The following is a 55,670-nucleotide window of genomic DNA, read 5'->3' as shown; positions in this document are numbered from 1 at the left end:
AAATTGTAATCAGCAATGTGATGATCGTGTCCTGTTGTGAAAGTTTTGGACCATAATATTCTCAGAAATGGTAAATATTACACATCAAATTATTTATCTTACATCAGCAATTCTTCCCATGTCAACCATACAGGAAAAACAAAATGCAAAAGTGACATCTAAGGAATGAATTGTGTTCGTGCGGACAGCAGCTCCCAAGAAAGCTGCAGAAATTCTAACATTCAAGTCTTGGTACATGGAGCTGTGGCCAACAGCCTTGGCAGAAAAATGGACTTACCAACTAAAATTAGCTAAAGGCAAGATTAAAACACCTGCTTTTTATAAAATATGGCATGATACTATTGTACATACAAATCAGGGACACACGCAGCAATATTCGTCAAAGTCTTTCCTTAGTTTATGGGAAAAAGACTTGGGGCACAATCCTATGGGGATGGTCGTAAGCCTCCGAACACAGAGGCTTAAAGCCATCCAATGAAGAGCAGGAGGACTGGTGGAGGTGGGCTTTGCCTCTGTGCTCGTCCTGCTCTGCATTTTAGCTAGATGGGCATTTTCGCCCATCTAGCTACGTCGTCATGGAGTGAGAGGGAAGGAGGAGGGAAGGCTGGAGCTGGAGGGTCCTCATAAGCCGGCCTCCCCAGTCTTCCCCTGCTCTCCCCACCCAGGGGAGCGCCCTGTTCTGTCCTCTGTGACTTTGGAGAGGCAGCTGGCATGGTTGTCTCTGCAGAAGCTTCGAGGGAGGCAGGGAGCTCAGACTCCTGGGGCTGGAGTACTAACTCTGATGTCAGATCCAGGAACCCGAAGCACCCCATGGCCCCAGACTGTCTCCCCAGCTGCAATCCTATGCATGTTTAGACAGAAAAAAGTCCTATGGTATCAGGTGAAGAAGAAAGAAGGAGCACGAGTCTTTCCTCTGGGAGGAGAGACTCAGCAATTTTGGTAGCAGTGTGGCGCCTTACGGAGGGGGGCGTGTGTGTGGGGGTAAGGCACCTAGTGGTTTCAACAGCATGGCCCCATGCATCTGGGAAGAGGGGCTTGACTCTTAAAACCTGAGGGTTTTTATATAATCTAGAGAAAAGCAGTGACATCACTGCTCACAAGCCCCAGAAGTGATGCTACTTTTGTGGGAGAAAGACATAACAAAAGAGGGTATTTTGAGATGATGGCTGTACTTGCCAGAAAAACCCCTTCAACAAGAGATGACTCTACATGCCAATGACTGTCTTAAGGACAGGTGTCCAGGCTAGAGTTTAACAATAGGAACACATTAGCTTGTGCATGACCAGCTATATTACCAGTTATCACTCCTGCTATTCAGCTTTTATATTCTGCTCAATTTTACCCCCACCTTTGCTCCTGGGGAATGCATTTTAGGAGGTCTATTAGAAAATGGATTACTTGACCTAGCCTTGTGTGATCTCATTCCTATGCTTCGAGATGGAGTCAGTACTGCTCACTCATAAGAGAGCTACTTTGTAACAAGACCTAATAACACTATACACATATAAAACTGACTTAATAGTGTGGCCACTCACAAGCTTTTTTCTTTTAAAGGTCTAAATCAGCAAACTGGAAAGTGCTCTGCAACCCCATGCTTACTTCTGAGGTCTTACTCAGAAGTAAGTCTCTCTCTGTTCAATGGGGTTTACTCAAAGGTAACCATGCATCTGATTTCTGTATGACTTGGATGTAAATGCATTTGAAATCAATGGGATATACTCTTGAGTAAGGGAAACAGCAGATCTGTAGTTTATGAACTTGGAGATGCACAGCTTTGCAACATCAAAGGAAAGGAAGATTATTATTATTATTATTATTATTATTATTATTATTATTATTAATTTATATAGCACCATCAATGTACATGGTGCTGTACAGAGTAAAACAGTAAATAGCAAAACCCTGCCGCATAGGCTTACATTCTAATAAAATCATAATAAAATAATAAGGAGGGGAAGAGAATGCACCAAACAGGCACAGGGTAGGGTAAAACTAACAGTATAAAGTCAGAACAAAATCAAGTTTTAAAAGCTTTAGGAAAAAGAAAAGTTTTTAGCTGAGCTTTAAAAGCTGCGATTGAACTTGTAGTTCTCAAATGTTCTGGAAGAGCGTTCCAGGCGTAAGGGGCAGCAGAAGAAAATGGACGAAGCCGAGCAAGGGAAGTAGAGACCCTTGGGCAGGCGAGAAACATGGCATCAGAGGAGCAAAGAGCACGAGCAGGGCAATAGTGTGAGATGAGAGAGGAGAGATAGGAAGGAGCTAGACAGTGAAAAGCTTTGTAGGTCAACAGGAGAAGTTTATATTGGATTCTGAAGTGAATTGGAAGCCAATGAAGAGATTTCAGAAGTGGAGTAACATGGTCAGAGCGGCGAGCCAAGAAGATGATCTTAGCAGCAGAGTGGTGAACAGAAGCCAACGGACTGATGTGAGAAGAAGGAAGGCCAGTGAAAAGAAGGTTGCAGTAGTCCAACCGAGAAATAACCAATGCATGAACAAGAGTCTTGGATTTAAGTGGGGTGGGAAGGATTTAAAAATTCTTTAAAAATCAAGGGATGAACCAATCTGATTCAATTTGGCATGCTGAAAGCCCTACTTAAGAGCAATCACCATGCCAAGTTTGATCTTTTTATGTTTAAAACTTATGTAAGCATTTTGGTTACCTTGGAGCAAAGGACGGGACCTGACCACCTTTACAAAAGAAATTGAAATGATTGTTCATCTGCCCACCCTTTGAAATGAGCAAAACAAACCTTCGCTCCTCCTCCCCTGTAAACCTTTCCCAAGGGGTGGGGTGGGAGATTTCACTGGTATAGTAATGCTCCAGGTGAAAAGATACATGAGCTGAAAGAGCGCAACACAGAAACATGAAAGTGCCCAGTGCTGGACCTGCTAAGGAAACGGTGGGGGAAACCATGGATGAAAACTGGATAAAAAAAGTAGGTGTGATGGAGCCCGTCCTCTAAAGGATGCACACACTTCCATATAGCAGTGAACGTGGAATAAAATGCTCATAAGGTCATGATACATCCTTAAGTGGCATCAGTTATCCCAGTTTTGCCATCTCTCCACTCTGTTCTCCAGAGATCCAACAGACGTAAGGGAAGGCCAGAGGCCAGGGGAATCTCCTTGACTGATTCCTTCACACACGTGCCAGGTAATAAAATGTTTTCATTGGCCCCTCCCCACAGGAGCCATTATATGCTTTTTCGATGGGATCTGGCGACACTCCCTCATAAATGCAGTGACGTGACTTGAGAAAGAGACGCCTCTTCTTCCTGTGAGCATGACCTGTAAGAACAAGAGTGTCATTAAAATTAATTATGAACTGAAGAATGCTAATCGTTCCGGCAGTTTTTTAAAAATAATGACATCTCAAGGTCTAGCTGCGGCACGAGCTGCTACGGAGGAGATGTTCTTTCTCCTGATGCTGTTCACCTCCACCTCGGTACGCCTCAATTGTACACCTCCTTTATATTCCTCACCCTGTATTCCTCCCAAGTATCCTTGCTGCACCACACCTGATATACTTCCTTTGCCCGCTTCAGTTTTCACACTCTTCCTTTATATGATCTTGTGAGGGACTAACCGGCTGGAGAGAGAGAGAGAGATCCTATGAGAGATGAATCACTTGGTCACCATCTTCAAGAAGGTAAGCCTGGGAAGACAAGGCTGGGGTGGAAGATGAGAGAAAGAAAATGAGACGATGTTATCTGGGAGGGAGCAGAGCCTATTTACCTGTGTGGTGTGGAAACTGAAGGAGAGCGGACTTTTTTTAAAAAAAAGAAAACAAAAACATTATTTTATTTAAAACACGGCTATGCCATCCTCCATCGCGTAAAGCAGCCATAAAACAAGATAGCAATAAAAATTACAGCAACAATTTCCAGCAGGTGCAACGTTATACAAATTATAAAGGCCTCAGTCAAAAGATATGTCATAACCTGGAAAAGAAAATATGGCAAATTATGCACTTCCTTAGGGAGGGCATTGATAGACATTAGTTTTGTAATGCTTTTTTTCCTGACTGGAGCAGCTCAGCCCCTTTTCCTGTGCCCAGTGTTAGCTGTTTTATTATGGGCCTGAAGCTACTACCTCAACAGAATGTCTTTGTGGAAAATTGTCTGTGGAGGGTCAGTGTTGGACTGAAGCCAGAGAGAGAAATCCTCACTCTGCCTGCAATCCTATACACACACAAACACACTTACTTGCTAAGTCCCACTGAATTCAGCAGAGCTTACTTTTGAGTAGACATGTATGGGGTTGTGCCCTTAAGTAATGATGCTCACTGACAATGTAATCCTAGGCCTGGGTACTCAGAAGTAAGCCCAAAGCTCCGTTGGGTTTAATGGGACTTACTATCAGGGGCATGTGTATAGGACTGCAGCCTGGGAAGCCAAGCATTATCTCTTAGCCTAATCTGCTCACACGATTGATGATAACAAGAGGGGAAAGACCGTGGGCATGTCTACACCAGCCAATGCATCCAAATGACACACAGGGGATCCTGGGGCAGGCAGGGATGATCCTTCCATTTGCCTGGGATAATCCTTAGGTGTAGAAAGGGCCCATGTATGTTGTCCTGGGCTTCTTGGCAAAAGGGCAAGGTGCACACACACAAATAATTTACACGCAAGACATTTAGTTGAAGCTGGAAGCTACATAATATGTAAAGTGATCTCTTTTGTTGGGGCCAGCATCTGATTTAGTAGGAATGTGAACAAGCTGTTGAAGAGGGACAGCAGGGAATCAGGGATTTTCCTTTTGCTTTGCGGAGAGAAGAAACGCCTTTGAGCTTCTCCACGAGTGATTTATTGCTTGCTTGTGATTGGTCATTCACAGAAGTTTGCAGGTCCTTTTCGTGACATTGTCAGCCTTAGATGCCTCTCCCGCCTTTTTCAAGCAGGAATCCGCCATTTTATAAAACCCTGAATATGCTGTAATATATTGAAATCAGGCAATAAAACGGCACTATCTGCTGGTGGTAGAACTGAAATATATGGGAAGAACATGGGACAGGGAATGCATGTATTGTGCCGATCCTCAAAGATTCCAGAAGACAACGCTCCAGTAAGGACATGGGATTTTTGCTAAATGTGAAGCCTTTGTCTCATCCTCAACTATCTCCTAGTGGCAGTCATTCTGTCAAGCTACCTGAACTGTATCCATCCTGTTGTGACAAGAACTGCAACTTTTTAAGAACTGGAGCCGGAGTTTGCTTTCTCCCTCCCTCCTTATCCCCTTTTTATGTCGTATCTTTTAACTGATCTGTGAACAAGGACAGGTGTGTGCGCATTTATTTATTTATTTATTTATTACATTTCTATTCTATTCATGTCCTTTAGAGTGATATATAAGATGATCTGGGAGCACTTTTCAGATTAAGAGCAGGGTAAAAATTAGGGCCTTGGGTCAAACCCCTGAATCTGAGCCAATTCAGCCTGCTGTCATAAATCACAGGCATTAGCGAGATAAGCAAGCTGGAAACGCCTGCCTCAGCCCGAATCCAAGCCAGTACTGGTTGGCCGAGGCACCCTAGAGCTCAAAGTGAATCGGTACCGAAGCCCTTGGGGTGCCTTGGGCCAATTTGGAGTGGGGGAGGGCCACTCCCCTTGCCTGCACGGGAAAGCCAGTGTGAGACCAGCTGTGAGACCATTGGTCCCTGTCCCTCCGGCCCTCCTCTCCCTCCCCAGTTACCTCCACTGCTGGGACTTACCTTGCCATGCAATTTCCACCCTGAGAGCTGAGCCACAATTTAAAGGTAAGATCATGGGGGCTCTCTCTTTTTTAATAGATCTATGGTGGCTGTAAAGGGACATTTCTTCTAGTTTGCAACCATAGATCTATTTAAGAAAGAGCCCCGTGATCTTACCTTTAAAATGCAGCTCAACTCTCAGGGAGGAGGAGGCAAGTCCTGGCAGTGGCTTTGAGTGGATGGAGTGGGAGTGAGCAGGGATTGAGGAGTCCAATGGACTCCCAATCGGCCTTGCACCCAAGAATCCACAAGGCTGACCCACTGGGGGGGGGGGGGGACATAAATCTTGCTATGGCTTCGGTGCCGAAGCAAGGCAACTAACCCCCGAAGCACTTTTAGTCGAATTGGGAGCATTTCAGAGGCCCTGAAACTGCCTCCAAGGTGAATTGAGGGGGGGGGGGGCATTGTGCACAGCCCTAGTAAAAATGCCTTAAATAAATACTTAAATAAATGTAGGAGTTCTGCAGAACTCAGGAAAATTATATCTCAAACGTTTGCATGCTCATATCAAATAGAAGCTGGGCCAATAAAAGACACTGTATCTCACTGCTGTTCTTCAGCTGGTGTTTCATGACGTACCGATGAGTCATAGGACAACTTAGACAGGTCAAACCACTGCTATTACACCTGTGACTTTTTTTGAGAAGCGAATGGAAAAATTGGAGAGTAGGAGAAAGAGAGAAGGGGAAAAGTCTAACAGATGAAGGAAAAAATGGTGATGATCAACAGAGGGGAGACAAAGAGAAGGACGGTGGATTGATATAATTTAAAGCCCTAGGTACACATCATGCGCATCTTGTCATTATATCACCATGTTTTGGCTGGACTGATGAAAGGGTGGTCACTGTGGGGAACTGCGGGCAGCTAGTGTCATGCCGACTCCACATGGTTTTCAAGAACATGGATGAAAACTAGTAAGGACCCATAGCAAAAGGGAACCAAAGGAGATAGGTGGAGAAAATGGGCACACAGCCAAACATCCAATTCTATCCAGTTCCAGAAAGTGAGGCTTATTTCTGGGCTGAGGGGGAGAGGAACAGATCAGTCAGAGGGAGGAGAGCCGGCTGCCCCGGTCCTCCCCTCTCCCGATGCTCAACCCAGCGGCCTCCCGGCTGACCTGTTCCTCTCCTCCCCCACCCGTTTTTTATTCATTCATTTATTTACAGTGCGGCTGACCCATTCCTGTTCCTCCCCCCTCCTCGGTGCTTAGTCCGGCAGCGGCACCAACTCCGCATTGGTGCTCCTTCCTGTGCAGATGCCTGGAAGGAGTGCCAATGCGGAAGCCCCAGGCCTTGCAGCACAGATGCACGGGGTTGGGCAGACATTCCCAGCATCCCCAGCCAGCATGAGATTTGCAGCCCAACAGACTTGGAGGGCACCAGGTTGGGGGCCGGTACTTAGCTGTCCAATACTTTGCCAAGTGCCACGCCCGTTGCTGGTGAAAAAACAATCACCATCACTGCTTCTGTTACCATAACTTATTTTAGATTTGTTTTCACGATTTTGTTCCTTCGTTTAAACGCCTCTCATCTTCATTTTTCGCTAGTTTTCATTTGAGCGGCGGGGAAAACCCCCAACAACGGCACAGAACTATTCGCAAGGGAAGGCAGCTCTGATAGCCCTCTGAGGGTTGGATGGGTCAAAAGCAGCCCAAATAATAAAACGTTTCTTTAAAAAGAGCAGCACTTTGACCTGGAGGGCAGCAAAGAGGTTTGAACTCCCTGGAACTGGAAGACCCTCGGGGCTGCGAAGCCTCCGGCCCGCCCCGTCTTTTCTCCCTAGCCGCGCCAACTTTCTGCTGCGCCGCCGGACCCTTTCGCGTTCCGCGCTGGGTGGAGGGGGTGAAAAGCGAAATCGAAAGCAGCGGCCTCGCTGCGAGTCAGACGCTCCCTCGTCGCCGGCTTTCGGACTGGCCGGCTAGGCTGCAGCGCTCGCTCCGCCCCCTCTGGCGCCAGCTCCGCCCCCTCTGGGGCCCAGCTCCGCCCCTCGCCCGGGGCTTTCCCGTTCCATCTGGGACTCGGCGGCGCTCTCCGCCTGCGCCCGCACAAGCCTCTCGGGCTGGCAGGTGGACGGAGACCGCGCGCCTCGCTCTTTCGCCCGGACTCCGCGGAGGGGGCAGGCGATACGCGACGCTGCCATCGGCGGGGAAGCGATTGCGAGAAGGGCGGAGATCGAGAGAAAGGCAGACTTCGAGTAAGTCTTCCCCCATTTCTGTTTGGCTCAGCCTTCTGCTTTAGGATTTTACACATTGTTACCCGCCCTGAGCCTCCAACATATGATGGGTTATAAGCTTCAGTTGCAATATAGACAGCTCAACTTCATAGCAGCTTTAATTTGAAAAGGGCTCTGTTGTTGATGCTTGGCGAGGGGGACGAGGAAGGTCACTTTTCATTCCCATTTTACAGCTAGGAAAGCTGAGGCTCAGAACGATTTGCCTAATGGCGCCGATTTTCGAAGATCACAGTTAATCAATCCTCGAAGAAGATGAATATGGGTGCGAACTAGGAAATCTCCATTCTAAGGTTCAGTCGCTAGATGGCTCTTTAGGTAAGCCACTTGCCTCTTGGCCTCAGATGGAGCGCACCCCTGAGGTAATAGGGGAATAATAGAACTCTTCTACCTTATAGGGTTGTTGTAAGGTTTATTGAGATTGTTTGTGTCAAGTGCGTTTTAGCCCCTAGCGAAATAGTAAGCATGTTCCTGTAAAGCTGAGCGCCTGGCTGTCTATTGTTTTTAAAAGAGATGGGTTCCTGCATTTTCTTGTCTGGAAATGTTATTTGGCAGGTGCAGGGAAAGGTTCATGCTGGGAGTGATTTTTAATTGACTCAGGGGTTTTCCCCGCATGAAATAATAAACTGGCTGTTTTCACTAGGAATATGCTGCCCTGAGATCTTATTGATAAAGGGCGGGATATAAATGTTTTAAATAAATAATCTCTCTGTAGCAAGGGAAGAATAAGGAAGATGTGAGAAGGCTTGTTCTTGCTGCGATTTTTAATTGCACTGGCTGCTTAGATTAAAGTGTGCTTGAGAATCAAGAGTTTCATTCCAGCAGAATATTAGCACGTTCTGAGCAGGTGATCACATAGCTCCTTGCTCCACAATCTCCATACTCCAAGCATTGAAACAAACTTATTTTGGAGGTGCAGTGCATTACTGCCAATCATGTCGAGGAGGGACCCTGGTTTAAAATGAAGGCAGTCTGGCACAGTTTGCTCAATGGACACTGTGGATTGGATCCATGCTAAGTTACCTGATCTTGGCTCCCATTGAAATCAGTGGGACAACTTAGTCATGACTTGATTGAAGTCCTGTTGATTTCATTAGGAATTAAGCGCAACCTGCTTAGTCTGGATCCAGACCATTGAACTTGATGATGATGGTGCCGATGCATACAGATCTTTACAGAATAATGCAAGCAAAAGGGTGCAATGTTTCAATAGGAGGGGAGACAACAGAGGAGAAAAAAGGGAGGCATATGTAATACAGGATGAATATAAGTGGGTAAAATCCAATATAAGTCCTAATTAGAGTAGACCCATTATGATGAATAGGACTGAAGTTAATCATGCCTAAGTTCAGTCCCATTCATTTCAATGAGTCTACTCTAACTAGGACTTCATTTGGATTTTACACACACATAGTCTTCATTTCAGTGGGAGGTGTGGCCTTCCCCAACCTTGTGCCCTCCAGATGTTTTGTACTGCAACTCCCAGCATTCCTGATCATTGGCCATGCTAGTTGGGGCCAAGGGGAGTTGAAATCCAAAACATCTGGAGGGCACCAGGTTCAGAAATGCTGCCTTGAAGGGTAAGGCAATGGCTTCATGGGAAATGAAGGTTTGGAGGAGATATCTGATAGAAGAGAGATATGGGGGGGGCAGCGTTTAGGCATTTGGGGAGAGAGTTGTGTCACATTGCTTGCATGTTAGAAATTTGGATGGAGATTTGTAAGTCAAAAAGTGATAGGGGTGTATGTGTGTGAGAGAGACAGAGACAGAAAGAGAGAGATTTCACAGTAGTCAAATCGGTAAAAATAGCATGCAGAAGTTTCAGGAGTTCCTTTTCAGCTTGCTCTTTCTTGTTGCACTCTCCCGTGGTTGATGTCACATCATCAGGAGGAGTGACAAAGGAGAGTTGAGCAGCAGCTCCCCTGAGCAAACAGGAAAGTGAAAGGCACCTTTTGCAGTTTCTTTGGGTCACCTGACAGAAATTTCACTGGGAAATTCTTGGCCTTTTGAGAAAGCACACAACCTTTAGCAGTGCTGGTGCCCCGTGCTTAATTCTGGGTGGACCCTTTAATCCCCAAAGAAAAGTAAGGAACTGGTATATCTTTGGTGCAGCCTTTCCCAACCTTCCATCTTCTGGATATACTGGACTGCAATTCCCATCATTCTTGGCATGGTCAATGGCCATGGGTTATGGGAGTTGCTGTCTAACACATCTGAAAGGCTGTGTTAGTCCTTTCAGCCTTTGAGGAGAGCTCAGAGGTAGAGCACCCGCTTTTGTGTGGAGAGGTCCCTGGTCCTTAGCATCTCCTGTTAAAACAGCCTTCCTCAACCTGGGGCGCTCCAGATGTGTTGGACTACAACTCCCAGAATGCCCCAGCCAGCTCTGGCTGGGGCATTCTGGGAGATGCAGTCCAACACATCTGGAGGGCCCCAGGTTGAGGAAGGCTGTGTTAAAATGATCTCAACAACTTGCCTGAGATCTCAAGCAGGTCTTTCTCATCTCTAATAGTCAAGAGTGGAGTGAGCAGTGGAGGCTGGTGGCTCTGATGTCAGTGGGGCAGTGAATCTGCTCCAGGTTTCAGTCAGAACCAGTCAGAACTCTAAAGGAGCGATCCAAGAACTCTAAAGGAGCGATCCACCCCACTGATGTCAGAGCTACCAGCCTCCAGTGGAAGTAACTGGAACTAAACCAGAGGGGCTGGTGCTTTGCCTCAATAAAATGCAGCTTCCTTCCTCTGCATGCCCATCTGGGAAGCAAGAATAGTAAACTCTGCCAACCTTTCCTTTGCCATCTTGGATGGAGTGTGTCAAAACATGCTGCCAACCACAGTCTCCAGTGTTGTGCCTATCTGGATGCCCCAATCCTGAATCACCAGCTGTGTTTATCTGCTCAGAGTTTGTTGCATGAATCAGTGATCAGCAATGTTGCAGCAAAAAGTAGAAGACGCTTGCCTCAAAAATGAGGTCACGTTTCTGCTCTGTGGGGATGCACAGCACCTGGGTGTCCCTGTTACAGATGTAGGAATGCTTGCTTACACCTCTCTTAATGGCTTCGCTGGTCAGCCGCTTGAGCATACCTTGGAATGCCAGCTTTATAGATCCTCAGTGGGGCAATATCTTTATTAGGGACAACCAAAATTCCACAAAGCCGTGCAAGCTTTTGAGTTCTTCAGAACTCTTCATCAGACTGGGTGGTCCAAAAAAAACCTGGGGGTGGAAACAGTGGGAAAACAGAAAAGACCAAAGATTTGGCCAGATAATCTTAGCTTTCTGTTCTTCCATTTACATAGATCAGGGGTGGGCAACTTGTGGCCGTCAAGGTGTTTTGGCCAAGCCAGCCCAAGCTAATGGTGAGGTATAATGGGAGTTGTAGGCCATAAGATCGGGAGGGCCAGAGGTTGCCCATCCTTGAGAAAGACCCTTTCCCAAAATGGAGATTTGCCATGTGAATGAATTAGTCAGCGGCAAGTATTGTAGGTATCTAGGAATGCATGGTCCAGGACAGGTAACTTTTTTTGTTTGTTTATAATAGAGCATCCTAAAGTAGTTGTTGGGCCCTCTCAACTATTCCAATTCTGCGGCGGCCTCTGGGCATGTTGGGGACTACCATTCCCATCATCCCCACCAGCATGGGTCAAACTGGCTGTGGGATGACAAGAGTTGTAGTCTCCCAACACATCTGGAGGGCACCAGGTCGAGGAAGACTTTTTGACACCCAGTGTCAAGCTAGCATCCTTGCAAGTGACTTGCTTTTTTGTCTCAGTCGGTTGTTGCGCAAAGCACTGTACGGGTCAGACGTGCCCCAGTTTGCCTGAAATAACCTCCCTAGCGTCATCCACGGCTCGGCCTCCAGAACACTTTTGCAGGAAATCACCCCACCCCCACCCCCGCTCAGTGAATGGGAGAAAGACTGTGCTGTGCATTTCTTGGGTGGTGTTGCTGCAGAGTCAGCTTAGAAGAACTAACCCTGGGTGGGTGGATGGGAGAGACGGAATGCAAGGCAGTAGCCAGGTGGGAGATATAAAGATACAGGTTGTGTTGCTGCAGTCGGAATACAAAGCAAAAGTGTCTTCAGGAGTCTCTACACCAGGGGTGGCCAACACATAACTTGTGGGCCGCAAGTGCCTGCCCGTCTCCAGGCTGAAATCGCAGCCATGAGTGCCCTACCACTAATTTGCCGTGGTGGCAACCTCCGATTTTTCTTTTAAGCAAAGTGTGCAGGGAAGGTGAGGTGCTTTTGTGCAGTGCTGGTAATTTAGTAGCAGCGGGGAGGGATGTGCTCCCCCCCCCCCAGTGGCTTTGTGTGCGGAATTCCCTCTGCAATGGCTGCTCGCTCCTGCTCTACCCATCCTGGACCATGCATTGCTAGGTATAATCCGATACCTACAATACTCTCCCCTGACTGATTCATTCAACTGCTTTAACAGACATTCCCTTTCTGCAGAAGTCTGGGAAGATGCTGTTCTGTGAGGCGATGCAAGGGGTCACTAGCAGATAATTCTCAGCACAGTTTGCTGTATTCTTTGGGGTGGTAGGTGGGGAAGCCATGACACTTCAACTAGTATAAAGCTGATCTCCATTTGTAGTGTGGAGGTCTTCTCACAAATGGCCTGGTCCTTCTCAGTGCTGGGGGGTGGAGGGGAGGTTCATGAAATATGCAGACGTTTTATAATGACAGATAATATCCATGGGTTGGATCCTGAGAACCATGAACAGAAGGAAGGCAGTAGGACTCTGTATGCTAGTTGTTGGGAAACACGGGCAGAAGGAGGAGAATCTTGCCATGTCGCAGGTGTGGGCTTTTCATAGGCATTTGGTTGGCCACTGTGGGGACAGAATGCTGGGCTACCCTTTGATCTGTTCCATCATGGCTCTTCTTCTGTTCTTCACTGTGATGAAAGGGGTGTGGTTCATCATCATAAGGGAATTCCCTGCCAGGCTTCCCAAGGATTATTGATCCAAGATCACCATGAATTGACACCACTGGGTATTTGTGATCAGGCAGACAAGGCATAATGTGTACATAGCACAAAGGACAGCTTTCTTCTCTACTGTCAGGTTATCCTCTGCATTGCCCTTTTAATTATCATTATCATCATCATTGAATTGGGATTCAGAGGTCAGGATGAACTTGGTAAGCCCCCAAACTCAGGTTTTCTAGGCTTGTGATGATCTTGTTCCACATGAAAGTCCCCTGTGCAACAAATCTGCAAAATCAGTGATTTGTGGAGAAATCATGTGGGCAAATCCATCCCAAGTGTTCATAACTATGGTGCTAGGATATTGTGCATGGGTGCATGTATATAGAGAACAACTAAAGGAGTGTTATTACCAGTGCCAACTTGGGACATTCTTTTAGCCTAGCTTACATGGATCTCTAACCAGAATGAGGTTGGAATCATATATATCCACCTGCCCCAACTGGGTGCCCTCCAGATGTGTTGGACTAAAACTCTAATGCTGGCTGGGGATGATGGGACTTATAGTCAAACACATCTGGAAAGCACTAGGTTGGGGAAGGCAGATATATAGTTTGGGCCTGGGGAAAAACTCAGTCTTTAAGTCAGGGGTGGGCAACTTGTGGCCCACCAAATGTTTTGGACTACAACTCCCAGCATCACTCACCATTGGTTGTGCTGGCTAGGGTTGATGGGACTTGTAGGTCAAAACACCTGGAGAACCGTAAGTTGCCCACCCCTGCCTTAGCCAGCATCTTTCAGCTAGGAGACTGGCATTCGCCCTGGTCCTGTCTGTGCAGAGTTTGTTTAAGGCCAATGAAGTCAATTGTCACCTAACTTTGCGTAGGTTTGAGTTGCATATTGCAGAGGCACACCTTGTGCTAGATCTGAAGTCTACCACTGTGAATCTTGAATTGTAGGACTGGAGATCTAAGCTGCAAAAATAACAAACAAACAAATAAATATCCAGACACCATTAAAACATAGATGACATGGAAGTTCTATGTGGAGAATAATCCTTAACTAGTTGGTGGAAACTATTGAAACCCCCTGCTGTGGAGGGATTCCCTATTCCAGAACCCTTGAAAACAGTCTCACAGGCCTAATCTACACTAAGCAGGACATTGCACTATGAAAGTGATATGAAAGCGGTCTACGGTCTGTGTCAGTGGGCCCCAACAGTTGTCAGTGCACTTTAATACCGCTACAAAGCAGTTGTGTGGCTCCTGCCTTTTATATACCGCTTTCATAGTGCAACACCCTGCTTGGTGTAGATTAGGCTCCAGTATGCCCACCCATGATGAAGAAAGCACAGCACTTAAGTCTTTGGGCCGAAGAGATTTTGATCCTGATGGAAAGATGACTCAACATTTCCTGTTGCCGGGGCAGGAATGGGGCATTTCCTGCTGTTTCAATGAAGCTCTCAAATGTCTCGCTCTGTTTCGAAATAATACGACTGAAATCTGCCTGCCAGCGAATGAGCCCCTCCTTGCCCAGTTCGTCTGCAAGCATGTTTTTCAGACTTGCCTCTTCCCTTTTTTTATTTGACCCCATTCCAGAGGGTGGCTGTCTGCACTTTGCGGACGTGCATCATGGTCCTGGTCTTAATGCTGAGGTGGGCTTGCAGCTCTTAGCCATGACGCCAACTTTTCGCTTCCGTTCCGGTGCACGTGCTTTCCTGGTATCCCAGGCGTAAGCATGTGAGAGAAGGCTGCTACAGCTATGCAGCAAGATGAGTGCAGATAGGGATCTTGACCAGCAACTAGAGCTAAGCACGCCACTGTGACCAGGCACACTGCATAGTCTGACAGCTCCAGTAGATCAGGTGTCACCTCCCCGACCTTGGAAGGAGTTAACTGGTCTCTCTCTCTATCTGTGTCACTGTCCAGTTGTCAGTGGGACACGTGATTGTGTTGAGCAAGCCAGGTGAGTCGAGAGACACTCGTCTTCAGCTAGAAGAAAAGTAGGCATAAGCCTGGAATTCTGTATGAAAGTGATGGGTACACAAGGATAAAATTTAGACCTTTTTTAAAATCATATCTGATGTCAAATCTCAGTTTGTGCTGGCCATGTCATCTTTCCACCAGGAATTTCCCTTTTCTCTGGAATTTTCTGTTTCTGCTGATGAGTTCAGTGCCAGATGATCTTGTGACAATGGGACAATTCTTCAGAGACGGGAGCTGTTTCATAGAAGCCCTTTCGGTAGAAATCAGGAAGCAGTCCATGCTCTGTGGATCGGTGCTAGGACTTAGTCTGATTCGACTCATGCTTTTTAATGTAACACCAGCAAAGAAATCTGGCATTTTTGCAGCCGGTAATTGCTCCAACTCCATTTCCTTCTTCCCGATGTGTGTGTGTGTGTGTGTGTGTGTGTGTTTTCTGATGGAAATATGTGTATGCTTGGGGGATTTCCAGTCATCAGTTTGTCTAGAATAACGCAATCCTTGTGTTGTGAATAGGAAGGTTCCTTCTGATTGTGGACTGAGAGGTGCTTTTAGTTGGCATGTCGGTGTTGGATTCCTGTAAATTCCCATCACATTCCTAAACCCCTTGTTGAAAGTGCGTCAAGAATTTGCATTTTCAAAAGAAAAAAAATAAACAATCTGGGAACAAAGCAAAAAAGAGAGCAAACCGTGTGATGTGATTACTGTACAGTTGTAGAATTCCTGTAATGTGGAGTCTTGTTTCTTCCTTTTGAAGCTACACTTCATATGGCTGGAATGCACTTCGCTTTGCAGACCGATTGCGTTACGATGATCGCGTTTCAGTCACAGCGTCGGTTCTTGGATTGTCTTAGTGGAGAAGGGGGCCGGTGGAGGTTTTAACTTGGATCATGCTTATGGGCACAATCCAGAGTGAGTCGGGGCCTTCGTTTCCAGCCCAGTTTCTCATAACGCATGAGAAGGATTGCGGTGTCTTTCAGATGTCTTCTCCTAAAGCAGAATGCCCATTTCTGGGATAGCACATTTTCTCGTCCCTCAAAACACAATACCTATTTGCTGGCGAATTGCCGTCCTTCCCGCCAGGTATTCCGAATCTTGCCAATATGACTGCACTGTGGATTGTGGCAGCTGGAATGTCATGGATGTGCATTGGCTGATGCCCACTGTGATGTGGTTTACACCGCAAGACATGCCTGTCCAAGAGCCTGTGCTCTTTGATTCATTGCCCTCTTTTTCTTTGCTGGGGTATTGCTCTTGCCCTAGACTGCTCCAGGAAAACATTAAAAGAGAAAGAAAGAAAGAAAAAGGAAGCAGCAGCAGCCCAGCCTACCTCACAGGGTTGTTGTTGTGAGGATAAAATGGGGAGGAGGAAGATTATGTACGCTACCTTGGGGTCCTTGGAGGAAAAAAGGTGGATTATAAATGCAATAATAAATAAAATAAATGAAGAAGAAAGAAGAAGAAGGCCAGTCAGGTTTCAACCAATAAGGGAAGGAGATGGCATGGAGTTCCCCCAGCCCTAAACATTTCCCTAAGGTTTTGGTTTGTTTGTTTGCTTGCTTGCTTTAAATACTGGGAACATGAGGAGCCATCCCCCATCCCCTGCTCTCTTTGTCAATATAGGCATTGGTATCACTTTTCTAAACCTTGCTAAAAGGTACAGGTTGGGTGTGGGTTGACTGCTTCCCTTCCTCCTCCTCCTCCTCCTCCTCCTCCTCCTCCTTCTTCTTCTGACCTTCCTCTCAGCCCAACTTTTGCCTTCACCCCACTGTCTCTGGTGCATTCAATTAGCTGCTGTTCCTGTCTATCATGTGAGAGAGCACCGCCCACCCTCCTGTTAAACCAGGGGTGGGCAACCCATGGCCCTCCTGATGTCTTGGCCTACAACTCCCGTCACCCCCCACCATTGGCTATGCTGATAAGGGCTGATGGGAGTTGTAGGCCAAAACATCTGGAGAGTCACAAGATGCCCAGCGCTGCATTAGACCATCATGAGCTTGTCCTATTTTAGCACTATTGGTATTGCTACTAGCACTTAAATCTGCTTTTGGTTGCCCTCTGGAAAAGGCCCTGAGCCATGTTAAGGTGCATTTAACAGAAAGTCCCCTTGAACTCAATGGGACGTCAAGCATGTGTAACTCCAGACTGTGCCCAATGTCAAAATCTGTCATGGTCACTTTAGTCCCATTGCTTTAAATCAGATTTTCAGCCTGATCCAGTACATGTTTATTGGGCAGTAAATCCCACTAATATCAACGGGCTTGTTCCCCAGTAAGTGTATACAAGATTGCACCCTTGTTCATGTAACTGTGCACAGAGTTGCAGCCTATGATTATGGTGACTGCATGGTTCATCTCCTTTTCTTCATGGTACAGATCTGGGTGTTTGAGATGAGCATGCAAAATACTTCCTCTGTTGAAATCTCTTAGTTTTCCTCTTTAAGCAACTGTGAAATATTATTCTACTTTTTTGGTTTCGTTTTTTGGCTTGCCAATTATAGGTAGAGGAAGAGGAAGAGGACAGACCGTAATGGAGTATATGAGCACCGATAGCGACAATAAAGAGGAGATTGACTTACTGCTAACAGACTTAAATGTGTCTGAAGTGATCGACATCATGGAGAACCTTTACCCAAACGGGGAGCTGGCCAGTTACGAAGACAGCCTCCTTGCGCTCTGCCCGGAGAAGAACAAAAACGAGGAACGCACCGAATCCTTGCTGTTCAGCAGGAGAGAGGTGTCTTTGTTGTCATCCGTCAAGTACGGGACTGTGGAAGACTTGCTCGCCTTCGCAAACCAGGTGTCGAACACAGCGAAGCAGTTTTGCCGGCCCAGAAGACAAGAGGCTGGAATCATATTAAATATGGTATGTCGCTTTCCCAAAAGGCTGGCTGCGCTTCCTTGAGATGGGTCGCTCCTGAGAGCCATGGAATATAATAATAATAATAATAATAATAATAATAATAATAATAATAATAATATTTATTTCTTACCCGTCTCCTTCTGGATCGAGGCGGGGTACAACACAAATGCAAAACACCATAAAATACATATAATTGATTAAAACATATAAAACTATTACATTATGAAAAAGCAGCACATTATTAAAAGGCATTGTAATCAGTAAATTGGCTTCAACTTGGTGGCCTGGAGATCTACGTCCCAGGGGGTTCACTGCTGCTTTGTAGCTGATTCCCTCAAAACCCTGCAGCATCGCTGCTGTCAGGCGGGGACGATACATTTAGAGGGCAGGAGGGAGCGTGGGCTATCCAGCCAGAAAGTTCGCAGCTCATCAACCCCTCACCTTGCCCTGCATTCCCACGCTTACCCTGGACTTGAATCTACCACCAGCAAGGCCCACTGGCTTAACCTGAATAGAGGCCACCACTGACAGGCAGAGAAACTATGTGGTGACCTCAGAGCAACTAAAAAAATTGATGTAAAACACCACCACGAAAAAGCGCAGTTTTGGGGTTAAAAGCCCGGTGTGGCTGCGAATTGGTGGTTGCGTCATATAGACAACACACTGCCTATATGCACGGCCACTATTTATTTATTTATTTATTTATTACATTTATATACCTCCCCCATAGCTAGAGCTCTCTGGGCGGTTTACAGAAATTCTAAAATTGAAATTGAAACGAGTATACAAAATTTAAAATTCTAAAATGCAGAACATACATACATAAAGCATTGAAAACCGTTAAATAGGTAATGGGTAAATAGGTCATATAGACATTCCACCAGTCAAGTGTGGCTACTGGTCACTTTACAAAAGAGGGCAGGGCTCCTGCAGCTTTAACTGTTGTGATGAAGAGGGAATTTCACCAGGTGCTGCATGCATACAAATGACACCTGCTGAAGTTTCCTTTTCTATACAACTGTTAAAGGTACTGGGGGCCTGTCCTCATTTTCGTATGTTCACCCTAGGTTCTGACACACACCCAAAAACGGTGCAGTCAAAGGGATGGTGCAATAAAAAATATAATTGCTAAATGCGGAACTCAAAAACAAATCTAAAGAAAATGTTAGAGCACTGAAATTTTGATTTTAGCTACATCAGTGTCCAGTGCATAGTGGCCAACCCTTTTGGCACTGAAAACAGCATAGCACAGGCTTGCCATTCTGTATTAAATGCTATCTCTGAGACCATGAGGACTAGAAAGTTACTCTTAAAAAGAAAAAGGAAAGGTAGGATGCCCATAATTTTAATAAAAACACACTGTCTCAAATCAAGATCAGGGAAGCAAGGCCTTCAGGCTGCACAGGGTCTTCCTCAGACTTCCTATCACCACCCCAGTTTTTGTGAGACACACAAGTAAAGAATTACAACTGTGTCACTCATTTAAGACATTGTTACAAACCCCAAACCATAGTTTCAGCTTCCAAACCATCATGGGAGCCATTGTTTAGTGCTACCTGTCTTTCGTTTGTTTGTTTTCTACCTGGCTAGGACTCCTTGCGTCCAGGCCCTAGAAGTTGGACCATCACGTCAGTACAAACTATGGTTTGCACAACCATTTAAAGCCATGTTTTGGGGTTTTATGTGGCCACGTGTGCGACGGCTGTCAATTCAGCTGCTGTGCCAAACTATAATTAAACATCCTTACCCATAATTTGGGGTGATGCCTGAGGTGAGCCGCACCCTTTCTGTTTGTGTCGATGGAGCTGGAGGTTAATGGGTCAATTCCCCAAGTGTCTGAGTTTCTTTTTCTTTCTTTTTTTCATTTCTCTGGGTCACGTACACGGCATGCTTTTATTACTCTTTATATTGGGTGCAATCCAGTGAATGGAAGGGCTTTTATTTGAGCAAATACCTCTGCTGATAGAAAAGGGGAAGGGGAAATTTTTTCCTGTACAGTCCCCATGCCTCCCCAAAACTATAGTCCCTGAAAGCTTATGTCATAATACATTTGTTAGTTCTTAAGGAACTACAAAACACTCTGTTGTTTTTTGCTAGGTTCAAGGCTCTTCTGCAAATGGAGGACTCTTGTTCCATGTGCACAAAGTCACAGTTGGATACAACCCATTGAAGCAAAGGGTGCAATCCTATGCATGTTTAGATAGGAAAATGTCCTACAACTCCCAGCATGGCTGGGGAATACTGGAAGTTGTCGGACTTTTTTCTGTCTAAACATGCATAGGATTTTGTCCTAATTAACTGTTTAAAAGAGAAAGTATGTCTGCTGCCTGATCAACTGGGGATATCTGTTTTTAACTGATGCAAAGGTTTTAAATTGTTAATCTATTTAATTGACTAACCATGACAGCCCTACTTTCAACCTTGAGGAATTCCGATCGTTATTTTTTTAAAAAAAACTTTCTGTTGTAGGGCCAAAGATGCTTGTTGTTCAAACTGCAAATCAACCCTTTATTGGGATAGGTGATGTAATTAGACCGTAAATCTTTATTCTGAGCTGCTCAGTCTATTTTGGAAACGTTGGTTTTCCGCACACCTCTGCCCCGTACGAGCTCTGCTGGAGGGAGCTGTTGAAACTGTTTGCTTACCTTCGTTAGCCAAGCCCACGGCTTTGTGAAGCAACCGGCAAGCAGGTTCCAGGAATAAAGGAGCAAACCACCAAGTGGACTTGTTATGCAAGTCCTCCTTATTAGTCTGTCAGCCAAGCTGTTGTTGCCAGACAATTATGTGCAACTTATGCATGATGGCAGTCTAATCACTCCCTGGAATTGTAAATATGTCCAGGGCGAACTGCATGCTTCACATGCTGTTCCCATTTGATTGTTCTATATAAAGACTGCTCCTTCGGCCATGGAGCTTCTTTGTATTGGGAAAGAAAAGAACAGGTAATGTTAAGTTCTATTATGGAAAGGCCCATAGCTCGGTGGAAGAGTGCATAGGTGGAAGGTCACAGGTTCAATCTCAGGCACATAACACTAACTCATGATTTATTAAACTCATGGTTAAGCCATTGCTTGTTAAGCCATGGCTTGTTGCCCTACCAAGGATTCATCTGGCAGACATTTGAACAAACCGTAGTTTGTTTTTTTTCAGTTCCTGGGTTGTTTCCCTCCTCCTTCACCGGCACCTTCCCTGTATCCCAAATGCCTTTGCAGAATTGCAATACTAGCATGTAGAGTGGATGGGTTGGTTGGTTTTCAACCACTCTTTCGTGCAGCCTGTGTAGCGTGGCAAAACAACTCATGGTTCTGGGTTCACACATAATGGCAAACCGTGGTTCCAGTAACCCAGAGTCCACAATGCAACAACAAATAATGAGTTCTTTTTCTGGCTTGGTCAAGGTTAACATATCATGGGATGTTAGCACAACTGGGTTTGCATATCACAACAAACAAGAAATGGACAACCCATTGGTTAAATAAACAGTGGGATAGCATTATGTGTGAACCAGGTGAGAGTCTGTTAAAAGATCTCATGGAAAGAGACTAAGGAAAGCCACTCCAAGAGTAGATAGCCTTTGACTAAGTGAGCCAAAGGCCTAATTCAGACCATATCTATATATCCAGTCCACAGATCTGTCTTTTTTTAAGTACAAGTTGCTAATTAAAAGTGGTCCTGTTTTTAAAAAAATGTTTCCATCTTTTTTAAAAAATAGATCAGGCCCAAGAATGGGCGCTATCAAATTGACTCAGATGTGCTCCTGTTTCCATGGAAGCTAACCTACCGAAATATTGGGACTGACTTCATTCCACGAGGAGCTTTTGGAAAAGTCTACTTAGCCCAGGATACGGAAACCAAAAAGCGAATGGCGTGCAAACTGGTATGTGTCTAGGATTTCCTTTCTGAGTGTCAAGGCATACGTAGCATATGTGAGCTTGCATGACCCTCTTTGCTCTGGCTGCGTGATTAAATCTGCTGACGTTTTGGCCCTCTAGGTCCCGGTGGAGCAGTTTAAGCCATCAGACGTTGAAATCCAGGCCTGCTTTCGCCACGAAAATATTGCGGAGCTGTACGGAGCCATCTTGTGGGACGAGACGATCCACCTCTTCATGGAGGCAGGAGAAGGAGGCTCGGTCCTGGAGAAGGTGGAAAGCTGTGGGCCTATGAGAGAGTTTGAGATCATTTGGGTGACGAAGCACATTCTCAAAGGCCTCGAGTTTCTTCATTCAAAGGGAGTTATACATCAGGATATAAAACGTAGGTTTGCCTTCTCTTTGAAAGAGCTATTCTTTCCGTGACATCACTAGCACTACATGGTGTTGAAAGCCTTTGGTTTGGAACTTCTCCTTATGGGCTGCATTAGTGGTTTATAAGCCATGTTCAAGATAACCGTTGAGTTCATTGGTGAGCTGTATCCAGTGGAGGCTGATGGCTTCAATGTCAGTGAAGCACCTTACATAGCTCCTCTAGAGTTCTGACTGAAACCCAAAATGATTCACTGCCTCACTGACACTGGAGCCACCAGCCTCCACTGGATGTATCTGTTTATGATGCCCCAGTTTTCTGTCCATTAGGATCCACAAGAGTCAATTAATATAACAATAGAACAACACAGCTGAAAACTTAATAAAAGAACAATGTCATGAAAACAACAGCAATGAAAACTAAAGCCAAGCAGGGCGTAGGGTTAAGTGATTATCTGCAGCCCCCACAAGCCCTCTGAAATAGCAAGTCTTAACCAGCTACCATTAATTAAGGAACCCAGCGAGTACTCCTAGAGAGGGAGCTGCACACTTTTGGTGCCATCACAGTTAAGGTCCTGTCTTGTGAAGGATGCCTGGATAACCTAAGTGGTGGGAAATAAGTGAAATAATGACCTGGTTCACATGTAATGACAACCCACAGTATGGTTTGTTGAGTCCTGGATAATTGTTACATGTAAACTGGAACTATGGGTAGTCCAATAACATTTGGAAGGACATAGGTTGCCTTTAACAGTTGCATTGATAGTCATACATCTTGGGGGTGATGGTTGTCTTGGCATGGAAACGCATTGGTGCTGGCAGAAAGAATCTGCTAGAAATCCTAATGAGTAAAGCTAGAGAATAAACATGTTAATTAGTACTTGCATAATGCTTTAGAATAGTTTTCAAAGGACTTTACATACATTGACATGGTTTGCACATAATGACAATCCAGAGTATGGGTTGAGTATGAGTTCTTGTTGAATCGTAGATTGTTGTTAAATGCATTTTTTGCACTATGGTTTAACTATGAATTCTTAACCATGAACAACCCAGAGTTGACAACCCAACAACAAACTATGTTTTCTCTTCCTCGGTGGTTAACAACCTGTAATTGAACTATAGTGTGGGGTTCATATGTAATGACAGCCTACAATTCAATGACAACCCATGCTTGACCCATATTCTCGGTTGTTATGTGAACCAGGTCAATTATGTCAGAGGGCCCTTTCCGAAGGGCCCCTGAAGCCTTGAGCTGGTCCTGGGTCCAACTATAAAACGTTGGGGCCCCTTAACTTGGTGTGGTTCTCTTGAGCCTTATAAAAATAAGAGCCTTGTCATGTGTCCCCATCACAGGCAATTACTTGAGGGGAAGAGCAGAACAAAGCCCACTGGCCCCTCCACCTCCCATGCATTGGGGGGGTTGTCGTCTGTCAAGGGAAACCTAATCTACTCACATAGGTTCCCCCTGTGATGAGGGAACCCTGTGGGAAATGTGAGGGAGCCTATGAGCATAGAGCAGATTCACCTCTATAGCTGTACATCTAAAAGAATATTGTAGAATTGAAAAAGGTGTAGAAAAGGACAACGAAAATGGTCACAGAGTTGGAGCCACTTCTCTGTGAGGAAAGGTTACAATGTTTGGGGCTTTTTAACTTAGAAAAGAGGTGAATTAGGGGGGACATGATAGAGGAGTACAGGGGCATGCGTGGTGTGGAGAAAACTGACGGAGAGACGTTTCCCCCCCTCATAATACTAGAACCTGGGGTTATCCCATGAACCTGAATGGTGGGAGATTCAGGACAGATAAAAGGAAGGACTCCTTCACACAGCACATAGTTAAACTAGGAATTCACTTCCCCAGGATGTGGTGATGGCCACCAATTTTTGAATGGCTTTGAAAGAGGACTGGTCAAATTTATGGAGGCTAAACCTACCAATGACGTCTAATCATGATGGCTAAGTATAAGGGCCATTACGTCTCCAAATGCTAGAGAACATGAGTGGGCGGCTGCTATTACACCCACGTCCTGCCTGTGAGCTTCCCACATGCATCTGGTTGGCCAATGTGTGAAGCGAATGCTGGACTAGATAGGCCTCTGCATGTTTTCTGTGGTGTCATTGCCCCCGTAGGGTTTAAATCCTCATCTGTTCCCTTTTGTTTCTAGCAAGCAACATTGTTTTCATGTCAACCAAAGCAGTCCTGGTGGATTTCGGCCTAAGCGTTCAAACCATGGAAGATATTTACTATCCCAAAGACCTTCGAGGAACAGAGGTAATGACAGTGCATGGGAAGGACGCCTTGTTGCTCTTGTACCCTTGTAATTACGGATGAATGTGAAAGAACTAATGGGGGGTACAGTCCAGTGGGAATGCCTGCCGTGAACTCCCATTCATTTCTATGGAGCTTGCTCAGGAAAATTTCCCCAGTGGATTATCCCTGTTTTCTCTGCAGTGAGGCGAAAAAACACTCACTTGTGTCGGATGGCCAGACCTTGAATATAGTCAAAAGTGTAATGTAATTTCCAAACACCTGACAGGGTTTAGTAATAACAGATTGTGACCTTTTTCAGATGACACACTAAGCCATGATGGTTAAACATTTTGAACTAAACATTCTGGCTTAGCGCATCGTGTGAACCATGACATAGCGTCATCATGTGAACCATTCCTAACCAATGGTGGCTACATAACCATGATATAAAAATGCTCACTAACCATTTGCTGCAAAAGGGTTAGCAGCCTGACCATGGCTTAGCGTGTCATCTGAACAAGCCCTATTTGGGGTGGTAGGGAAATGGGAATTCTGTTTAGTTACTTGCCATCCTTTCACTCTGAGCCCTATCATCCAATTTGCAAGCTAGAATGTGTATGTGCAAGAACATTCTCTTCGGCTGTCTAATCCTGGCCATAGCACTTCTACTGTGTGCATGGAGACTCAGTTCACACGTAATACCAAGCTAGGGTTTGGCACTAAATAAATGAGCTTCAGGCTTAATAGTGTAGCGATCAATTTTGAAGCACTGGCGCTCATTCTGATGGCCCCCATCGCCACGCCCCCAAGGAGAGTCCAAAAATGTAGGCAGCTGCGTTGATCCACATCAACAAACCAGTTCTAGCAGTTTTTAACTATATCAGGAGCAGTTCTTTTTCTTCTTCTTTTTTTTAAAAAAAGATAATGTTTTTTAATTGCCACCCAATCTACCCCAGAATACTATGCATCACAGCAGGAAACAATCTATTGTTGCTGGGAAAATTCATAGAATCACAGAATTGTGAAGTTGGAAGGGACCACAAAGGTCATCTAGTGCAACCCTCTTTTTTTTTTGCTGGAAATGGTAACGGTGAAACAGATGTAATTTTTGGATTCGACAAGCAAACCCTATTCTTCCTTGATCAGCTGCCCTTACCTGCTCCATGAAGGTGGATGTGAGAACTGAGCGTTGGCCCTGAGTGGCGTACATTGGTTTAGAGCCCTTTACCCCACCCACCCTGACATTTTCAAAGTGGCTTACAGATGAAGGTGACAAGGCAGAGATTACTAAAATGTCAAATCGCTTAACAAAAGAAAATGCTGAGTAAGAGAAAACAGTAGGAGGACAGCACAAAATATGAAGAGGCACAGTAGATGCACTTAAACCCGAGGAACGTAAGAAGAGCCCTGCTGGATCAGCCCATGAGTCCATTTAGTTCAGCATTCTGTTCACACAGTGGCCAAGCAGCTGTTGATCAGGAACCCGCAAGCAGGTCATGAGTGCAACGGCACCCTCCCACCCATGTCCCCCAGCAACTAGTGTTTATAGGCTTACTGCTTAAAAGCAGCAGTAAAAAAATCAGTCTTAGTTCAAAACCGGCTGCTATATAAGAGAGTTTGGACTATCGTCCTCACCTCTGCTGGTCTCCGTCTGTTTCATTTTGGCTTTGCCTGGCTTCCTTGAGAGATCTGAGAAGATGACTAAGTTAAGGTGGTCAGGATTAAGGGCGCTCATTTCCCTCTCTGGATTTTGTTTGCAGATTTACATGAGCCCGGAAGTGATCCTCTGTCGGGGCCACACTACAAAAGCTGACATCTATAGCCTGGGAACGACCATCATCCACATGCAGACGGGCATCCCGCCATGGGTGAATCGCTACCCACGCGCAGCGTACCCCTCCTACCTCTATATAGTAAGCATAGATTTTGGCTGGCTGGCTGTGTGCATTGCGTTGCATGTGTTGTATGTGTGCCATTTTCCTGATCTAAATAATCCCTATCCCCTTCCAGCTGCTGTTACCCCACTGTGGGGGGAAAGGCCGGAATAAAACAGGCTGGGGATTTATTTACTTATTTATTTATTTACAATATTTATATATCGCTCCCATGCAAAATTTCAGAGTGGTGTACAAGATAAAATAAAAACAGAATGAAACACTTTAAAATAGATTTTAAAAGAAGCAAAATGTACAGTGAATGCCATCTGCTGGGAATGCTTTCATTCTGGATTTCCTGCATGACGCATGGGGTTCAACTAGATGGTCTATAAAAAAACCCTTCCACTCTATGATTCTAGAGTTGGTCTTTCCAGACACCTCTTTTGGTGCCCACCAGCTCTCTGCTACTCCTGATTTTTATTTTAAACTCTTTTAAAAAAAAGTTAAAACAAATAAATGAGAGGTTGCCATTCTGCAGACCGAAGGGCTGCCCTCCAGTGGCATCTTCATTGGGCTTCAAAAAAGTAGTTTTGTGTTCTGGAGTGCCGACCCCACCTCTGCCTTGTATTTAACATTTGGGGCAAGTTACTCTTCCTTTAGTCCCACCAGCTTGCCTTCTGGGAAATGAGTGTTTTGTGACTGGCCATGGCAGCCATTTTATGAATGACAAATCTCTCCCCCATGGCAGCCACTTTGTGAGAGTGCCCACAAGACCCCCAAAATTCCAAATGTGTCCACCAACCCAAAATGTTTTGGGCATAGAATATAGGCCTCCCCACCCCTTGTCCAGCAGGGTGGGAGGAGCAATTTCAGTTAGCAAAATGACACAGGCGAGAGGGTTAAACACTCCTCGCCACAACACCACTACTCTTATCAAAGTCAAAGCCACCTCCCCACGGAACCAGCTCCTTCTATTGATTCTTTTTTAAGTTGGCAGAACTGATGAGGACTTCCGTGTCTCCTCTGCACTGGCCCAACGTAGGAAACCTGTACAGGTGGACACCGCTTCAGACTGCAGGTGGGGGCTTGCATGGTCGATCGCCCTCCATACAAATACATATAGCCCCATACATTAAAAAAAAATAACATGGTGGAGAGGTTTTCTTGTGGAGGGTGTTTGTCTGTGTTTGAGGACCTCTGAACTCCCAATTGCAGTCTGAAGTGGTATAGCTCATGCACCCCAAACTGCAGTCTGAAGTGGCACTGTCCAGACACCCCCAGATGCAGTCTGAAGTGGTACAGCCCAAACCCCCTGAGCTGCAGTCTGAAGTGGTATAGCCCAGACACTTTCAACTGCAGTCTGAAGTGGCACTGCCCAGACACTCCCAAGGGCAGTCTGAAGTGGTACAGCCCAGGCACAAGTTTAGCCCCTCGATGAGAATAAAGCCTCATCTATGCTGGTGTACAGAGGAAATGGCATTGTTGCTGCACTCACTCTCAGCCCCTTTGCATTGCTGCTGCTTAGATTTGATAAACTGCCATGGGAATGTGGAAGTACGAGCAGAAAAGGGGAACGGTGATCTGAGTGGGAGCTGTGGGTGGGGAATGGGCGAGCTGTGAAGTTCACAGGCAGGATGTGAACTTTGGAAAAAGGGCCTCCGATAGAACAAGCTCAAATGTCGCCCCCCCCTCTCCCCAAACCTTGGGCTTTGCAAACCAGAGCTGGGAGGGGGGATCTGGACCCACGATGGTTTTGAATTTGAACACCTCCAGAAACATTCCAAAGTGTAACTCACTTGAAGTACATACACCTTCGCATCTTTCGAAAGAATTCTTCCTCTACAGCAGCACAAGCAGAGCATTTTTTAACAATAAAAACTGGTGCAGATTTTTTTCCTTCTTGGAACCAGATCGCATATCTGTCAGGAGTGCGCCTGAGGTAAAAAGCCGCATCCCGGAGCAGGCCAGCGATTTGGGATGCGCGTGGAGGCCGCGTCACGTTGCCAGTCCTCAGGGAAAATAACTGCCCACACTGAATCCAGGCTATTACTCATGCCGTGTCAGTCAGTGCTCCTTTTGGGGGGCCCCAAACTGAGCTGCCCTCACCCGGTTGCTACGCGCGCCTGTGCCTGAATGACGGAGCTAGGATTGCAAGACCTCTGGATGAACCCGAAAGCTAGTTTTTGGGTTCGTCATTTCAGCGTGAAACTGGCTCTTCAGTGGCAGTTTTCCAGAGCATGAGTCAAGGAGGGAAATTCCCAGGGCGGCACCTTTCCAATACCCAAAAGACAAAAAACTCACCCCCCTCCTCACCCCTCGGTGAGCCTTGCATTAAAAGCTGCTTCTGTTCATTCTTTGGGTAGATCCATAAGCAAGCCCCGCCCTTGGAGGACATCTCCGAGGACTGCAGCACCGGCATGAGGAAGTTCCTGGAAGCCGCTCTGGAAAGGAACCTGAACCAGAGGCCCTCTGCTACGGAGCTGCTGAAGCATGAGGCCCTGCACCCGCCGAGGGAGGAGCAGCCGCGGTGCCAGAGCCTGGACTCGGCTCTCTTCGAAAGGAAACGGCTGCTGGGCCACAAGGAGCTGGAGCTGCCCGAGAATATTGCTGGTACAACACCTGCCCTTCCTAGTGCTAGCCTTTCCCAGACAGCTCCCGTGCTTATGACAAGGCTGAGGTTTGACGCAAGGCTGTGGAAGCTCAGGCCCGAAGCCCAAAGGTGGCCCTCTTGGGATCCCAATCCAGCCTTCCACGGTTCCCCTAATGGCCCCACCCCCTTTCCCCTTCTGGTGATCCCTAGCTTCGTGCAGTCCCCTGCCCCCGCTTCGGTTCTTCAACTGAAATGTCTTTGTTAAAGCTTAGTTACTGGCAGTGAGAGGTTCCAACAAAAACATGCTGGTATTTTGACCACGCCCCTTTTGCCTTTGTCCTGCCCACCACTGGAATGCCTCCGCTCCCCAGCCCTTCTCTCAAATGGAATGCGGCCCTTGGGCTGAAAGAGGTTCGACACCCCCGCTTTGAAGACTTGAAGGCTTTCTGCCAAAACATGCCAGTGACAAAGCCTTAACAGGCTGAATTCAGATGAACATTGCGCCCACCCCACTGACTTCTCCATGGGGCAAGGCTTTAGCCTCAGATCTGTAGTTCCTGTAAAATCAGTTCAATGTCAAGCCCAGATAGTCATCCAGGAAGCTCTTGAAAAGTATTTTAGGGTTTCCAGGGTTGTGAAAGAACTTTTCAACAGCATCTCCAATATTAGATTTATTTATTTTAAGGCACACTTTAAAAGTATTCCATGCTTTGTTCTTGACTGATAGCACACTGGCCAGGAAAGTTGGCCGCCACTGATGGACTTAGAAAAATGAAATGTTCTCCTTGTAAATGTAATTGGTGCCACAGAGGAATTAAATTTAGAACACCGGAAGAGCCCTGCTGGATCAGACTAGAGGCTTATTGAAGACTAAACAGATGTCTGTGAAGAGACCACAAGCAGGACAGGAGGGCAATAGCCCCCTCCGGTGGAGGCTGGTGGCTCCAATATCAGTGGGGGGACGACGACGTATATGCTCCAAGGAAACTCCTTTAGAGTTCTGACTGCTTCTGACTGACACCCAGAGCGGATTCGCTGCCCCACTAACTTCGGAGCCACTGGTGCCTCCCTCCCTTGTTCTCCAGGCATGCTACTTCTGATCCTGAAGGAAGTATGACTGGTCACCATTGACAGCTTTAATCTCAATGAGTTTGCTTAATCCCCTTTTAAAGCCATCAAAGTTGGTGGCCATCACCACATCTTGTAGTAGCAAATTCTGTACTTTGTGCAGTATGTGGATAAAGTACCCCTTTTTGTCTATCCTCAGTCTCCTGAGACTCCACATCCTGTGATGGCTCCAGGTTCTGGTATCATGAGAGAGGGAGAGAAATGTCTCCCTGTCCACATTTTCCATACCATACATAATTTGGTCCACCGCTGTCATGGTCCTCGTTACTTGCCATTTTGCTAAACTAAATAGGCCCAAGGCTGTGACCTTTCCTCGTAAGAGAAAAGCCCCAATCCCTTGATCTTTCTGGTTGCCCTTTGCTAGCTCTACAATATCCTTTTTGAGGAGCAGCAACCAAGAACCATACACAGGATCCAGCGTAGTCACAGCTGCATTCCGCTATTTCAGTTCACCGTCCTTGAGCAAACCTGGCCTGTTGTGTTGCAAAGGGCGGCTGCCTTATTGTCATGATTGAAGAGAAGCATAGCTAGTGAACTTAAGGAAGAGCGAAACAAAAATCAGACGTAGTCAATTGATCTAAAATAGGTCTTATTTTATTTTATTTTATTTATTACATTTTATATCGCCCAATAGCCGAAGCTCTCTGGGTGGTTCAATACAATATGATGATCTCTTTCTTTTCTTTTTAAAATTTCCCTTGTCAGATTCTTCGAGTCTTGGGATTACCGAAGAATCGGAACTGCTGAAGAGACAGCGGTCACTGTACATAGACCTTGGAGCATTAGCTGGCTACTTTAATATTGTCCGAGGAGCAACAACACTTGATTATGAATAAACCTGGGAATCTCTAGTGCTGGACAGAAGGAGATCATTTTTCATGTGCGTGTGTGGAAGAAGGATGCAAAGTTGTTGTTTTTAATCACTTGAAGGATTTTTGTGAAGCTAAACCTCTTGGAAGTCTGACATTATATCACTATTTTTTTGTTCTGAACACCAAGCAAACAAAAAAATCCAGAAGGTTACTAGTTTGGGGCAAAATACTGCTGATTGGCATCTGACATGTGTCTAGAATGTATATCTCATTTGAATAATGCTTAGTGGGTTGTATCCAATGTTAGTACTACCTAGAGTAGACCTGGTTAACCCATAACAACAACCCAGAATATGGGTTGAGTAATGGTTGTTGTTGAATCATGGGATATTGTTATGTGCAAACCTACACTGTGGTTTAATTATGGGTTGTTAACCAATAACACAGGAAGAGAACCCATGGTTTGTTGTTGGGTTGTGAATTCTGGGTTGGTTGTGGTTAACAGCCCATAGCTAAACCATAGAGCAAGGTTCACACCTAATGGCAACCCATGATTCAACGAAAACCATTACTCAACCCATACTCTGGGTTGTCATTATGTGCAAATCAGGTCATTGAAATGAATGGGTCTTGTTAGACTAACATTTGATATCATAGTGTGTGTAAATGTGTATTAAAAAAAGGAAAAGAGAGACCTGACCAGTGGGTCATAATTTGTAAGCTAAAGATGTATTGGGACCTCCCAGGTCCCAGTTAGGAATCCTTGAACTTTTTGTATTAATCATTGTTAAATGCGTTGTAGATCTGTTCTATGGCTGTTTCTAAACAGAAACTGCTGCCACCTTAGCTTTTAGTATGTCTCTCCACTCAGAAAAACTTTGGATTATAGCATTAAGTTGGCTTCCCAAAGAAGGGCTGTGCCTTGTTCACTGCAGTGTGAAGCCTCCTCTGCTTATCCTGCAAATTTTTGCTTGGACCAAGAGCCAGCTCAGTGACCCACAAATGGGCACAGCAAGAGTATCTCAGCCACCCACTTGCATTGTTGCTTGCTTGCTCTGGATGCCAAGGAAGGCAACTCCCAATTTTTTCCCCCGGGACCTCCCTTGGGTTCCTTACCCTACTTCTCGGGCTTTCTTGATGCTGCTTCTTTGATCTCTCATCTTTAAGGCTCGGTCCTTCGGGCTTGGACAGATTGCCAGAGCTCACGGGGGGATTCTGAAGGTTGATTTTTTGACCCGAGTTGGAACACCATGAGACACTTTTGTGAACCCCAGAATGTAGGCCTTCTGGGTCGCATCAAAGTCCTTCTCAATCTCTTTCATCAGCTGATCAAGTCTGCTGGCTTTCGAACAGAGTCTTAGGATTAATGCACAGTGCATAAAGCCCATCCTAGCTGTAGGCTTTTAAAGGTTTTGTATGTGTTAGGCTGCTACTCAGAAAGCTCTGGACCTGTCATGCTTGCATGCTGACAGAGCCATCTTGGGTGCAGTTTGCCAGAATGCTCTCTTGCGCAAAGCTCATTGGTGTGGATGGCACCTGTGCAACAGCATGGAATAAATTCTGGCATATTAACTCAAGTGGTTTTGTTGATCACAAAGAAATAGTAACTATAAGCACAAGCCGTTTGTAGTATAACGTTGGTATTAGAATATTGCACGACATTTGGAGATTGATACCAGTTCTGATGGGGGGTTAATTTATGGCTGTGGGACTGCATGTTTGGGAAAGATAAACATGTGTTTGAATGTCATGAATTATAGATTATTTTATGTTCCTATGGAAAAAGACGTCCTTTGCTCTTGAAGATGTTGAATGCGTTTAAAACACGATGTTTTGGATGGCACTAAAATTGTTTCAAGAACATAGTTTGGTACATCCCATCGGATGAATATGTAAACTTTTATAAAAACAATTCAGTACTGTATTAATCATTTATGTGTGTTTTTAAGGTAGCATACTATGTATGTTGTAAATAGAATTCTTCTTAAATTGACACCTGTTTTAAAGTTTATATTTAAGGCTCTTTGTATAAACAATATATTTGTATTTTCCCCAGTCCTGATTCCAATAGGATGGCATCAACTATTTGAAGGAATAAATTCATGTGTTTCTTGCGAGCATTTAGTCTGTTGTTTCTGTCGCTGTGTGTGTGCATAACAGTTGCATTCAAAGCTGGCCCAAGACACTTTGGGCCTGAGGCAAAGGACAAGATGACGCCCTCTCCCATTCCATGTACAACGGCTGACTGGACTGGCAGTTGAATCTTTGACATTGGCAATGGGACAGCATTGGCCTACCACACCTGAAGGCAGCAGGCTAGTGTAGGGGGTGTAGGACATGCTGTGTGGCTCACAGCTCTCTCCTCAAACACTTTGCTGCCACCTCCCAGCATCTACTGCCTGAGGTGACCGCCTCCCTCTACCTAATGGTAGGGTTGACACTGGTTGTATTGCTGAGGTGGATGAAAGTGATATGAAACTATTTTGTTATTTTGCACCATCCCTTATTTTTCATTGGGTTGGTTCCAGACTTAGTCACACATAGACTCGGCCCACTGAAATTATTCATGACTAACTTGCTCCATGGATTCCAATGGGCTGACTCTAAGCGTAACTCAGTCTGGATCCAACCCACGGTGAATTGTTCTTGTCCATTTCAAAGCAGGTGGGAGGGACTGCTAAAGTAGCCTTCACCCACCTGGTGCCCTCCAGATGTCTTGGACTTCAACTCACTGCATTGCTGATCGTGAACATAGGCCATACTGGCTCAGACTGATGGAAGATGATGCTCAAAACATCTGGAGGGCAACAGATGGGAAAAGCCTTTATTTATATATTTATTTATATATTAATTTATTGCATTTATATCCTGCCTTTTCCCCCCCAAGGAACCCAAGGCAGTGTACATAATCCTCCTCTCCATTTTGTCCTCACAACAACAACCCTGTGAGATGGGCTGGGCTGAGAGTCTGTGACTGGCCCAAAGTCACCCAGTGGGTTTTCATGGCCAAGTGGGGTCTAGAACCCAGATCTCCCGACTCCCAGTCCATCACTTTAGCCACACACTCTCTCTACTTTAGTAAAGAAATTCTTACTTTATACTATTACATATAAGAGATGCCCATTGGTTGGCCTCCAAGAGTCCTGAGTCAACAACTTTATAGATAGGGAATCCAAGGTATGTAAGTTGTTCAGCCTTGCTCGGTATACAACTTTATTTATTTGTTTATTTATTGCATTTCTATACTGCCCACTAGCCGAACCTCTCTGGGTGGTTCACAAAAATTAAAACCGTGAAGATAATTCAAAGTATAAAACAAACAACAGTATAAAAAGAGTATAAAAAGTAAATATAAAAGTACAACCAAGATAAAACTGAGCAGCAATGAAGAGATTAATACAGATTTAAAATGCAGATTTTAAACAGCAAAATTAAAACCTAAGATGATAAACGGTTAAAATACTGGGAAAATAAAAGGGTCTTCACGTGGTGTCACCTAGCCGGACAGATGAACCACCCACTAACAGTACCTCTGTCTTGTCTGGATTGAATCTCAGTTTGTTGGCCCTCATCCAGTCCATTACCGTGCTCAGGCACTAATTCAGAACAGCCAGTGCCTCACCTGGGTTTGATGAAAAGGAAAGGTAGAGCTAGGTTTCATCCGCAGATTGATGACACCTCAGTCCACATCTCTGGATAACCTCTCCCAATGGCTTCCATGTAAACATTGAACAGCATAGGGGGCAAAATAGAGCCCTGTGGAACCCCATGGCCTAAATGCCATGGCACAGAGGAATAATCCCCCAGCACCACCTTCTGGAATCGGCCATCCAAGTGGGAGCGGAACCACTGCAACACAGTGTCTCCAACTCCCAGCTCAGACAACCAATCCAGAAGGATACCATGGTCAATGGTATCGAAAACCGCTGAGAGGTCCAAGAGAACCAACAGGGTCGCACTCCCCCTGTCCCTCTCCCAGCAAAGGTCATCCCACAGGGTGACCAAGGCAGTTTCCATTCCAAAACCAGGCCTGAAGCCCGATTTAAATGGATCTAGATCATATGTTTCATTCAAGAGTGCCTGGAGTTGTCCTGCAACCGCCCGCTCAAGCACCTTGCCCAGGAAGGGGATGTTAGTCACCAGCCTGTAGTTGTTACCATCCTCCAGGTCCAGGTTAGGCTTTTTCAGGAGTGGTCTGATTACCGCACCACTCCTTCTCTCAGGGAGGCATTTACAACCTCCTGGACCCAGCCGGTGATCCCCTCCTTATTTGATGTAATGAGCTATGAAGGGCAAGGGTTGGGCACAAAGGTGGTTGACTGGACTTGGCCAAGCACCTTGTCCACATCCTCGGGCCTCAATAACTGAAACTCATCCAATAAAACTGGACCAGATGGTGCTCTGAATGCCTCTACTAGTGGAGCTGCATTAAGCGTGGTGTCCAAATCATGATGAATCTGAGTGACTTTAACTTCAAAGTGCTGTGCAAACTCGTCACAGCATGCTACTGTGGATTCCACTATCTCTTGCTCTGGCCCAGAGTGTAACAGCCAAAAGAGAAAGGAAACCCCAGTTAATGAATGAGCAAAAAAAGCCAAAGGCAAGGGGTGGAACCAGGAGTTGTGAGTCCGAAAGGATTTATTATTGCCGACGCTTTTCGGACTAAATCCAGTCCTTCATCAAGGCAATTCTTATAACAATATAAAATCACTTATCTCCTGAGCGAGGGTGTTAGTGGTTTTATATTAGGGCTGTGCTCCGCTCCGTTTCGGATCCCCGAATCCGAAGCAGAGCGGGCCAATCCACACCTCTGAAGCCCGGTTCCGAAGCGGATCGGGGGAGGCGCGGATCGGCGCAGAGCAGTTCGGACCGTTCCGAAGCTCCGGACGTAGGTAAGGGGGGAGGGGGGCTTACCTGGTGCTGTCGCCACCGCAGTCCGTGCAGCGACGGTAGCGGAGCCAGGTTTGTGGGGGGAGGGGGGCTTACCTGGCGGTTCGGGGTGGTGGTGCACAGCCCTATTTTATATTGTTCTAAGAATTGTCTTGATGAAGGACTGGATTTAGTCCGAAACGTGTCGGCAATAATAAATCCGTTCAGACACACAACTCCGGATTCCACCCCTTGCCTTTGGCTTTTTTTTTTTTTGGTCACCCAGAGTGTAACAGGCCATGAACCACCCGGAAAAGCTCCACTGGATGACACTGAGAAGATGCAATGCTGGTGGAAAAGAACTGTCTCTTTGCCCCCCTCACCACGACAAAGAAGGCTGGATAGTGAGCTCTAGCCTGTGTTCAATCAGACTCAGCATGAGTTTTCCTCCACCTGCATTCTAGCCGTCTTCCCTCTTGCTTCATTGCCCTCAGCTCAGGTGTATACCAAGGAGCTGGCCAGGCTCTGCTCAGCGGGGGAGGGTACTTGGGCACGATCGTGTCAACCACCCAAGTCATCTTTGCATTCCACAGAGCAACCTGGGCTTCGACAGGACCACCAGCCACACCAGCAGGAAAGTCCCCCAGAGTCTTCCGGAATCCATTGAAGTCGATTAGCCTCCAGGGGTGGACCATTTTAATAGACCCCCACCCTTGCAGAGGGGAAAAGCTGCCGAGAGTCTAAACCTCAATAGAAAGTGATCTGACCATGCTGGTCTATGACCATAATACATTTGATTGATTGATTGATTGATTGATTGATCTGACCATGACAAGGGGGTAGATGTTAATTCCCCCACTTCCAGATCACCCTCCTCCTGCTTAATTGAGAAAAACAAATCAAGTCTGTGTCCTTTTGCATGTGTTGGGCCAATGACATGTTGAGACAGCCCCATGGTTGTCACAGCAGCCATGAAGTCCTGAGCCGTTCCGGATACAGCAGCCTTGACATGGAAGTTGAGATTCCCCAGAACCACTATCCTGGGGGTCCTCAATATCAAACCCGAGACAATCTCCATCAGCTCAGTCAGGGAGAATGATGGGCAGTGGGGTGGATGGTACACCAGCAGAATCCCTACTCTGTCTTGGGTACCCAACACAAAGTAGAGACACTCAAATGAACAGGAAGCCTAGAGAGGGAGATCGTATTTCTATATACCACAGCCACCCCCTTCAAGTTGGTGATGGTGCAGCACGGAGTACCCAGGAGGGCAAATCTGGGTGAGAGTAACCCCTCTTAGTTCACCCACCCAGGTCGCAGTGATACATACCAGGTCGGCCCCCTCATCCACAATCAGATCATGGATGAGGGAGATTTGGGCCATGTCTACACCAGGTCTATATTCCGGGATCATCCCAGAATCATCCCTGTGCATCCAAATGACACACACGGGATCCCGGGAGCAGGCAGGGATGACCCCTCCATTTGCCTGGGATAATCCTTAGGTGTAGAAACGGCCTTTGTTTTGGACTGATCTGACATTCAGCAGCAGCACCAAACTGGAGGCCAAGCTGGTGAGGCCACCAGGAACCATCTGGTGGGGGAAGAACCAGAAGAGGGGATAGCTGTAGCAAATTCTGAGCTCCATCCACTTTTGCCTTCCGGTGGCAAGGCTCAAGACACACAACAACCCTTCAACTCTGGGTTTTTCTTGCATTTCCCTTTGGAAATGAGCTGAGCTAGTATGCTGCCACTGAAGTCTTACAAGAATGTCAGTTGCAGCTCAAGAGGAAGCAAACAGGGTAGCAAATTTGTAACAAAAGGAGGGGATTGGTTAAAAGTGGCCAAAGTGTGATGGGGGAAGGGAGGGCTCATCTACACCAAGCAGGATACTCCACTATGAAAGCGGTATATAAAAGGCAGGAGCCACACTACCGGTTTATAGTGGTAATGACGTGCACTGAGGATCTACACTACCGCTTTATAGTGGTAAGGAAGTGCACTGAGGATCTACACTACTGCTTTATCGTGGTAACGACGTGCACTGAGGATCTACACTACTGCTTTATCATGGTAACGACGTGCACTGAGGATCTACACTACTGCTTTATCATGGTAACGACGTGCACTGAGGATCTACACTACCGCTTTATAGTGGTAACGACGTGCACTGAGGATCTACACTACTGCTTTATAGTGGTAATGAAGTGCACTGAGAACTGTTGGGGCCTGTGACGCATCTACACCCAGCAGGATGTAACACTATGAATGTGGAATGAAAGCAGTATATGGTATGTGTCATGGGTCCCAACAGTTGTCAGTGCACTTCAATACCACTATAAAGTAGGAGTGTGGCTCCTGTCTTTTATATACCGCTTTCATACCACTTTTATAGTGGAATATCTGCTCGGTGTAGATGAGCCCTGAGTCTAAATGTTCACTTGAAAGAGTTTTGTACTATACAAATATCTTCCATAGCGTTCAGCCCATCACCTGGATTGGCCTTGCAATCCCTGCTGACCTAAATGAGAGCTTCTTGTGTTCACCGGTAAATAGGCCACTGCCTTGTTATTTCTTGTATATCCTCACTGGTGTTCTATTACCGTGTTGTGATTGATGGTCCCAGATCTCTAGATTTCACCTTCAAGCACCTTATCTCACCTCACCTCACCTTATCTCAGTGACTGGTGCTCCCTTGGACAAGCCCACCTGGATTGATGCTCGACACAGGTACTTTATTTCAGGGGTACACAGGAGGAAGAACGGGATCTACTGGTAGATCTCAGGTTGATTTACCATAGATTGGGAAAGGGTTCTATCTCCTTTTTCTTTTCTTTTTTTAACAATAGCAGCATCAGCGAGGCTCTTCTCTCACCATTAATTATACTGCTGAAATGAAGAAAACCAGGAGTGGACTCTTGTGTGGAAGGGCTATGAGCTCTATTCCGTTTTGTCACCCAGAACAAATCCCTGGGCTCAGAATCTTTTCATTCTCATTTTTATGTCTTTTGTACTAGGCTGCGACTTGTGGATCTCAGAGTTTTAATTAAAAGATACAAAATCAAAGTAGATTATGCAAGCCCAAAGGTTGTTCCCACCCCCTCCAGCCCTATTTTAATGCAATGGTATCTTATATCTGTTTATGCTAGTTAATGACTATGCTCTGGATTCCAGCCCAATCTATCGGTTGATGAAATGAAGTATGCATAATTATTGCCAGTGACTCCTTTAATCTTGCTTCAGTTTGCAGGAATAATTCCATAACTGTGTCAGTGAGTTAGACAATAAAATGAACAAAAGGGCCATTGCATGATAGCCAGTCATGTTTTGATGCCTTAGGCCATTTCTACACCAGCTTGATAGTATAAATGATGCACAGGGACTCCCGGAGGCAGGGAGGGACAGGGATGGTTTTCGCAGGGATAAAGAAACTCTGGGAAAACCCTATTCTTCCTGTGGTATCGGGATCATCCAAAGACCGCAGGAGGTGTGGGCGCCTGTCCCGCCTGGTGCCACACTTACTCATGAGTAAGCACGGCACCAGAAATGGGCACGGAGCTGTGTGGTGCAGCTCCGTGCCCACCAGGGGAGGGGGTGGCAGCAATTTCACCATGCCTCGGATGGCAGGGAGGGGGTTGGGGAGTTGATTTCAGGTTGTGTGGTTTACAGTTTCGCTGGAGTGGGGGCTCTCTCTTGTGCAACCGGCCCCACTCGGTGGTGGTGGGGAACCAGCACGCGCAACATCCCTGCTTCCTCTCAGGACATCATCACCTCGTGTGCATGCTGGGGGAGGCTCTCACAATCAAGATACCATGAGAGCCTCCCCCCTCCCTCCCAGAATGCCGGGAGGTGTAGAAAGGGCCTTAGAAACCTGCACCTGTTCTTCACTTTTTTCCATTAGGGTTTCTGAAGGCGATCTGATGTTTTGAAGAGAGATGCGTTAAGATAAGCACAAGACCCTGGCATTGTTTTTGTAGCACAAAGTAAACTTCCTTTTTATCCAGCCCAGCTTAGCCACGGCTTACGTGTTCTGGATTTGAAAGTGGAGGGAGGCTTCCTGCTGTCTGAACTGAGCGACTGAACACCTCATGAGCTGAAGAAGAGCCTTGTACTAGGGTGACCCTATGGAAAGGAGGACTGGGCTCCTGTATCTTTAACAGTTGTATTGAAAAGGGGATTTCAGTAGGTGTCATTTGTATGCATGCAGCACCTGGTGAAATTCCCTCTTCATTACAAAAGTCAGAGCTGCAGGAGCCCTGCCCTCCTGACCAGATACAAAAGAGGACCCCTTTTGTACAAAAGAGGGGTCCTGCAGCGTTAACTGTTGTGCATATAAATGGCACCTGGTGAAATTCCCTTTTTCTACACAGCTGTTAAAGATGCAGGAGTCCTGTCCTCCTTCTCATATGGTCACCCTACCTCGTGCTTCCAATCTAAAGGCGTCCTCATTCCTCCAGCCTCACTTGCTCAGATGATCTGCTGCTTCCTGAATACTGCTGCACTCCCCGACCTGTCTTTGTTCCCACTGAGCACCCGGCATCCGGTGGGGGGGGGGAGTTGTCTCATAGAAGAGCTTGTACTTTACTAAAGGAGAGGCACAAGCTTTTCCATGAAGAGTCACCAAGGCTGGTGGTGATTTTGTATCACCATTGCACCCATTGTCCTAGGTAATTCCCACATAAGATGAACTCAGTCACTTCACTGCTGCATCTCAAGTTCAGGTTTTGGCTCGCTCACGGCTGTCCATGATTGGGTGCAACTAGGGACAGGCTCAAGCGTAGGCCTGGTTAGGTATCTGTCGAGGGCCACACCTCAACAGGGGCCCATGGACATGAGCCCCCTGGAGTTGCTCCTGCTCTTCACCGCTGCAGCCTGCTTCTTCACCTGCCTCTCGCTCTGCCCCGGAAAATGGTGGTAATGAGAAGGAGGAGCAGTAGCCGCCACTTCTTAGATGTCCCCTGGCTTTCTGCCTCTCAAACCAGCAAGTGGAAGCAGTGATATGAAAGAGGATGAGGAGCAGGAACAGCTGGTGACAATGGTGGTGAGAAGGCAGACTCACGGAGGGAGGGGAGCCATTGAAGGCGTCTGGCTCAAGGGCCCTCAAAAACCAGGAGCTGACCTGGGGTGCAACTACAGAAAAGTCATGAGGGGAAAGAACACATATTTTTGCTTAAAAGCCTCCCATTCTTCAAGGGAAATGCCTGCATACACAACAAATAGGCAAAATACGTTCCAGGGCAGCAAAGAATGAAATAATAATAAAAACTCGTCAAGGCCTGCTGGCTTAGATGCAATACAGGGGTTGGGAAGATATGGCTTTTCAGATGTTGGACTACATCTCTCGTCATCCTAGATCATTGGCCAGGCTGGCTGCAGCTAATGGGAGTTGGGGTCCAATGCCAGCTAGAGGGCTTCAGGCCCCCCACCCACTGGTCTAAGTGAATGAACTCTTTCTTGGCTGGAAATGCCATTATTGCGACTATTCCAGTGCTTGCTGAATAGACTGACAGGGATGGGGGGATGGTGGTTCTGGGAATTAGGTTGTCATGTGAGGTACATGTGAGGTACTCACGTGAGGTACTGGTTCCTCTCTATTCAGCCCTGGTTAGGCCTCATCTAGAGTATTGCGTTCAGTTCTGGGCTCCACAATTCAAGAAGGACGCAGACAAGCTGGAGCGGGTTCAGAGGAGGGCAACCAGGATGATAAGGGGTCTGGAAACAAAGCTCTATGAAGAGAGACTGAAAGAACTGGGCATGTTTAGCCTGGAGAAGAGAAGATTGAGGGGAGACATGATAGCACTCTTCAAACACTTAAAAGGTTGTCACACAGAGGAGGGCCAGGATCTCTTCTCGATCCTCCCAGAGTGTAGGACACGGAACAACGGGCTCAAGTTAAAGGAAGCCAGATTCCGGCTGGACATCAGGAAAAACTTCCTGACTGTTAGAGCAGTGCGATGGTGGAATCAGTTACCTAGGGAGGTTGTGGGCTCTCCCACACTAGAGGCCTTCAAGAGGCAGCTGGACAACCATCTGTCAGGGATGCTTTAGGGTGGATTCCTGCATTGAGCAGGGGGTTGGACTCGATGGCCTTGTAGGCCCCTTCCAACTCTGCTATTCTATGATTCTATGATTCTATGATTCTATGAAATAGAGGGGTAGAGCTGAAGGATGACAGGAGGCATTAATGAGGTATGAACTGGACACGTGGAGCAGAAACATACCAAAGACAGCCATACTAGTTATAAGTGACCTTCCCAATCATGAAATAAAAGACAGATTATCTGAAGGAACACCTTTCTCCATATCAACTTGCCCAATCACTGAGAACTGCAGATCAGGGCCTCCTCATTATCTTGTCACTTGCACAGGTACACCTGATGGCAACTAGGGACAGGGCCTTTTCAGTGATGGCACCCCACCTTTGGAATTATCTTCTCCCCTGCAGTGTGACAAGTGCCATCTTTAACAGTTTTACACGCCTGTTGAAAACTTAACTGTATACCCAGGCATGTGAAGATTTGAATTCGAAGCTCAGTAGATTTTCTTCGTTATTGTTTTTAGCTTTGTATTTCATTTTAATAGTTTTAATGCATTTTATATACCGCCCTCTGGTTGGATAATGAGGGTGGTATAGAAATATTTTAAATAATAAAAAAATCTAATTACAACCAAGCCTTTTAGAATTGATTCAAGGATTTAGATTTTGTCACAGAGCTGATGTTCCCCAGAGGCCTGCTAAATTAGCAGAGCCGCGGTGAACTTTGAAACCCTTTGACAAACACAGAGATGAGTTGCCATGTGCAGCTCTAAGAAAAATAAGTTTCCGGCATTGAGTAGGGAGTTGAACTAGATGGGCTCCAAGCTCCTTCCAATTCAGAAGGAAGTCCCATTGTCTTCACTAGGCCTTACTCCCAGGTAAGCGTGCCCAGGAGTGCAGCTGAAGTCTGCATAATTATGCTGAGTTGCCACACTGAAGATGCTTTCCCACTTGGTATCTGCTGCCCCCAAACAAAAACAAGAAAGAAAGGAAGGAAGGAAGGAAGAAAGAAAGAAAGAAAGAAACTTCCCAGCAGCTGCAGAAGTCGTAGTTTGTCATGAGATGGAGAAACGATCAGAAAAAGTGATGTTTGTAAAGAGGAAGAAACTTTTCCTTCCGCTTTTGCTCTTACTAATAGAAACAGGCAAGTCCAAATCAAGTTTTGGAACAAGGACAAAAGATTGTCAAAGCAAAGCTGTTTGTTCCACCACCACCCTTCCAAATTTTTTGGGTAAAGGCCCTCGCTTCCCCCACTACTTTCCTCTGCTTCCTGCAATTTATGTTGAAATGTACTATAATAGCATCGTCAGAGTTTTTTTCTCCAAAGACTTTTTTATTTTATTTAAAGTGTGACAGAAAAAATATATGAGTACAAACAATCCCCTAACACTTAATATCAAACCAACAGTTATATGGATATGTATAATATACAAAGAAAAGGAAATAGAAAAAAAGAAGAAGGTTGATTGATATAATAACTAGGGGAAGGAAGCTTAATCGAATTAGAGAGAAGCATTAAAAGGAAAAAAAGAAGGAAAAGGGAAATTAAAAGGAGAGAATAAATAAATAAATAAATAAATAAATATAAACGTGTCCTGTAATCCTTCATTTGTTGTTACAATGTCCATATACTCAAAGCTGAAGCAGGCCTACATTGTTGCACATCCGGTTGTGATGCATATCGAACGAGTCTCCCCCATATGGCATCGAACGATGTTGATTCTGATTTTCCTTGAATTTGAAGCAAGTCATAAGTTATTTTTTCTGATATTGCCACAGACCATATGTTTCGATATCCTACAGTTAAATTCTGTGCCTGTCAACAAACAAGTGGTAGTGATGACAGGAAAGAGAAGGAGAAGCCATAACTGTTGATGACAACGGCGGTGGGAGTATAGACTCACTGAGGGGCCATGGAGAGTCTCCTGCCCAAGGGCCCTCAAAAACCTGGCACTGCTTGGAGGTATATGATAAATAAATAAATGTCATGCTTATATATAACTTGGGGCTAGGGATGCTGGAGAATTCTGCAATGGAGTGAAACACATTCAGATTTTTATGTATCCGAACCACAGTTTCCAAGCAGACTGGCTATCCGCCCCTCCTCTCAACTCGGGCAGAGTTCATGGAAATGTGGACCATTTCCTAACCCTTTGGCAATTTTGTACAATTTTTTTTTTAAAAAAAAACTGGCCCCGAAAGTGTACTTCACTGTAGGCTAAAGCGCGAAAATGCACATTTCAGAAGAATCTGCAAATTCGCACAAATTCACATTTACGCAAATTCAGAAACCGAAAAAAATATAATCCGATTCCGTTGATGGGCAGATAATGGAATGAAAGGTGTGTGACAATCCGCAAAACACAGATGGAATGGATTTTACGCAATCCGTACTTCCCTACCTGGGGCCATCTGCACATGAAGCCCTACATCGAAAGCACTGTATGGATGTATCGCAGGGATGGGCAACTTGTGACTCTCCAGATGTTGTTGGACTGTAACTCCCATCAGCTCTTACCAGCAAAGCTGATGGTGAAGGCTGATAGGAGTCGCAGGCCAACAACATCTGGAGAGCCAGAAGTTGGCCGTTGCTGATATATTGACTTGGATTTGTGCTTGATGTGCTTGAGTAGAGGAAGTGGTTTGAGGTTCCGAAGCATTTGCTTGCCTACCATAATCATGATGCATACAATCCCAGAGGGCAGGGTCAAGAGGGCAGGGCTCCTGCAGCTTTAACTGTTGTGATGAAGAGGGAATTTCACCAGGTGCTGCATGCATACAAATGAGACCTGCTGAAATTCCCTTTTCTACGCAACTGTTAAAGATACAGGAGCCCCGTCCTCCTTTCCATATGGTCTCCCCTGACACCGGAGACACCAGGTTCGACTGCTTTTGGACTTCGCAGAGCTCTGTGTCCTAGAACAAGAGCATGAATTCATTCAATCTGGTTTTTCATGCAAACTTACCCAATTCACACACCTTGAACCTAGATGTGAACAAGAATGCACACGTACACGGAAAACTGCACTTTTCTGAATTTGCAGTGCGGTTTGCAGCTGAAAAGTGCGCACAAAAATGCACTATATTAGGGGATAATTGTTTACAAAGAGTGCGTACACTAAGGATCGGATCCAGATTTATATTGGGGGCCTTTCTACACCATGTTTCCCCCCCCGAGATTGTACCAGGATTGTCCCTGTGTGTCCAAATGATGCACAGGGACTCCTAGGAGCAGCGGGGGATGAACACGGGTTTTCCCACGGATGAATAAACCCTGGGAAAACCCGATTCTTCCTGCAGTCTCAGAATATATATTGACTTGGATTTGTGCTCGATGTGCTCGGGTAGAGGAAGTGGTTTGAGGCTCAGAAGCATTTGCTTGCCTACCATAATCATGATGCATACAATCCCAGAGGGCAGGGTCAAGAGGGCAGGGCTCCTGCAGCTTTAACTGTTGTGATGAAGAGGGAATTTCACCAGGTGCTGCACGCATAAAAGTGGCCCCTGCTGAAATACCCTTTTCTATGCAACTGTTGAAGATACAGGAGCTCTGTCCTCCTTTCCATAGGGTCACCCTCCTTAGCCTCCTTCTTACTCTCCCTTCCTACCTTCTAGCCTTGCTTTTTCTTCCCCGCTCACCCCTTTATCTTGTTGTTTCTCCCACCCCCAACCTCTAGCCTGATTCTGCCTCTACCTCTTGCTATCTCTTGCTGCCTGCAGAACAGCTGATCTACGGCAGGGTCAGGAACAGGAAAAAGAACCTGTGTACCCTAACGTTTTTCAATTTTTGATTAATTTTTTTTTTTGAAGGGGACAATGAGTGAAGAACTTTGCGGGCACCACTGGAGGTGCCTGGAGGCGCCATTGCTGAACCCTGCACTCACCCAATCTGTTACTGGAATTGATAAGCTAGGCTGCGGGAATGGGCGGACTTTAGTCTTGTTGGATTCACTTTATTAATTATTACTTTTCGTTACAACACTGAGATCCACCCTGAGATCCACCAGGAGGATGGACATACACCATGAAGAATTTGGGGCACAATGAAAGCCTCTGAGCGCATGTTCAGCCCAGGACAAAAATCCACTCCTGGTTTCCTTGCCAAGCTCCCTTTGTTTCAGAAGCCTACTTTAGGGTGCAAGTGGTAGTGAGGAGCCTTCTCGCCAATTCGAAGTCATAAAGCCTTGTCAATCTAATGCAAGAACATAGGAACATAAGAAGAACCACCCTGGATCAGACCAAGGGTCCATCTAGTCCAACATTCTGTTCACATAGGCTTTAGCTAGACCTACCTTTTATCCCACAACAGAGGAGGGAAGATCTTGCATTGTGTTTAACGCAAGATCCCTCCTCTGTTTACACGTAACATGTGACGACCTCAGAAAGAGTGATGTCGTGCCTGCCATTTTTAATTTATTAAAGGGCCAGGAGCGCACGAACGCTCATGCGCAAAAGGTAAGTACTTTTTAAAATTTAACTTACTTTCCCCACTTCCCCCACCCTATCCCTCATGGGCGCAGCTCTCCTGAGGAGCACTGCGCCCCGTGCGTGGTTCCCGGCTCCTCGCGAGGAATTGCATAGAGCTGGATCAACCCACGACACCCGGCCACACATTCCGTGGTCTCGGGGTCAGCCCGGGACTGCGGAAAAACCAGGGCCAAAGGGGAGAGCAAGATCCTGGGGCAAGGGAGGGATCATCCCTCCCTGATCCCGGGATCCCCTGTGCGTCACGTGGATGCACAGGTACAATCTCGGGGATCACCCCAGGATAAAGGCCCGTCTAGCTATGGCCATAGTGGACAGCCAACTAATTAACCAGACACCCATAAACAGGACAGGAATGCAACAGCTCTCTTCCACCCATGTTCCCCAGCAGCTGGTATATATAGGCTTACTGCCTCTGATACTGGAGGTAGTACATAGTCATCAGGACTAGTAGCCATTGACAGCCTTCTTCTCCAGAAAATGTAAGTCACCCAGAGATCTACCAGTAGAGTTGTTCCTGATCTACTTTCTGCTTAAAGCTGTTCCATCGCTCCTAGAAAAATGGGCAACTTGTCTATTAAGGGTGTGCAGAGCAGAGTGGAGCTCTGCTGACCATGTTCTCCATTCCAATTTCAGAGCAGCTCCCCTAGCTCTGCTTCATTGGATTATCTGATGGAGCGTCATTCCATTTTCAGATAATGACTTCATTGTAGTCTATGGCAATTAACAAAAATGCTTACATCTCTGTCATTTTAAAATATAATGAGATGAACCTTGGTACAATGGTGGGTCTTAAGGAGGGCTTCAGACATTCCAAGTTTGAAGCACATCCCTTCATCCCTTAATTTTTATATATATAAAAATTAAAAATCCCCCTTAAACCATTCCCCCATACACACATACACGCACACACACACGCACACGCACACGCACACACACACACACACACACACACGTGATTCTGCATTAATTCACCCCTGTGCATTTATGGAGGGAGCTTTTATCCTTTACTTGCTGATGCACAGCTGTGCATCTTCAGTTTATAAAAATAGAGATCTGCTGAGTTCCATGACTGTTTGCTCTAATGGGGGGGGGAGTGCACCCCCCCAATGACTATAATGTCTTAATATAGATATCTAGTAATATAAAGGCACACCTGTCCTTCCTCCACACCTGTAAATGCAGGTAAACCTCAGCTGGTGAGCTTTTGGCCAGGAAGGTGTATATTTATTTAACTGTTCTCAGTACTGCTAATTCAGACCCAGGCAGTCCAAAAAACAAATAAACTTGAATGCTTTTGTTATAGATACTAGTTGTGTCTGTGCTGGAAAAACACCTGAGTTTGGGATGTTCCCTCTTCACTGCTGACTCATTCGGCATTTGCATCCATTGCTATTTTTGTATCTTATCAGGTGCAATTAATACATTTCATAACACACATTAGCTGGAAACTTGAGTTCATTGCAATGTATTTCACAGAGGCAATCCCAAAGACCTGCTGGTCTTGCAAGTCCCAAGGTGTATAATTGCCCGCATGGGTAGTCACATTGCTTTGATGTGCAGCATCCAAAGTACTTTTTGTCATTCTCATTTAAATGAAGGGGATCCAAGAAAGCTCTATGAAGTAATAAACCGGGTGGAGAGAGTGAAGAGGCGTGCTCTCACTCAAAAGGCTAGTGATTGAGATTGGTGCCGGCTCTAGGTTCACCACTGCTATTGTTCCTCATCTTCTTTCTCACCTCTGACACCATTTGGTTGCTTGACAGGCAGAGAGCCAGCGAGCAAGTAGGCCTCTCCCTCGGGCCCAGATCAAGGTAGTGGTGGTGACCACCACCACCATGGTCTGGGCAAGAGGGAGAGGCAGGTGAACAAGCAGGTTGCAACAGTGAAGAGGAGGAGCAAGTCCGGGGAGGGGGGTCTTGTCCATGGGACCACGTGGGGTGCCCAACCCATGCCAACCCTTCACACCCGCCTTGATCATGATCTTCCTGACTTGGAGTCTGGAGACATCAGGTTGGAGGGTGGCTGTGTGACAACAGAGGACAAGGCTTTGCCCCTTTCATAGGTAGAAGAGGGGATTTCAGCAGATGTAGCTTGCATGACAAGCTACATATGTCTGCTGAAATCCCCTCTTCTGCACCAGGGGTGGGCAAAGGGAGGGGCAAAGAATGCAAACCAGAACACTAGCTCCACCCCCTGTCCCTGTTGCCCTCTGTGAATTGGAGGGATAACTTCTGAAGTGGCGGGCCTTGGCTTCTCATGTAAGTTCCCCGTGCAACTTTGAACCCTGGAAAATCAGGGTTTTACATCATGTGGGAATTTTGCATGATGTAGACAGGGCTTCCTCTTTCAGAAGTGATCCCCCTCCCAAGTCATAGAGAGCACTGAGGGAGTGGAGCTATGGTACTTGCCGTTCTGCTTACCCATTCCCTTGCATGTTAAAGACAGAACTAGGGCCTCTGAATAGAATTTACAACAGCGGCAGCAGCAGCAGCAACCTAGAATGCCAAGATCCACTAACCACAGCCAGGTGCAAAAGAGGTTAGAATGAAAGAACAGGGTTCCTCTGAGCATATTCTCAGGCAAAGAATTTGTTTTCAGTACCAGAACTAGAGATATGAATGTCTGGCAGGTAAAGAACAGCAAAACAAAACAAAATGAAGGGATGAAGAGACACCCTCCCCCACCCACCCCACACACATTTTCCCATTTGGAGGTGGGGAATGTTGCAGGAAAGTTTCCCCCCCCCCCCAGATATTGCCCCTATTTTTTCTGGGCCTTCACATCTCTAGGCAAACTGAATGGAGCTCATAGTCCTTTCATGCTAAGTCTATTCCTGGAAAAACCTTCCTCACCAAGCTTTCTTCATTTTAGCTGCCTGCGTAACTTAGGTGGGAAAAAGTTGCTTTGTTGTCGCTGGAATTAAAAAATGGCTAGTCAGAAACTAGGGGTGTATGCTTCGGATTGGGCTGAAACCCCATCCAAATTGGACTGATTCGGAAAGATTTGGGAGATCAAAATGGGGCTCCTCCGAAGCGGACCGAATCGCCATCTGAACCCTCTCGGAGCTCCGCGTCCCCTTCGAATTCAGAGGGATACAGAGATACAGACAGTTTGGGCCTTTCTACACCTCCTGGTATTCCAGGAGGGAGTGGGGAGGATCTTGCGATATTCTGTTTGTGAGATCTTCCCCTAAATCCACATGTGTGTGTGACATCCCGAGAGGAAGGAGGGATGTTACGCCCACCATTTTTTTAAAATGGAGATGAGCACACGTGTACTGAACTAAAAGTAAGTTTTACCAAAAAAAACCCCAAAACCTGATCCCGCTCCCCCCGCCCTGATGGGCACAGAACGCCCAAGAGCTCCACGCTCCATGCCCGGTTTCTTTAAGGATGGGCAAACAAGTAATGTTTGAGGTGGTTGAGGTTCTCTGAATTCTCCTTTGAAGTTTGTTTTGTTTCATTCGTGATCCCGAATGTGAGCATCATATCTATCTATCTATCTATCTATCTATCTATCTATCTATCTATCTATCTATCTATCTATCTATTTCAATCAGGAAAAATGTGTATTTTAAGGGTACGCAATTTTTCCCAACTGCAAAAATACCCTTCTTTTTAAGGTGCATTTTAAGGTGCACAGGCTAAAATATGGAAATGCAAATTGGGGGGATTGGCATTTTTTAGGGTGCGCATTTGCGCAAATGCATGTTTTTCAACGCAGACACAAGTAGAGGAAATTGCAGATATTTCCCAAGAACTGTTCCTACTCACATTTGCATTTGGGGTTGCAAATGGGACATGTTTGCGAGATTGGCAGACAGGAATGAATATCTCCTACATTTCTAGTTCCCTCTCCTAAGAGCAGTTTTGTGGCATTTGTGAGACCTGGGAGAGTGTTTGCTTGAGAAATGCTGGATGTTCAAGACCTTCTGGCTCTATACATTCCACATCTATCAACCATTCCTTGTCCTAGTCTGCAGGTTTCTCTAAACTTTATTTTTAAAAACTACTTCATACCATAAGATCTCTAAGCAGTTTATGTAAGAAATACATATATAATATTCAAAAGAAACACCAATATAAAATAATAAACACATTAAAACACTAGAGACACTGTAAAATAGAGCAGTGCAATTAAACATCAGTGTATTTTCAAGAGGCATCTAAAGTTTGCCACAGTTTCTGCTTGTCAGACCAAAGGATGGGTGTCACCACCAAGAAGGCCTCTGGTTACATGCCATGATTTGACAACATGCTCTTGGTTGTGGGACAATCAACAAGGCCTCCTCAGAAGGTTTCAGGGACTAACTTGGCATACATGGGGGTTTGCTATGTTGTATTCCATTTTCATATGGGGGAGAAAAACACATCCTTTTTTGGAGTGCTTCATACTGTAAAAGCCTGCTCTTGCAAGCAAGCCCTGTTCTTTCAGTCTCTCCTCATAGGGCTTTGTTTCCAGACCCCTGATCATCCCCATTGCCCTCCTCTGAGCCCCCTCAAGCTTGTCAGCATCCTTCTTGAAGTGTGGTAGCCAGAACTGGACACAGGACTCAAGATGAGGCCTGATCAGTGCTTCATCTTGAGATGACCAGTGCCTCATCTTGAGACTATCCTTCTCTTTGAGTCTGCCTACTGCCATTTTGAAGTGGCATAAGGCCTGGTCTTCACACACAGAGCACTATGAACTGAGAAAGGTAGAGGTGCCTTTCTAGACTGTACCATTTCAGACAGCTGGTGGAGTTTTTTTTTAAAAATCCCACCCCCCCATGTAAAAATAAAATAAAAGCTGCTTTCAATTCAGATTCACTCTTCGATATATGTAGAGTGATTTGGGCAGAGACGTCTTAAGTGAGTTGGAAAGAGGCGTTTTAATACATCCTTTCCCAGCCTGGTGCCCTCTAGGGGTCTTGAACTACAACTCCCATTATTCACAGCTAGTTGGTAATTCTGTGCAGAAGAGAAGGCTGAGGGGAGACATGATAGCACTCATCAAATACCTGAAAGGTTGTCACACAGAGGAGGGCCAGGATCTCGTCTCGATCCTCCCAGAGTGCAGGACACGGAATCATGGGCTCAAGATACAGGAAGCCAGATTCTGGCTGGACATCAGGAAAAATGTCCTGACTGTTACAGCAGTACGATAATGGAACCAATGACCTTGGGAGGTCGTGGGCTCTCCCACACTAGAGGCATTCAAGAGGCAGCTGGACAACCATCTGTCAGGGATGCTTTAAGTTGGATTCCTGCATTGAGCAGGGGGTTGGACTCGATGGCCTTAGAGGCACCTTCTAACTCTATGATTCTATGATTCTATGAAAACCCCTTGCACCAATTCCTCTAGAACTTGGCAGTCTTGAACCCCTCAGAAAACACAACCATGCCTGCAAACGTTATCCAATTCTGCCAAGAAATAAAAATATTTATTGACAGTTCACATTTTAAAACACACACAAATCAATCAAAAGTGAGAGAGGCATCTATCGTTTGCCCTTTGTTGGGTATGTGGCTGGTGTCATTCGATCCCCTTACAAGAGGCTACTATGCCTTCAAATTCCATCCAATGCTGTTGAAACAAAACTGGCAACCCTAGGAATGGGGAAAAATGTGAGCAAACGGGATTTTTGCCCTCCAGTAAAGGCTGCCCCACTCCTCAATGCTATCTGAACAGTTAGGAAGCGCCTCTTACTGGTTTTAGGAAGGATTTCCAAATAAGGATAGTGGGTTGCACCTGCTGTTCCATCAAAATAGAAGAGATCTCCTGGCATAAAAGATTATGCACCTCTCACCAACTCTAGTGCAAAAGTTAACTGTCCCAGGCACAATGTAGATCTTATGTAAATGGGGAGGGGGGGGTGAAGTTAAGCCAACATTGCAGTCCCAGGAAGTGGTTTCAGTAGAGTGGGTTGGAGCCAGATTTAGGTACATGCAACTGGACTGACACAAGCAGAGTTCCCCATCCACTCCTCCCCAAGGCAGCACCTAGAAAATGTGACACCAGATGGTTAGTGGACCCTGCTGAATGGAGAAGACTTTGGTACAGGGAGAAGGGGACGTACCCCGAAAATCAGGCACAAGCACCTTCAGTAAGTGGAGCACCTTCTGCTCATGCAAATTACCTCTGCCCAATTTGGGGGGGATCCCACTAAGCCCCCACTGCACAGCCTATTCTGTTCAGCAGGGGGCATCTTCCCTGTAGCATGTTCAGGGGGCTGAAGGGACTCGTGTGTGGGGGGGTAGGGGATGTCTGCTCCTATCCACCCCATTGCACAACCCTCAATCTGGATCCAACTAGGGATGTACGGATTTGGTTCAATCTTGCCTGTCTTTGCTTTGTGGATTGCCAGTCATCTTTCATTCCGTTGTATGCTCGTTGACGGAACTAGATACGTTTTAGGAATGTGTGAGAATTCTGTTCCACTTGCGCTAATATGCATTTGAACTAATACACATGAGCGCAAGTGCAAATTTGCACAAATACCACCAAAAATATTTAAAAGGTCCGCAAAAAAAAAGAAAAAGCTAGTCTGCTGTGGAATCTGCAGGTTAGATTAATAAAAATCGGAACTCATTTGAATCCCTTGCAGAGTTTTCTGACCTCCCTAGATCCAACCCATAGTGGTGATGTATATGTTTAGGTTTGCCATATTCTTTTAACAATAGCCTGCTGTGCAAAAATTAAGAAGGGGGAAGTTTTCCGCAGCATTTGTCTCTATGTTTATTTATTTTTTAATTGCCAGGTTGCTGTTAAAAGACGCAGGAGTCAAGCTAGTAAAAAAGGTGGCCGTATTAGCCTGGCAGGGCCTACCCCCCCAAAATGATACTCAACGCGAGCACAGTTTGCATTACGTTGACAAAACTGCCTTTGACAGTGTCACACTGGCCTGGACTCAACTTCGGAGTGCAAGACAAATTCAACCCACAAAACCTGTTCCTCATCTAAACCATCAGGTTGTTTGAAGTCAAGCCTTTTTGTCGTAAAAGTCGGCTCGTGACAGTCACTTGCCTGAGAGTGACGCATCAGTGATGGGTCTCCTTCTAAAGATGTACGCAAGTGCCAGTGTTTGAGGCAAAATATGGGCCTAATTACACACCTGAATCACAAGGCCGGTTGCTTAGGAACCAGCCCAATTGACATAAAACAGGCCTCCTGGCCAGGTAATATGAGGAAACACTAGCAGGGCAAGCAAACACCACATCTCTGTATTGTGTCCTGCCAAGGCGCCTCTTAACCTCACATTAACAGAAATTGCCACATTATACCATTTCGTAACCTGTCCTGAATATAGCTCTGTTGAAGGACTTCCATAAATAAAGAGGCGAATGCTGTATTCGGGAAGCAGTCTGAACGAAGGACCTTGCCATCTGGATTAGGCCATGGTGAAACCATCCATGATTTGGGATGGGGGAGAGAGGAGCAGTTCAAAGCACAGCACTGGCAGGATTGGGCTTCCTTTTGAAGGAGAGGTTCCAGGACCGGAGTTTTTATCGGATTTGAGTTATTTGCAAATATCATAGTGGGAGGTAAAAGGCACAGCATTCCTGGCAGGTAGTGGGTCTGTCCTGTCCCCAGCGAGAGGCCCCCAGCACCCCCAAACATAGTGTGACCATGTGGAAAGGAGGTCAGGGTTCCTGTATCTTTAACAGCTGCATAGAAAAGGGAAACTCAGCAGGTATCATTTGTATGCGTACAGCACCTGGTGAAGATCCTTTTTCATCACAACAGTTAAAGATGCAGGAGCCCTGCCCTCTTGCCCAGATACAAAAGAGAGCAGGGCTCCTGCAACTTTAACTGTTGTGATAAAGAGGGAATTTCACCTGGTGCTGCCTGCACACAAATGGCCCCTGCTGAAATTCACTTTCTATACAACTATTAAAGATACAGGAGCCCTGTCCTCCTTTCCATGTGGTCACCCCACCCAAACGGCTTTAGTTAATTTTCCGTCTCTTTGAAAAACTGCAGTTTCTTTCACCGGCATACCTTAAGACCCACCCTCAGCTGGGGATGGTGGCAGTGCTGGTGAAGGATGAATCACCTTCTGCAGATGGTGCTCAAATTCCAAGGGATGAACTTTGCTCACTGCAACCATTAGCTCCGTTTCACGTGCAATTTCCCATACAAAGGACCTGGCTGGCATTCATAACAATGTTTTGAATTCATTGTGTGAGAAAATCTTTTGAGCTCTAATTAAGGTTGGGCGAATCCGACAATTTCAGTTTTGCATTTTCCAGACCGTAGATTTGTTTTGGCCTGTTTCCGCGTCAGTTTGTGAATTAGGCCTTCCTGATGTCAACACTTTCCAGATGCTTTTTTGTGCTCCCTTCTTTTAAAATATGCTGTTTATTAGGTTGGATTCATGAGCTGCCTTCCAAGAGAGGAAGGTCTCTGCTCATGGAAAGTCGTTCTGCCCAATTTGGGGTGTGTGTGTGTGTCACACTCTGAAAATGAGGTTCTGACTTTTCCCCAGTGGGCGAGAGAGTGCAACCAGAGCTGACTTAGGGCTATTTAAAGTTCAATATGTTTGAAAATCTATTTTAAAACTTAAGCTTGAAAACAGTGAATATTCCTTCAGCTTCTTAGACAAATGAAAACATGCCACAGGAAGTCTTAAGATATAAATGGTTTATAGAGAAAAGTAAATTCCAAAGAACATCACATACAGAAATAGAATGTGAAACATGCAATGATTACAGGGGGAAATACTTATAACCTACACAGGTTACATGCTAAGATTACACTGTGCAAAATTAATTTCAGTTTAACTAGGGTGACCATATGAAAATGAGGACAGGGCTCCTGTATTTTTAACAGTTGTATTGAAAAGGAAATTTCAGAGGAAGATTAGAAGCTACTTCTCCAAGAGTCCAAGGTGTAGGACTCGGCAAAGTCTGGGTGGGAAAATGAATCCAAAGTAGGAAGTGAAGAAAATAATTTAAAATGAAAAGGGTGGTGAAGTTTGAGCCTCACCAGGATGCAAAATAAAATAATAAGGGAAAACTGAACCAAGCTGTGCAGGAGCTAGGCATTTAGCCCGAAGAAGCTAGATCAGAAATGATGGTGAGCTGCAGGATATAACACTATGAAAGCACTAATATGAAATGTGCAAAGTGCCCCAACAGTTATCAGTGCACTTCAATACTGTAAAGCAGTAGTACATATGTAGCTGTGGTCAAAGTATGAAATTCTCTGTTCTCTCAGAAAAAAGTTATGCAGGAGACATCCCAGAAGGAAGGAGGGATGTTGTGCCCACCATTTTCTTTTTTAACACCCCCCCCCGAGATGAGCGCATTTGTGCTCCGACAAAAATGTAAGTTAAAAACAAATAAACCCCATTCCCGCTCCCTACCCACCCCCGAAGGGCATGGAGCACCCAAAGAGCGCTGTGCCCTGTGCCTATTTCCCGCCTCCTCGTGAGGCGGCCACATACCTCTCACGGTCCCGGGACAATCCTGAGACCGCAGGAAGAATCGGGTTTTCCCAGGGTTTATTCATCCGTGGGAAAACCCGTGCCCATCCCCCGCTGCTCCTGGGAGTCCCTGTGCATCATTTGGACACACAGGGACAATCCCAGAACAATCTGGGGGGGGGGGGGAACATGGTGTAGAAAGGCCCCCAATATAAATCTGGATC

General features: G+C 45.9%; 1 protein-coding gene across 2 annotated transcripts; it reads left to right on the top strand.

Moving 5' to 3' along the window:
* Positions 1 to 3,598: 3,598 nt before the first annotated feature.
* Positions 3,599 to 32,763, top strand: MAP3K8 (mitogen-activated protein kinase kinase kinase 8). Of its 2 annotated transcripts, XM_063129161.1 has the most exons (8): positions 3,599 to 3,649; positions 17,383 to 17,747; positions 21,457 to 21,621; positions 21,737 to 21,998; positions 24,154 to 24,260; positions 26,000 to 26,152; positions 28,480 to 28,726; positions 30,540 to 32,763. In XM_063129161.1, the coding sequence occupies exons 1-8, from the start codon at positions 3,613 to 3,615 to the stop codon at positions 30,668 to 30,670; spliced, it is 1,467 nt and encodes a 488-aa protein (XP_062985231.1). In that variant the 5' UTR covers positions 3,599 to 3,612; the 3' UTR covers positions 30,671 to 32,763. The 2 variants fall into 2 exon arrangements, with proteins under 2 accessions (XP_062985231.1, XP_062985316.1); XM_063129246.1 differs by lacking the exon at positions 3,599 to 3,649 and having other exon boundaries at positions 17,236 to 17,747.
* The last annotated feature ends 22,907 nt before the right edge of the window (positions 32,764 to 55,670 follow it).

The sequence above is a fragment of the Elgaria multicarinata genome, chromosome 1, assembly GCF_023053635.1.
Source record: "Elgaria multicarinata webbii isolate HBS135686 ecotype San Diego chromosome 1, rElgMul1.1.pri, whole genome shotgun sequence".
Lineage (NCBI taxonomy): Eukaryota > Metazoa > Chordata > Lepidosauria > Squamata > Anguidae > Elgaria > Elgaria multicarinata.
The sequence above is the reverse complement of the archived record's forward strand: the minus strand, read 5'-3'. Positions and strand labels throughout refer to the sequence as shown.

What these genes read in the sequence shown, in the direction of transcription:
- MAP3K8 (XM_063129161.1), top strand. Translation starts at nt 3,613, where the DNA reads ATGAGAGATGAATCACTTGGTCACCATCTTCAAGAAG. An exon ending in AAGACCTTCGAGGAACAGAG is followed by an intron (nt 24,261 to 25,999) that starts GTAATGACAGTG and finishes TTTTGTTTGCAG; the next exon opens with ATTTACATGAGCCCGGAAGT. An exon ending in GCTGCCCGAGAATATTGCTG is followed by an intron (nt 28,727 to 30,539) that starts GTACAACACCTG and finishes TTCCCTTGTCAG; the next exon opens with ATTCTTCGAGTCTTGGGATT.